The sequence below is a fragment of the Lemur catta genome, chromosome 16 (genome assembly GCF_020740605.2).
Source record: "Lemur catta isolate mLemCat1 chromosome 16, mLemCat1.pri, whole genome shotgun sequence".
Taxonomy (NCBI): Eukaryota; Metazoa; Chordata; class Mammalia; order Primates; family Lemuridae; genus Lemur; species Lemur catta.
The window spans coordinates 6,087,695-6,148,642 of NC_059143.1; the positions used below are offsets into that span (position 1 = coordinate 6,087,695).

The 60,948-nt window shown below is 36.9% G+C and overlaps 1 protein-coding gene across 2 annotated transcripts; it reads right to left on the bottom strand.

Annotated features, from left to right (window-relative positions):
* Positions 1-13,174: 13,174 nt before the first annotated feature.
* On the bottom strand, positions 13,175-60,491 carry VAPA (VAMP associated protein A). Of its 2 annotated transcripts, XM_045527227.1 has the most exons (7): positions 60,123-60,491; positions 33,817-33,969; positions 30,812-30,915; positions 30,263-30,343; positions 23,948-24,082; positions 17,156-17,329; positions 13,175-13,941 (listed from the first exon to the last, which is right to left on the bottom strand). In XM_045527227.1, exons 1-7 carry the CDS (start codon positions 60,199-60,201, stop codon positions 13,783-13,785), a joined length of 885 nt encoding a protein of 294 aa, XP_045383183.1. In that variant the 5' UTR covers positions 60,202-60,491; the 3' UTR covers positions 13,175-13,782. The 2 variants fall into 2 exon arrangements, with proteins under 2 accessions (XP_045383183.1, XP_045383184.1); XM_045527228.1 differs by lacking the exon at positions 23,948-24,082.
* Positions 60,492-60,948: the final 457 nt, after the last annotated feature.

Consider the following 60,948-nt stretch of genomic DNA (forward strand, 5'->3'; position numbering starts at 1 on the left):
CTGCCTCAGGTGATCTTGGGTCATGCATGTGGATGGTTGGATGTCAGGAGCAGAGACACCTGTGACCAGCAGGTGAGTGAGTCTGTGTGGGTCCGCTGGACAAAGGGATCATTCAGGTGCCCAGTATGATGGAGCGGGATGGCTGAGATTTCATCCAGCCACTCAGAAATGTGTACAATCTAAAACTTATAAACTGTTTATTTCTTAAATTATCTATTTAATATCTTCATACCACCATTGGTAATGGACAACTGAAACCACAAAAAGAGAAACCAGATAAGGGGGATGCTGTAATACCATTGCCCACAAGGAAATCAGAGTATAACTACAAGAAGAAGGAATGAAGTGTGCTTGCAAAAACAAACACACCATGTCTGTCTTTTCTTGCTCAGTTCCTGCTAAACCGTAGCTTTTTGCTCTCCCGTTTAGTCTCTCCACCCTTACTGTCCTGACCCATTAATGACTCTAGAAAGGGGATTCAAGCCAGGTAGGGGGATGGGTGTTCTTGTAGGCTGGGGAGGGAAATATTCATGAGCAGGTAGCATCCCCATAACTCCTCACTACATCTTGTGGACTGTAACCTATTAAAGGCTTGTTTCTACTAATACATATTCCTCACCTTTTAGAATAGTTTCTAGATTGCTGGGGTTTTACCCAGCCAAAAAAAAAAAAAAGGGAATAAAATTGGTGTTAACGCCAAATCCTTCCCCCAAAAATAAGGTGACCGACATTGTTAGAAATCTAGATCAGCTGTGTCTAAGCAAATGAGAGAAGAGTAAAACTAGATTGCTTTTAACACAATGCTTCCTTCACCTGTTCCTAAAGCACAGAAAAAAGGCCTAGCCAAAAATGAAAAAAGAGAAAGGAATATGCAATTCTCCAATTGTTACAGTTCTATGCAAACACACTTGTAAAATCACTTACATTAAAAGAAACTTCTAATTGTATCATAATGCCTGAAAGTCAATTTGAAGATTTGGAAATTGGCACCACTTTTACACTAAAAAGCTCCAAATATTTTCCACAAATGTTCAAGGATTTGTCCAAATAAAATTAATCTATTTTATCTGGTGATGAACACTAGATCCCAAAGGAGCAAGTTCTGCTCTATTTCTCAGTGGCACACAGCCACGGCAGCAGCATGTGCTTCTCCAGGCAGATGGAGGCTGGGAAGAAGCCCGAATTTATCTCCTAGAGGCTTTACCACCATGTAACACAAGCATCTATTCTCCTGATGCTTTCAAATCTACTCTGCAGAAATTAGGTTTGCTTACAATGGATCTTGCAAAAACCAAAAAAAGATATCGTGAATGAGGAGAGCACAGCATTTGGTTTCGTGAGACTTAGAATCCCACCTGCATGAGCTTAAACAAGGCGCTTGGCATTTCAGCATTTCTGAGACTTTATTTTCTTAATTTTTCAAAAAGAATGGTAATTACCGTATTGTTGGGAGAATCGATATCGATGATGGTGGCTAATACTCATAGGGTGTTAATTTTGTGCCAGTCACTATTTTTAGCACTCTACATATATTTAATCTGGATAACCACCTTAGGAGGTGGGTATCAGCAAACTGTTTTTAAATCCCCTTTTTACAGATGAAGACACTGTGACAACAATGTTGAAAGCTTGCCCAGATTTACATGGCAAAGCCAGCATTGAAACCCAGGCAGTCTGAGTCAAGTCTTAATCTCAAAGCGTGTGAATCCTCCTCTTCCCCACCACTCAGTCATATCTTTATTCACAAATCGGGGACAGATGAGCCTCATGTGCCTGTGGACAGGACAGCCTGAGAAGGACATGACCTCACTCTACAGGAATCCAGCTAAGAGTCCATTGCTTGAATCTAATCATAAGGAAACACCAAGGAAAGCCCAAGGGAGAAACATACTATTTTAAAAAGTGGGGACAGGGAATGACTGTTTTCTTCAAAAACATCAGTGTAATGAAAGACAAAGAAAGGCTGAGGAACTATTTCAGATTAAAGGAGACTAAAGAGATATGACAACTAAATGCAACCTGTGACCCCAGTCTGGCTCCTGTACTAGACGGGGGAAATGCCATAAATGACATTATTTAGTCAATATGGATATGGACAATAGATTTGGAGAAAAAGTATTTTATCAGTGTCCAATTTACTAAAGTTGACAACTATACTGTGGTTATGTAAGGGAACAGCCTTACCTTAGGAAATACATCCTGAAGAAGTTAGGGATAATATATGCATCTATATAATATATGCAACTTATTCTTGAATAGCTTTGAGAAAATAAAATGTGGCTCTAGGTATAGGTATATATGCACATGTGTGGATGTGTACACGTTTGTGTACACATAATATACATTATGAATGCATGCACATGCATATATGTATATGTGAATATGCATGTATGCATATAAAACTTGTATTTACGTGTGGAGGGAGGGAGGGTGAAAGGGAGAGAGCACAAATGACAAAGCAATGAGGTAAAATGTTAACAATTGGTGAAACTACCTAAAGGGCATATGGGTGTCTTTTGTACTATTCTTGCATGTTTTCTTACAACAATTTCAAAATTGTTTCCAGTAAAAGGTGAATTAATTTAACATAATTCTGTTCATTGATTTATAAATACAACTATATTCATTTTCATACTATTAATATTTACATTAAATATAATATTAATCTATAACATGCACTTAGGCATTAAAAAGGCAGTTATTAATAAGTTATCTGTGGGCAGTGGGATATTGAAATTTCATTCTACCATATACTTTTCTATCATTTCCAAACTCCTACAATATGCTAGTGTTACCTTCATATTCAGAAAAAAAGAATCCAAAAAAGTGCATCATTCTTAACACAGATTGCTCATCTGCAAGAATGCCCCCACCTTTAAAGTATTTTTACATTTTCTAACTCAAGATCATCCATTACCATTAAGCTGCTATTAAAATTTTTAAATTATTGCAATGTCCTGTTCAATATGATTAAAGGACAGAGTAAAAATGTAATTTTTAAAATATCTCTTGCAGTCTTCACCACAACGTTACAAAGTTACAAAAGAGGAATGCAAAAACCAGACAGCATCACTGATGAGGAAGCTGCACTTTGAAGAGGTTCCATAATTTGTCCAAGGGCTCATGTCAAGGGCAGAGTTGACAAATCCAAGTCTGTCTATCCTCCAATACCCATGCTGTTTGTCCTGCTGCCTCTCCACAGTTGTTCCATAAAAGGCTGTTTTGTAAACACAGATAATGCCTTCGGCTGCAGACCTGGTTAATGACAAGAATTCCAAGCCAAATACCCATTGGCTGGATATCTATTAATTTTAAGCCAAATAATCAGACAACTGCCCAATTTTCCACTCCATTTGTGCATACACAATAATTGCTAACATTTGTTAGGCAACTGCTTGGTGCCAAACTCTGCTCTAAGAGCTGTAGATCTTTAATCCATATCCAATGACTAGGCATAGTTTTACCCTATTTTCAAAGGAGGAAGCTGGGGCACAGAGAAATAAACTGCACAAAGTCACAACTAGTAAAAATGATGGAGCCAGAATGATAATCTACAGTTTCATTCCTGCCTTCAGACCCACACCACTTTGATATGCTTCCTTCCCAAGGTACTCACTCATGCATAATATTTGCAACTATAATGCTAAATACCATTTCATAAAGCTAGTGATCTAGGTTAACTTATTGACAGGCCAGCTGTCAATAAGTTACGTCAAAAAGTTACAAAACAGCCTTTTATGTAAAGAGAGACTGAACTTCAAAATACCTTAAATTCTAAAGCCATATTGCAGCCACACCCCAACTTCTAGCCACTAGCGCAGTGCATTATACAAGGTCTGTCGGGAAAGTATCCAGCCAGGTAATATGCAAAATAAAGACATTTATTGAAAAAGATACAGGAACATTGTACATAGGACAATGACACCTCGATCCCCTTCAAAGTAGGCACCTTGGAACCTCACACAGTTCTCACACAGTGCTATGTCTCTTAACCTAACCTGTGCACGTTCAACATTCTCAGGTGTTCTGCTTGTCGCAGGCCTTCCAGAACATGGATCACTTTCAACAGATTCTCAACCATCTTTGAAGCATTTGTGCCACGTTCATTATTTGCGCTGCACTCATTCCATCGTCCCCAAAAGCCTTCTCAATCATCCAAACAGTTTCCATGGAGAATGTTCAAGCTTAACACAAAATCTGATGCAGATTCATTGCTCTACTCAGTCATTTTGAATGTGAGGACCACACAGTGCACGTGCTCACTCAACGGGGTCTAGCGCCCCACCGGCTAGTAGTGATGTTGTCGTTGTTCACACATGCACATCCCAGTCCATTCTCCTCAGCTGCCAGGTTACATCGATGTCTCGTTATATTAACAATGGCTGGATACTTTCCAGACAGACCTCTTATAATAAGCTTTAGGTACATTATTCCTTATTCAAAACCAGAAATAATTTTTCCATATTCTCAGTACTTAGAGTGACTCAGACCAAAGTAAACTCTCACTGCTATTCAACTGAACACCATTAAGTCAACTTCACCATGTTATTTCTCCTTTTTTCTTTTCTTTCTTTTTTTTTTTTTTTTTTTTTTTGTGAAAGGCAGTATGGTATGGTGAAGAGCCCAGGCTTGGGACCAAGACTTAGCTCCTCCAAGGTAAGGCTGGACAAGTCAATTTTCTCCAAGTTCTTCTCAATCTGTGTAAGTTTGGAAGGTTTTTCTGAGAATGAGATAGTATGTATGAAGTACCTGACATACAACAGGTACTCTATAAAAGCAGTGTTTATTGCTCTTCAAAGTTTATGCCTAACACAATTCACCATGTTTTGGACATTCTGGGCCCAATTATCTGTTGACTAGGTACAAATGTCTAAGTATTTTTTGCCTCCTGACAATAGGATTCCCCTACATCCCAATATTCCAATCTGGTATAATCTTACCACTGTACCCAGCACCGGGAAAGCACCATTTATTAATATGTGATAAATACCAGGGGTCAAAAATTCAGATGGGCCAGGAGTGGTGGCTCACACCTGCAATCCTAACGTTTTGGGTTTGAAGCCAGGAGTTTAAGACCAGCTTGGGCAACATAGTGAGACCCTGCCTCTACAAAAAATTTTAAAAATTAGCTAGGCGTGGTGGTGCACTCCTGTAGTCCCAGCTATTCAGGAGGCCGAGGCAGGAGGATTGCTTAACCCACGAGTCTGAGGCGGCAGTGGGCTATGATCGCGCCACTGCACTCTAGCCTGGGTGATAGAGCAAGACTGTCTCAAAAAAAAAAAAAAAAAATTTCAGATGAATACAAGGATCATGCAGGTAATGCATAAGTAAAACAGAGTAAAACTGCTACTAGGCTCCAGAAAATTGTTGCCATGTGGTAATGCAAGACCTGTGCTCCAAATCATAATTTTCAAAAATAGAAATTGCAGATTTTTGTCATTTCATTTTCAAAACACACAAGAAAAAACACCTGCACACCAACGTACACAGTCTGCAGCATGTGCATACACACACACACACCAAGGATGTGCAATAACCTGAAGATCTCACATCTACGTACTTGAGCACCTCATTTCTCTTCCGTTAGACTCAATTTACTTCTAAAATTATGTGTGCATATGTACGTTTACATAGTTACGCACAGCAGGTGGCTTTTAGGGCAACATTTGTCAGGCCAATTGTCCTCTGGCCAGCCTTCATATCTAAATCCCAGAACAAACCACCACCATGAGACTCAGGACTAAGAGCTGAGATGTTAGGTGTGGTATCACACTACATCTGTGCCAGAAGTGTTCTCAATAGACCCTCTGTTAACACCAGGGAGTGACAGCAATGGCTGAACTGTGGTTAGGCTTCAGCTGCAGTGGCAGAACCCTTGCTAGGGACTGGTGTCATAATTTCAATTCTAGCATTGGCAGCAACAGAACACATTACCATGGGTCTAAGCTAGTACACATAGGAGAAAACACTGTATTAGTTCATGGACCACAAGAGACACCCCAAGGGAATTACGTGGAAGTCTGGGGGCATAAAACACCTTAGGTGAGGGTAGAGTGAGACAAATAATATTCTGTGTAAGGGATACACGTCCGTAACATTTTAAAATATGCAAAATACACTACAGACTGATTCTTACACGACATACATCAAACAGGAACAAGAATGATGTACATTTCAGGCTAGTGGTTTGACAAAAGGAAATGCAATCAAAGAAGGATATAAGAGGGTTTCAATCATCTTTGACGGTTTACTCCTTGAAAACAAAAGATCTAAAGTAAATACGGAAAAATAAAATGTGTTAAATCTCGGGGAAACTTCATAAGGAAAAAAATAAAATCAAAGGGGAAAGGAAACACTATTCTGCAGCCACTACAGCCCGTCTTATTACCATACTACTGTGGTACGGGCAACACGTTATGCAAATGTAAAGCCTCATTTTCTACTGGCATCTACAATGTTTGTTTGGCTTGTTTTTTGGTTTTTTTTTTTTTTTATTTCATAAGACAGTCTCGCTCTGTTGCCCAGGCTAGACTGCCATGGCATCAGCCTAGCTCACAGCAACCTCAAGCAATCATCCTGCCTCAGCCCCGCCCGGTAGCTGGACTACAAACGCAAGCCACCACACCCAGCCAATCTGTTCTATTTTTAATACAGTCGGAGTCTGGCTCTTGCTCAGGCTGGTCTCAAACTCCTGAGCTCAAGCGATCCTCCCGTCTCAGCCTCCCAGAGTGCTAGGATTAAGGCATGAGCCACCATACAATGTACTTTTTTGGAGCTAGAAATCAAAAGTACTGGATGAAAAGAACTGTTTACGTATTTAAGTATTAGTAGTTTAACCATTATTTGTTGGAAACACTTGCATTATTTTCTTCCTCAAAGGCTTGTTAAATACTGAATGGTGGCTGTCTCCCCTCATACCATCTTGCAATACAAACATTTTAATGATGAACGCAAATTTCTAACACTTTAAAATCCATGTTCAGAAACTTTAAGTTTATATTCCAATATACTCATCTCCCTGAAATTCCCATTCTACTACCTATCTTAAAAAGGAACTTTTCCCAATTAAAAATTAAGATTGAAAACATTTCCTCATTGCAGAATGTACAATCTCCATAATCTCTTAAAACAGACATACAGTAACTCCCCCAGGTGATGGATTCCACAGGGATCCCAAACTGCAAGAGCATTTTCCCATGGAGAGATGAGAATTCATTTATTTGATACATTAAACATGATCATTAAACTTTTAAATGGAAATTTGAATTTTGCTTCAATAATTTCATAAAATTTGGCCAGGCGCGGTGGCTCATGCCTGTAATCCTAGCACTCTGGGAGGCCGAGGCAGGTGGATCGCTTGAGGTCAGGAGTTCGAGACCAGCCTGAGCAAGAGCGAGACCTTGTCTCTACTAAAAATAGAAAGAAGTTATATGGACATCTAAAAATATATATAGAAAAAAATTAGCCGGGCATGGTGGCACATGCCTGTAGTCCCAGCTACTCGGGAGGCTGAGGCAGGAGGATCGCTTGAGCCCAGGAGTTTGAGGTTGCTGTGAGCTAGGCTGACGCCACGGCACTCACTCCAGCCTGGGCAACAGAGTGAGACTCTGTCTCAAAAAAATGATAATAATTTCATAAAATTTGCTTGATGCCAAAGTACAGAAAAGCACTCAAAGGAATACTTCGCAAAAAAAAAAAAAAAAACCTTTTTGATTCTCAAAAGTTTGTATTTAAGTTGGATCTTTCAAGTGAAACATTTCCCTAACTTTAATTCAAAGTAGCTTGATACACACCCTCATATATTTATCTACATACTATATATAATTAAAGATATACACTTTGGACTGAAATAGCATACAAACAAATCATTTGCCCCCTACAACTCTAATTCTTAATAAACCTCTACTTCTTGAAACAAAGAATGTACTAAAATCAGGAATTCTTATTGCTTGCAATTTCAACCCTCTGCACTTTTTTAGAAGTTACATCAATAACTTCACTCCATAAAAAAAAATATATTATTTTCCTCGGGGTTCTTAAGTGCTTTTATTACTTATCTCTTGTTCTTTGTAGAACTATAAATGGTATCAAGAATTTAGACAACCAAGTCAATTATAAAAAAGAAAAATCAACCATTTGGTTTAAGTAATCGTTAAATCTTAAAGGACCATATAGAAAAGACTGAGGTCACACTTTGTTCTCCAGCCTTGAAGGTCACAAAAGCCATTTCCATAAATTCTGTAGCCTTCTTATACATCAATCGATTTGATTAGAAATGTTCGTGTTTTGTTCAGGTGTTGAAATTGTCAATGGGCAGCAGTTTAATTCCTCTCACACTTCTTTGGGAGTTAAAGGGGGAAATTGTCTTCAAAGATTTAAGAGCAAAAGTCTTGAAGACTTTTCACAAAGTATCAGGACTGCCGTTAAAGTGTAATCAAAGGCATAACAAAATCACCATACTTACTTTTTATGAAGAGACAGTATTTGACTTGGGCCAGAGAGTACAATGGTAGGTCACAACAGTTAAGAACCTGGGCTCTAAGATCAGACATCTAGATCCTACTCCTTTTTCTGTTACTTACAGCTGTGTAAACTTGAGCAAATTTAACCTCTAAACCTGTCTCCCCTGCCCCATGTAAGTATCCATCTCATGTCTGTGAGGATTAGAGTTGACATAAAACTAAGACCCAGCACATAGTGACAAATATCTTGGAAACCATAATATACTTGAAAACCACCTTATGCTTTGAGAAATATATGATGGACAAAATAAATTTCTTAGTGGGTACTTACTCTGGATTGTCAGCAAAAATGGCAATTAAAACTGAAGCCCATAAAATTTCTTGAATTGGTTATTTTTGCACTGGCAGCTCACATTTATTTATTTACAAGTTAAAAACCTTTACAGAGCTGGGCATAGTGGCTCACACTCATAATCCCAGTACTTTGGGAGGCTGAGGTGGAATGATCACTTGAGGCCAGGAGTTGAGGATCAGGCTGGGGAACACAGCAAGACCTCCATCTCTAAAAATTCTTAATTAGCTGCAGTAACTAATTGTTAATTAGTGATCGTAGTCCCAGCCACTCAGGAGGCTGCAGCAGGATTGCGTGAGCCCAGGATTTCAAGGCTGCAGTAAGCAGACTGCACCACTGCACTCGAGCCTGGGCAAAAGAGCAACACCCTGTTTCTAAAAACAAAACACAACCACCTTTACTACTGTTCTAGCAACCCCCACTTTACAAACACAGCTTTTGCATTAAGCAATATCTGACAGCAACTCCTGCAATTTGTTTTTAAAGGAAAATAAACAAGAATTTCGAAGTTTCTTTGTATCACAGGACCTAAAATCTTAATTAAATCTATTGTTTATGTACCTTTGGCATTTAAAAGCCCATAACGCAGTTGTCTGGTGGCACATTAAGGTGCCTGGAACTTAAAAAAATACATGCTATGCCAGGTCTCCACCCCATAAGAAGTCAGTATCTCTGGGGGTGTTGTTCAGGTATCAGCATCTTTTATGTTTTTGTTTTGAGACAGGTTCTGACTCTGTCGCCCAGGCTGGAGTGCAATGGCACTATGATAGCTCACTGCAGCTTTGAATTCCTAGGCTCAAAAGATCCTCCGCCTCAGCCTCCTGAGTAGCTGGGACTACAGGCATGAGCCACCACACCCAGCCTACATTTTTACGCTCATCACATGAGTTAATGTAGTGCCATAGTTGAATTCTACTGCTAAAAACAAAACAGATGGTTATCTTAAGAGTTCCCTGCACCTTCTTTCAAGATGGGTGTTATATACAGGAGCTGGAAGAAAATGAGTTTCAAAACAAATGCAATGTGATAATAGGAGGGTATACATAACTAGAAAGGGAATTACCAGGAGGCCAGGCCAATCAAGTGTTACATTATCAAATGTCCATAACCTTAGGAAAGTAACTGAAAACTAAAGCAAAACACTTTTGCAGTCAACTTATACTTGGTTTTCAATAAACCAGGGAAATTATTTTAAGTGGAAAAAATAAAACACAATGTTGTAATTTGCGATGCCTAAAGAGCATCATAGGGAAATAGATGAAATGTTCCTAGCGATGCTGCTGGACAGACTTTTATATTATTTTTTATAATTTATTTTCCAAATTTCAAAATTGCACAGATTTCTGCAATCAGAAATGTAGGAAGGGGAAGATAAATTGTTTTTTCCTTAAAGATGTACTTTTTTGCACCAACCCTTAGCTGGCTGGGCATTACCAAGATGCCACCGTTTCTGCACAGAACTCCCCAGAAGCATGGCTTCTACCAGCAGCAGCCATCCAATATGGAAATGAAAAACCAGCTGTCCTCATTTACTAAAACGTACTTAACCTCTAGGTCACTACGCAAAACACTATCTGCCATAAGAATTCAAGTCTCAGTCAAATGATTAGCTATGCTCATCAATATAAATATGCAAACCATCACAATCTGTTGAAATAAAAATTTTTTGTGTTGTGGAAAGGAAAATGACACTTCACCACATTTTTAAACAATTTATTTATTCATGTAATAGTTTAACCTCCCTTGAAAGCTAGAAAATAAAGATCATTTATTTACCTTCTGATTTGGGGTTTCCCCCCACCCCTTCGGCCCCATATGATAAGCACTGATCCTTCCCTAATTCTCATAAAGGTCAATTTTTAAAAATCAATGCACACACCAAAACCACTGAATAGGAATATGCAAAGCTCTAGGAAAACTATTACTTGAATGTTTCTGAAGTGGCAGAAGATCACAATTTGGGGATATACCCTACAGGAACAGTCTTCTTTCTTACCTTATTATTAAAATTTGTTTTCAAAGTGGTATAATTTGAAAGATTACAGTCCACAATTCCCAAATAATTATCAATTTTAGGAGAACTTCTGAGCTAAGATACTTGAAGAAATTAAGATTAGTTTTCTTTGACCAGAGTTTCTGATTTATACGCATTTTTCTCCAAGTGTCATCCCTCCCCCCAACCCGCCCCCGAGGTAATATACCACATACTCAGAACACAATTCTTAAACTTGTTTCTAAAAAATACAAGAATGGGCAAAGTTAAGGTACATTAACTGTAGAAAAAAGTGAAGGAAGGTAGTGCATTTAGTGTCACATGAACTTAAGGCCTTAGTTACGTGATTGTAATTTCAGTATTAGCAACAGTGTACTTCCCTCATGCTTACATTCACAACTAGGCAGGCAGACAAAGCAAAAAAATTCTAAACATGTAAGGAATGAAGACAAACAATTTAATCTATATATTATCAGTCAATTAATACAGTTGGACTCTTTCAAAGTATAAGTGCTGGTAGTAAAATAATCTGATCACATGTCATACAGCAATTAAAATGAACAGAAACCAAGTATCTCCTATACAATCAGAGCATCTCCTGATACACAAAGCAGTTAAGAAGCCCACATATACTTTTGAAGATTCTGAAGATGCCACTCAGACGATAATCTATCTCAAAATCAACCATTGCATAATGCATTTTGTAAAATGCCTACCTAAAAATACATTGTATTTTGCAGTATTTATCAGTGTGGGAGGCATTTCTAGCCTAAACACGAAAACCAAATGTATACATGAGACTATTCGGCAGTAGCCTATAAATAGTCTTATGATAGGAAATTTCACACACTTATTAAAGAGCATCTTATGTTCATTGTTTCAGTCGTCTGTCAAATTAAGACAAATTTTTACAAAGTTACCAGAAAAGACACTGAGCTACAGTCAAGAGACCAAATTCCTAGCTCCAGCTCTGCCTCTACCTACCTGTGAGACACAGGGATAAGTTCTCTTAACCCTCACAAGGCCTCAGATTCCTCAACTAAGGGGTAGAACAAAATGGATTCTAAGAAGCAGTCCCATAAAACGGGATTTTGCTAAATTTTTAGGAACTTAAATTTTTTTTAAAGATAGCTATAAAATATCAAGCTTGACACTTATCACCAATAACGATTTTATAGAGACAGCTTTAAGCCAAGGAATTACTGATCTGCATTTATGGGATGAAAATATAAGACTTTTTTTTTAGCATGCTTTTCCAGTTATCGGAAAAGGGGGGGGTGCAGATTTTGCAAGGACAGTAAAGCATACAGCAATGAAGTACTACCTGCAGTAGCATGCTAGTAATGGCTAGGCATTACTTGTGTCGGTTTTTAGTAACTTTTGCACACAAGCAAGAGGTTTTATAAAAGATATCATAGCACACAGTAACACAATACATGTTGATTTGACAAATTCAAAACAGTTGAAATGAAAAGGCAACAAAAATACTTTAGAACATTTCACTCTTTTATAAAATGTGTACACAGACCTGGGCCTAACATACTTGACTGCACCACATCAAGTCTCAAAATCCAATTTCCCTTTCAGGTAGAGTACATCTTTTACAAAACGGCCAACACCTACTTTTAAGAATCAAAATTCACTTGTATTAGATTGTACACAGTTGACAACTGAATCTATTTTCTCTGGTTCCAAAATTTCCTATCCTAGTGTCAATAAAATAAATGAAGACATAAGACTAAGTGCAGGAAAGTATCAGACCCCATAATGCATATTTATACTGAAAATGTATTTCACACGGTTAACAGATAGATTTGCAAAAGATAAAGCCATTTTTCAGAGAAAATTTCCAAGTCTTGCTCAGTAATACCAAATTTCCATAATGGAAATATGGGTGTCAAATTGGGCAGGAAAAAACATCTAATTTTAATTATTACTGTAAAATTATTATTATTACAAAGTAATAATAATTATTAGGCTGGTTAAAAAGTACTTTAATCCCAAGGAGAGGTAAGTCTTCCTTGGGAAGATACGAAAAGAACCTGATAAAGAATGGGGTAAATCGGATGCAATATAGCCATGTCATACATATAAACTCACTGAAATTACAGCACTTCTATTCTTATAGCATTTGCTTAGTTTCTATTATGTTGAAAGCAAACTGATTTATAATTTTCCAAAATACCAAAAGTGGCTTAAAGTTTAATCAATTGCTTTCCTTAATAGAATGGGAACTTTTAATTGCAAATACTGTAATATCCTAATGGCTTCAATGTGAGAGAAAATGATGCATTATAAATTTAAAATCACCATACAGTGGACTCCGTGAAACCCCCGCTAATGACACGACAGACACAGACAAGCTACCGAGCAAGAATCTGTTAACAGTTTTATTTTTTTTTATGTTAAATACCATGGGACAGGATTGTAAGGATGAAAAACTCAGTCAACAACTGCCTCACAAGGGATAAGAAAAATTCTGCCATGATATTAGCAAAGGTAAAGGAGAAAATTTACACTGTAAGAGGCACCATTTCCCCACAGAATAACCTCTTGGCATTTCCTGAATGAGTGGGATTAGCAATCTAAATAAATCATATTTCAAGAGGTAACAGCAACAGATAAAATTTAAAGGGATTATTAAAATAACATTTACAAGACTCTGAACAATTCTTGAACTCTTATTAAAACCACAAAGAAAGAACAATTCTTTATTTATGAATTTCATAAAGGACTGAATGTGCAACTGACATCTGCTAGTGATGATCTGGTAATATACAATTTGTCCAGTAGCCGAACAGTTTGTTTTTATTGTGTTTTCTAACCGTGAGAGATCATTAAAGGCAAAGCCTATATGACGCTGTACACACAAAAAAATGGTCACTGCGGGCCATACTACCAATGAAATGGTAGGTAAACAAATCTTTTTCTGGTCAAGAGAAAAAAAAAAGAAATAGCACTCTGCATGCTTCACTCTACAAGATGAATTTCCCTAGAAAGAATCCAATGAAAATGGCTGCAATTACAACAAGAAGTGAAGGAAGAGGACTGGTGACATTATCTCTGAAGGATGCAGCTGAGGTTGATCCAGGTTTATCCGAATGTGCTACCTTTCTGAGCCTTAAACCTTCATCCTAGAAAAAAAACACAACACACACACACAAGAGGTTTTTAAAAACAAAGAAGCACACAATGAGACTACTGGAGCTAAAAATCTAGAGAGACAAAAAGCACATCAGTGGTTGCCTACAGCTGGGGACAGGAACAGGAATTAACTACTAACCACACAAGGAAACTTTCTCGGGTGATAATATTCTAAAACTGGGCTGTAGTGATGTTTGCACAATTCTATAACTTGCTAAAAATCACTGAATTGTACACTCACAATGGGTGTCTCCATGAGATGTAAATTATACCCCAATAACTGATTTTAAAGCTGGAGCTGAGAAATATATTCCTAAAAAACAAAAATCAGATATGCTGTATTTACACAGAAAGAAAAAAAAATCCCACTAAAATTAATACAATTAAAGAAGAGTTTTGTGCATACGCTTACTTCCAAGGTGGCCCATAGTATTTAAAGTTGGTCATACGTCTCCTAGCCCAATATGTCAAAGATTACCAGGAACCAACCTAGACTCTGCCGATTAGGCTTACTGACTCATTGCAACTAGGGAAGGCACACCAGCAGAAGCGTCTTGCTGAAGGAAGGAGATAGGGTATTATAAAATTCGAGGAAAGGGGAAAGTTCAGGGCGTAATTTAAATAACGCCGTGCTCTGACATACTCAAAGCAAAGCAGAAAAGGTTGTGTTTAAAAGCATCCACGCATCCAGTCTAGATTGCAAAGCAGACACAGAATACTGCTTGTTCAGACACTTCAAATTGAGACAGATGAGGAACACTGTATTCCAGAACCTCTTATCTGAAGCTCTGCCACCTGCACTGGAAACTGAGGCTGCTTCTCTGTATCAAAGCGACTCCAGGCAAAAGTAGGCTGCTACCTTCTTACTGATACGGTTTTACACAGCAAAGTTTCTCAACAGTCTGTTTTTAGGAGACAAGGTTTCTCATAAGGAAGCAGTAGTCACTTAAGGCAGGAGGCTGTTATGACACTGTGTGCAGTATGACCTTGGAAAACTACTGATGCCTGTTAACTATGTAGCTGGCTTTATCTGTGTCTGTTATACAACCTGATGAATGGCAGGACAGATTTTTACTTCCTCAGTGCAAGTTCATTTTTATTTTTTCACATGATTCCTCTACTGTGCTTATAAATAAAAGAGTACAACTGATGGCACAGTTTTATTTGCATTATTGGATTTTCTACAGTTGGGTTTTTGGGTCTCATGTTAAATAGTCCTGTGTAAAAAGAACACTGATCCTTAGTTCCAGCTATACATCACAAACACCTGAAGAACTTTAAAAGTACTCCTAGTGATTCTGATTCACTAGGTCTGGGAGGGCCTGGTCATCCATATTGTTAAAAAGCTCACGAGGTAATTCAGATGTACAGTCTGGATTAAGAACCACAGGCCAGAGGAATTAAAAGGGGGTAGTGATCAGCCATGAGCAAGAAAGTTAATCTGGCAACAAATTATAATGGGCCTGAGATTAATTCTGTAAGCCAGTGGTTTTAAGGTCCTCGTGTCTTATTTTTTAAACAGCAGAATCATCTTTCAAATAAAATCTCATATAAAACATCAGCATATAAAGAGTAGAGACCAGGAATGAAGTCTCACTCACCTACTTCCCTGTTCACTCTTCCTATTTTTCAGCCCTGCCCCACCTATGTCATTCCTATAGTTTCCACTTCTCCCCTCCCTGCCAAGAGATAAACAGTGGCTTTTTTAATAAATCAGTTGAGCATCCTAAGGAGCGTATCTTTCATCAAAGAACTGTGGAAGTCATGGCAGATAAAGTAACAGCATCCTAAAAACTTCATGCTGCATGCATGTGCAATAAAGACATTCTTTCCACTATCCAGACAGGTGCTGAAGGCAGGGTCCTCTCGAGGGGCTACTATGGAATATGAAGAGACAGTTACAAAAATTCAATTCAAAGTGTTTCAGTGAAAAGGAGTTCACAGATCAACCTGACATATAGTGCCTTGATTCAGAACGTAGTTCCTACATACACTTGACAGAAGGAATAATCAAATGTAGATTAACTCCCATGTTTAGCTTAAGTTACATTTTTGTATCATCTACTATGATGCGAAAACGCTTCAAACAAAGCCTATAAAGCAAGTTATAGGTATTCAGGTCTTGAAACAAGGAATTACTTGTCAAAGGCAAATTGTTCATAAACTCCACACATATTCAAACCAGTCCTCCCTCACCAGTCCACTAATCCAATCAAATATATATATATATGACCACTACATACACGTGAAGTGAATACAAACATAAACAAAACAGTCGTTGCCCCCAAGGAAATTACTGCCCACTAGGGGGAGAAAGACCTCTAACAAATAAGAGCAGTAAGATGAAATCAGTACAGTGGAAACATAAAGGAAACAATAGTTCAAAACAATTTTTCTTTTCTTTTTGAGGAAAGAGGGTCCAAGAAAAGAGTACAAGAACTGAGTACCAAAAGGTAAATGTCTGTGTGTATATATGTGCCGTGTGAGTAGGAACAGGATTTCAGGGCATTTTCAGGGCATTCTAGGAATAGAGAGGAGCCTCCACTACAGCAACAGTGGTGATAATAGAGAGGCAGGCGTCTCTAGGATACTCGAGCCCAATGCTGTCCAACACAAATATAATATGAGCCACATATGTGTAATTTCTAATTTTCTAATAGCATATTAAAAAGACTAAAAAAATGGTAAAACTAATTTTAATAATATATTCTATTCAACTCAATATATCCAAAATATTACTTCAATATATAACAATACAAAAAAGAGATTTTATCTTTCGTTGTACTAAGTCTTCAGCATCAGTGTGTACTTTACACTCATAGCACATCTCAATTTGAACAAACCACATTTCAAGTGCTCAACAGCCTCAGATGACTAGTGGCTATGGCATGGGACAGTTCAGTACGACTGGGGCACAGAATGCAGGACACTAGAAACAAGAGGAAGCTGGCAATGCCACAGGCCAGATCACAAATGACTAGGATGTCTGCCAAGGAAAGAAACTTGCAGGCAATGAAAAGCCATACTAAGATTATTATAAAAGAGGGTGGCATTGTGGACAAAAGGCCAGGACATAATCAAATAGGGGAAAAGGAAAAAGAATGGATATGGGATAAATTTTAAAACTGATCACTAAAATGGCCTAATAATATATTTCCTAATACCTTCATTTCAATCAACTTATTTTCAACCAACAGAACTTACTCTCAGGTGTCGATTTTCTTCTGATAGCTTCATCATTTCTCCCTGAAGTCTTTTACACTCTTCCATTAGTTTCCTTGTTTCGGTATCATTGAGTGAAACACTGTGCGGTTTTGGCATGGGTCCATCTTGTTTAGATGCATTCAGCGGAACAGCTTTGCTAGGTTCCATATCATTCTGTATTACAAAGATATTGGGAATTTTTAAACACATCAAGTCTCTTTACAGGTTTTAAACAAATAAAAACGTAAATTCTACATCTTTCTTTTCAAAAATATTCTTTAAATGAAAAGTTCTATTTTCAATTTCATTAATAAGAATTTTTTTAAAAATACCAAATGTGAATTAATTTTTATAGAACTAATCAGTAAATGTCAGCAGTTCATTAAGTCAAAATAAGCAACCCACTCCCCCTCCTCTACTCCCATAACCCCTGGCACTTACCTCTACCATAGCACTTATCATATATCATAATAATGTATTTTTGAAATTCTTTCCTATAATACTTCAAAGGCTGGGAGAGCAAGAGCCATTTCTCTTTGTATTTACCCCTAAACCCAGCACTTTGGTCAAAAGTAGTTATTCAGTGGAAGTACACAGAATGACTGACACCAACCAAAATCCAAATATGAAGGTCATTTTCAGTGCTCTGATTCTGCAATTCAAATGAGGCTCTAGGGGGTGGGGGGGCAGGGGGATAGTATCGTAATCATTCCAATGAAATCAGGAACTACCTCAAGAAAAAACATTCAAAGGAAAATCTAACTTCTATTAATGGGAATAAATAATATAAATATTGAAAAGGAGATAATAAACGCATCATTGCAAAAAAAGAGGGATGTTAAGTTTATGATCTTGACCATAAATGATTCCTTCAAGGAAGTTTATGATCAAACATAAATGATTGTTTCAAATCATTAGTAACACTGTTTGCTTTCATTCATGTGATTCAGGATCAAGATAGTACTTAAGACACTTTTAAGACTATGAGCCCCAAGACCTTAATTCTTACCAACACATAACACCATTTGAAACTAGTGGTAAAGCCCTGAAGATAAATACCTATAGCAGTACCCAAGTATTTCTGAGCCTATGGTCTGAAGTGCCCCAACATCCTTCATCCTACCATCATTTATGATCACACACCAGTATTAGTGTAATAAGTCTTCTTTTTCATTTTAATTCTTGTTAAAAAAAATTTTTAGATGAAGACAAACCTGCTTTATTCAGATATGACAAAGACATTTACAAAATCAACACTATGGCATTCCACAATACTCAGGTTTATTAGAGGCTGCACACCTGACCACCATCTCAGCTGCCAAATTTATAGTAAGTATAAATATTAATAGTTTGTTCAAAAAGGATACAACCAGTATTTCTTATGAACGGGATCTAATTTGATCAGTATGCCTTAATCCATGTAAAAACTGACTAATCCATTAAAACTTAAAAGCTATAATGAGGTTCTAATGTACAACACTATATATTTGATCTGTCAGCAGATTTTTCCATTTTTCTTCAGGCTTCACAGTTGAGAAAGGTTTTTAAGAAACCTACTTTAATTCCTACTGAGTTCTTCTTTTGGCAGCTATCTTGCTCTTCACCCTAATCTCTCCCACCACCACCCAATTCCACCTGTATTATTAAAAATGTTTCAGATATATTTTGCTCTCTACCAGTATTCTTTCCCGCTCTTTTCCTTAAACTAATCACAACTAATTTCAAAATGATTTTCCAAGTGTGTTCAAATTCCATCCTAGCACAAGTCCAACTTCCAATAATGAGGGTGGCCTGCTACCTTCCTCTGTAAAGGAGGAGGCAATAGTCAACAATATGGCAAATGAAGAATCTTTAGGTTTTGGTTAAGAATTGGGAAAAAATATACTCATACCAGAAAGATGACTAAAAAATTAAGAGAATATACATGGGGCCAACAGTGAAGACAAAAAAATTAAAATAGCATCAAGCTCTTCACAACTGGATTTTTATTTTAAATAAATTCTTGAAATTCCAGAAAATTTAAAACCATGAGGGGAGGAGAGAAAAATCATCTCCCATAATCTTATCAACCAACTACTATTTATGTTATCTTCCAATATTTTTCATATGCACATTTTATAAAATCAGCATATTACCTTGCTTTATTCACTTATATGCATGTCTTTTATCTTTTCAAATGACACAATATATTGTTAAATATTCTATTCTGTGCCTTACCAAAATTAAACATTTCACGTTTGTTAAATAATTGATGAGGAGCTTCCCATTCTTTCAAATTTTAAAAAATACATCAATGAGTATCTTATGGTGGTAGAATTAGAGTCTTCTTTTTCACTGAAATGCTTCTTAATGTTATATTGCTTTTATAACAAAAAGTAGAAAGTATATCATAACCAATTTGTGGAGCATAAATATAAGACTAGAAATGCAAAGAATATAGCAAAGCTTAACTTAAACACACTTCAAAAGTGAACCAAGTAAGTCATGAAACAAGTTACACAGAATACAGTTAGACTGCGTACTATTTAGGCCCACTACAAACCAGTCAACATACATAGAAGATGCAAAGAAATCTAATTTATTTATGTATATTTAAAGTATAAGCATATATAACCTAACTTAGTTGGGAGTTAAAAACATGAGGGGGAGAGGCTGAGTCATCCCTGTGGTGACAATCTGTAGAGCCTGATGGAAAACACCAAGCAGGTGTGACTTTAAGTGTATGCTTCCATTCAGGAGTTCCATTAGTGAGGTCTGACACCAGGAGAACAGCTTGTTTCTTGAAGGCTGCTTAAGACTGGTCCGGAAAGAGAAGACTGGTTGTTCTGAGAACCATGAAACAAGCAAACTAGAGGGATTCAACATGCTGTGATTCTTAGTACACTGATGAATAGTAACATTACATTAACATTATATTTCACACTTCAACTCAGAATAAACAGAAAGGTCAAGGCTATGTATCAATTATAACAAGACTTTATACCCTATCTTGTACAATTTCCACTATTTTTTATTATTTAGGCTATGTGCAGTATTCCTCTCCATCTATGAGTTCTACAGTCATGCCCTGTAGAATGTTTTGATCAACAACACACCACACATGTGACAGCGGTTCCACCCAATAACGGAGCTGAAAAATTCCTATCACCTAGAGACATCTTAGCTAGCCACCACAGTGTCGTATGTACTACAATGTACACTACTCACGTGTTTGTCCTGATGCTGGTATAAACAAATCTGTGCTGCCAGTCATATAAAAGTCTAGCACACACAATCATGTATTGTACATAATACTTAATGATAACAAATGACTTAAAAGTTTTATGTATTTACTACGCTATACCTTCTACTGTTATTTTAGAGTGTAGTCCTTCTACTTATGTTTAAAAAAAAAACCCTGTGAAAACAACCTGAGGCAGGTCCTTCAGGAGGTGTTCCAGATGAAGGCATTGTTGTCACAGGAGATAACAGCTCCATGTGTTACTGCCCCTGAAGACCTTCCAATGGGATGGGATGTGGAAGACAGTGATAGCAATGATCCTTACCCTGTGTAGGCTCATGTGTGTGTTTGTGTCTTGATTTTTAACAACAAAAATAAAAATAAAAAATTTAAAAATAGAAAAAAGCTTATAGAATAAGGATATAAAGAAAGAAAATAGTTTTATACAACTGTACAATGTGTTTGCATTTTAAAAGCTAAGTGTTTATAAGAGTCAAAAAGTTTAAAAATCGAAACTTCTATAAAGTTTAAAAGTCACAAAAAGCTATGGTTAACTTAGTATTGAAGAAAAAAATATTCTGTAAATTTAGTTTGGCCTAAGCGTAGTGTTTATAAAGCCTACAGTAGTGTACAGTAATGTCCTAGGCCTTCACATTCACTCATCATTCACTCACTGACTTACCCAAGAGCAACTTCTAGTCCTGCAAGCCCCATTCATAGTAAGTGCCCTATGAGGTCTTCCATTTTTTCTTTTAAATGGTATTTCTACAGTATCTTTTCAATGTTTGCATATGTATGGATACACAAATACTTACCATTGTGTTAGAAATGCCTACAGTATTCAGGACAGTAGCATGCTATACAAATTTGTAGCCTAGGATCAATAGGTCACACCATATAGCCTAGGTGTGTAGTAGGCTATACCGTCTAGGTTTGTGTAAGTGCACTCTGATGCTCACACAACTACCGAATTGCCTAACACACTTCTCAGAACATATTCCTGTTCTTAAACAATACATGACTATACTCATCAATTTCTTTTTAACAACCTTAAGAACTTCAATTCTAATATTTCAAGCATTAGGTTATTAAGTAAGGAATGTTCGATTTCCTTAAGTACCAAGTCTGACAGCTGCTATCTCTGACATTTCACTTTGACACTTTTTTTTTTTTTTTTTTTTACTGTGAAGGTACACCTTCATTCTTTCAAACACACATTTTGGCTTGTGGTTATCTTTCAACATTTTTTTTAAAGAGCAATTTTTGTGAAACCATGAATAAGTCAAAAATTCATGTTATTTTCGCATGTGAGTTCCATCATGGAACCAATGCAGCGCAGACAGCTTGAAATATCAATGATGTGTTTGGGAAGGATGTGGCTAATGAGTGCACAGTATGTCAATGGTTTGAGAAGTTCTAGTCTAGTGATTTTGATCTTGAAAATGAGCCACGTGGGTGACCTGAGACCAAGGCGGATAATGATGAGCTGAAAGCTATAGTGGAAGTGAATCCATCACAACCTACACATGAATTCGCAGCAACATTTGATGTTACTATTCCAACAATATTGGACCATTTGAAACAAATGGGCCAGATGAAGCTGGATAGATGGTTACCGCATGAATTAAATGAGCATCAGAAGAGAAACCATCTTGAAGCTTGCCTTTCTTTGCTGTTATGACATAAAGGCAAACCATTTCTACACCATATTGTTACACGTGATGAAAAAGGGACCATTTCTACACCATATTATTGTTACGAGTGACCAAAAAGGGATTCTTTTGGACAATCACAAGTGTTCGGCACAATGGTTGGATAAAGATGAAGTGCTGAAACACAGTCCAAAATCAAACAGTCATCAAAAAAAGCTAATGGTGTCTGTTTGGTGGTCCAGTGCTGGTATTTCCACTACAGCTTTATGAAACCTGGTCAATCGATTACAGCAGATGTCTACTGCAACCAACCAGATGAAATGATAAAGATGTTTGAGATTAAACAGCTGAGACTGGTTAATAGAGACAGGCCAATCCTCTTGCAAGACCACATGTTGCAAAAAACAATGCTGCTCAAACTACAAAAGCTGGACATGGAAAGTCTCTGTCATCCACTGTATTCACCAGACCTTGCACCAAGTAACTACCAATTCTTCCAGGCTTTAGACTACTTCTTGAGAGGAAAAATATTCAGTTCTCAACAAACTGTGAAAAACGCCTTTCACGATTTCATCGCCACTCGCTATCCACGCTTCTTCGCTGCTGGCATAACCTACCGTTAAGACGGCAAAACTGTGTCTATAGTTTAGGCACATACTTTGATTAATTGTACTGCTTATTGTTTGAGGTATAATAAACTAAACTTTTGATTCAAAATCAGACATTTCATATTTAATGACCTAATACTTCTATTGGGGGTAATTAGAAAAAGAGGGAGCTAGGGATTAGAAATAAAAGGGGAAAGGTAAAATATAAGACAGAGTACATGTGTGCAATAAAGCCTTGGGGAGAACAAAGGGGCTGAAGGACATAAACACAGGACTACATTCTTAGAACTATTATGAGTAAGGGATGTAAAATGTACACAAAGCAGCTAAAACCAAGAGTTTTGGCACGAACTGTCAGAGGCAGAATTAAGGTCTTAACCTGTGAGTTAATACAGTATTTGAATAACAAAGTTATCTGAAGATTTTTTTTTGCACTCTCAACAACCAATTTACTGTTTCTCTAAAACCATGATTCCCAGAAGTAAATACCTCCAAATCACAAAACCATTAGACATTTAGACAAAGGATCCTATTTTTTTTAAAGCCTTAGCATATATACCCTCTGCATAGCCAAATCAAAATATAAGCAACCTGTTAAAACCGTGGGGTTCCAGAAGTTTCCAGTAAGGGAGAAACGTTAAAGGCAATCATAAAACACCCATCATACCACCAAAAAGTAACTGTTGTCTTATTTATGTGCTGTCATTTTACCTGAGTGACTGTTAAGTGTGTACCCACACACACACAACCACACTAGTACGTTAAATTATGGCCTATGGTTTTTAGGATTTTAATTCTCCTACATGGGGCACCAATGTAAATAAGCAACAATGACAGTTATGGGGAGGTTACAACATTTGTATTTGATGACAAAATATAAAGTAGTAATTCCATTTCTCTTTTTTTGTATAAACACAAATACTTGCCTGAATAGCAATGTTTGCCAGCTCCAACCTTTATTGCTATACTTGCTATCCTATTCAAATAAGCTTCATATACTCCCTTTTCTCTAAGAGTATGTTCCCCAAATATCAGTCACAGGAAAACTTATACCAACTTCATTACACGGTTCACACTTACATTAATTCTGCTCACTACTGAGATTTTATTAAGGTCTGAACATATATTTTTTAGAACAGTAGAGTTTGTGTGCTTAGTTTTTAAGAGCTTTGTGGTTCTGCTGTAATTTTAAGCATAGTTGAAAAACTCAATTCTATCTACTCCATATAACATACTCACAATACCACTTTATCTGCTAACTTAATCATTAACACTGATAAATTCCTATGTATGTTAGCTCCCTAAAACAAACCTTCTGCTTCTCCTGTTTGAACACATTGAGTCCCCTGGGGTCATTCTTCGTGTGATAACTGGCAGATGTTGCAATTGTGTTGTTGATGCTGCTCATTGCAGTGGCAGTCGGAGCAATCCCTGGTGGAGTTATACCCTGAGATGGCATGGGAAACATATTCTCAGATTTGCACCAAATTCTTATTTCTCCTGCATGATATGGGGAATGACTGACACAGAAAGCATTAGGCTCTAAAATATTCACGTACTCTATAAAAATGTGTTATGCATAAGAAACAATACTAATAACATCTATGTTAAAGCAGAAAGTACAAAAGTTTTGGAACTACCTTTTTATATTGTTTTCCAAACAAAATTAGCTATGATCTACTTGCATTATGTTCACTTATTAAATGTACATACTTTATAACTTTATTAAATTTATGCTAGTCTTATGTTTTCCTAAAATGAATACCCTCTAACTCTAACTTTGTGGCTCTTAATTTTTTTTTTACTAATTAATACTTGTCACTATCTGAACAAGTACACTTTCATGTTTTCTTACCTTTGATAACACTTAATCTGAACATTTTTAATAACTCCCTGCCCAATACACACATACATATATACACACTCACACACGACCCCCAGGCCAATAAACAAACTTAAAGACTCATGACATTCTGGCTAGTAACTTCATAGTAACTACATAGTTCTCTTCCTATCTTCCTATCTTCTGAACTTCCTTTAATAGAGGTAAAAATAATACTGGTAAAAATAGGAAGACTTCACAATAATACTTATTGATATCCCATCTGTTCCTTTATCTCTAAAAGAAAACAATGTACATTATCAAAAGTCTTTATAAGACCCCTGAAATCCCTGTTCTTTACAGCCCTTCCATCTTAAACAAATCAGTATTATTTCCTAGAAAACATGTCACCATCAGATGTTAGAAGAAAGACATTAATGAAATGTGATACATTTAAGAAATTTGGAAAACGTCAAATAGAGTTAAGGCCTCAAAATTTTTTTAGAATTGAACACAAAGAACTGAATAGGTCATAAAACATCAAAAATAACAACACAATTCAGTCCTAAAAAAAAAAAAACCACTACCACTAATTGGACATTAGGTATTTCATAATAGAGTTGACAATGCCTAATCAGAACTAATCATACAGACAACTTCATTTTTTGTAACAGCACTTCAGTATCATTCACCTCCAGCTACCAACAATACAGGGAACATGCTGAATGGCTCTCCATACTCAAAACAACTCAAAGAAAGATGCTATGGGCCACTGATGAACTGAAAGACATCTAAAAATTTTTTCTTCAAAAGAAAGAAAAAAAAATCATTTAAAAGGCAGGTGTGTTAGCATACACCTGTAGTCCCAGCCACTCAGGAGGCTGAGACAGGAGGATCCGCTGAGCCCAAGAGTTTGAGACCATCTTTAGCAACATAAGGAGACCTTGTCTCTTTACAAAAAAAAAAAAAAAAAACAGGGAGGGGAGAAAGAAAAAGAAAAGAAGGGGAAAGGGAAAAGGAAAGGATAGAAAGTTGTATGTTAAACCTTAAGTTGTCACCAGCAACTCAATTAAAAACTAACCTGAATTTTGTTTAAGTAAATCTAAGATAAACATACAGAATGGGGATATTAAGTAATTTTATCTATGGATGCTAGAAAGAAACAAATGTGTCAAAGATACTATGATTTTTAAGCAGTTTTATCAACTTCACCTACAGACAACGCTGACCTGGAAATAGCAAGATACAATTATCAACAGAGTCATCAACATGTGAATGCAGTATTTAAGAAAGAGGTGTTCTGTAAGTACTTTTACATAGACAGAAAAGGTTTCATTCTTGGTATTATAAACAAAGAAACAAAAACTTTCCTATATATTCTGTACTGTCATAAAGACTTCAGATTTGGTACTTAAAGGCTTCATATTTTCCATAAAGGACAAGAGGCTACATTAAATTGATTACTTGTCATAGTCCACTAACAACAGAACTGGATCTGTGCTAGGTTGCACTGAATTTAAACACATTTCTCAGTAATTAACATTTCTTGTAGAATCTGTAGTAGTAATACTTGTAGTAATACTACAAGAAGGAATTTAAGTAGAACATCATTTCCAAAAGTGTATTTTTCAGACCAGATACTTCATAAGTTAATTTAGGTTCTATTAAACAGAAAAGAAATGCTGGGTTAAACCTATTTCTTTACTGTAAGTCTTACTGGAGCCTTTACTATGCAAATATGCAACAGGATTTCCTTTGGAGACACAGTATTTGCAGAATTTTTCCAAACTTAACTTGACCACAGAACTTTTCCAACTTAATACACTGGCAAATACTGCCTTATGAAAACACAGCCCTGTTTTAGCCTCTCTTCTTTTTAATATACACAATCAATTAAAGCCACCTCTAGCTTATATATAGCATAGATACAACTTTTGCACATTTGAATTATATAAACTTGAAATAGTGATATAATGAAATCTTAAAGTCTCATTTTATGTGTAATACTTGAAATGTGAATTCTAAACACTTAAAAATATCCATCAATAATCATAATGGCAAGGCTAATGAGCCATGAAAATCCTAAGCCATTATTGTATTGCTACACTGAAACACCACTTCAGCTGGTTCACAGAAGTCCCTGCCCATTCTTCTCAGGATCAGTGTTGGATTCTGCATGTTTTGAATTATCCAAGATCTTCAAGAACATATCCCAATCATAAAATGCAATCATTACCACAAGAAATAAAATAATCCATATCATCCTATATGCTGCTGACATAATTTTATCATTAAAATTTCAGCATCTGAAGATGTGCCTTCAAATGACAAATGACTCCAATCTTGATCAAAAGAAATTCTGACAAAATTAAGTATCAATCTTGTCCCAGGGCACAGATTGTGGTCCTGAAATACCATCTCCCACTGAAATGTACCAAAGCTTCTTGAAGAAATGGCTGAGTCCAGGTCTGGGCCTGGAAAAATCTTGCCATATTAAACATCAAGGGAATTACCAAAGAATACTCAACCAAAAAAACTCAACCAACTCAAAGAGGTGCCTTACCAGGCAATCTGAGCACCAATAATGATAATAACAACAAGGAGCTGGAACCAAAATGTTTAAATCCACGACCTCTAACAATATAGAAAGTAAGGAAGAAAGGAGGGAGGGAAGAAGATTGATTGTACATCACCAGAGGGATGATTGTGAACCAACGCAATTTTTTAAAAACCTGTAATTAAAGAGAGACTCATTTATCCTGCCCTTATAAACTCTATCACTGAATACCAAATATTAGATGAAAACAAGTTTCTCTTTACACAAGTATTATAATAGCATATGAAGTAGAAATGACAGAATATCACCATTATGCAATCATAAATGAATTAATGGACCTAGGCCATATTTTCTCAATCTTAACTTTACTGACAACATTTTGGGCCAGATAATTCTTTATTGTAGGGTCCATCCTGTGCACTGTAGAAAGGTGAGCAGCATCCTTGCCTCCACTCACTAGAGAAATGCATGCCTGCAGCACCCCTCTCCGTCCCTCAGTCATAAAAACCAAAACTGTCTCCAGACAATGCCTCTAGAAGAGCAAATCGATTGTCCCTGGATGAGAACAACTCATCTAGAACTTTTAATTATAGGAAATACCAAGGACAGAGAAAAAGTTAAATGACACCACAGGATGCAATGAGCAAAATCTAGTCTATGGGAAAGTCCACAGGCAAACCTAGTTTAACAATTTGCAAAAGCAAAACAGAGAGGGAACCTATAGACTAAGAGATTTAAGAAACATGTCACCTAGTAGCAGTATTTAGACTTTATTTTGATCTCAAATCAAACAAACTGCAAAAAAAGAATCTTAAATGACATTTGTGAGACAAATGTGAATGCTGCCTGATAGTTTGATATTAATGATACATTAAATTTTTAAAGGCATAATAATGGTACTGTCATTAAAACTTTTATCCTTTTTTTAAAGTACTTTGAAAGATATATATTGAAATAATTACAGATGAAACTATACGATATCTGGCATTTGCCTTAAACAGTATGTGAGATGGGAAATAATGGGATTTAGACATAATAAGATTAATCACAAACTGGTAATTGTTAAAGCTAGTCATAGGCTCACAGAGGTTCACTGTACTGCTATATACTTTTCTAGGTATTTAAAGTTTTCCAAAATAAAATGCTTTTTAAAAAATCACCTTTAGCAGATATTCCCTACAATTTAATATACAAATCCAAGTAATTCAATTGGTGAAAATTACATTCTGCAGCTAGCTCATCAAGGCTCAGAGTCAAATATTCTCTGAAGTACTTTGAAGTTACTTGAATGGCCTTTATGTTACTAATAATACTTGCTCTGAAAAAGCTCCAGGCCCAAATTACTTCTGCTAATGCTCCACAGGGTAGGACTCTGGGAACTCCATTCAGTAATTGTTCAAGCGCTAAAGCACATCCAAAACTGCTTTCTTGGATTACTATGGGCTATACCTATAGGAAGGCATACCTGCTATTCTCCTCCAAGAGGTGGTAAATGGCTAGGCTCAAGTGTAGCCATATCATTTCCATCAACTTCTAGTTTGGTTTTTAAAGCAGTGAGAACTGCTCTTAATCAGCAGTATCAAATCCCTAGGCTCCAACCCTTTTCAGATTATAACCTCAAATAGTCTGCTATCCAGAGCAAAATAGAAGCCCAGATGAAAGATAGCCAGATCTACGTTTATTCAATTATTGTAAAAAATAACATAAAATTCTAAGTGAGAAAATATCCAATTTTTAAAAAAAGTCAATCCAGACAATGTGCTGTTATGTTTTCTTGGTTCCAATAATAAGAGCTATGAAAGCTATCAGCTTCCTGACAACCTAGGCAAAAGAGAAAGAAAACTCCAAATGAGAAGCATAAACATGCCATCTAACCCTTGCTTCACAATGAAAATATATGCATCAGTATTTTTTGTTTTGGGCAAATACCTCAAAATGTTTTTAAAAGGGCACTTTTAAAATTCAATAAATAATTTGGTCAACACCTAATTACCATTCAGGGACTTTTTCATTTCAGTTTATCCTGAAAGAGTAACACAATAATTAAGGCCATGTATTTAATCTACATGTTTACTTTTAAGACAGGGTCTTGCTCTGTCCCAGTGCTAGAGTACAGTGACATCATCATAGCTCGCAGCAACCTCAAACTCCTGGGCTCAAGCAATCCTCCTGCCTCAGCCTCCCGAGTAGCCAGAACTACAGGAATGTGCCAGCATGCCTGGCTAATTCTTTAAAAATTTTTTGTACAGATGTGATCTTACTATGTTGCCAGGCTGGTCTTAACTCATGGCCTCAAGGATCCATCTCAGCCACCCAAAGTGCTGGAAGTACAGGTATGAGCCACCACACCTGGCCTCATGTTTACTTTTCAGTAGAGCAAATGGCCTCCAGATCAAGGCAAGAGTCACAACAGATTACAATCAAATTGCACCAAACAATTCTATTTATCCATATTAGTGTATATATTAAGTCACACACACAAAAATCTTATTTAAGTCCCTCCTATCAACCACAGAAAAAGATTCAAATTTGCAATCCATAAGGGGAAAAAGGAAAGTGACTACAACCCACTCTATACATTCATAGACTGATTTTTTAACTACATATATATAAAATACATCCCTCAGTCCCTCAAATTGTACTTGCTTCACACTATCAATAAGCAATATAAAATTCACTAAAAAATAAAATTAGATGGATTTTGACCAAAAACAGGTGAGCAAAATACCTGGAAATAGCTAAACCTGGAATAAACTGTCCATGTAAATTAAAATTTTTAAACCCAGACTGTTGGTATACAGTTGCCCAAAAGAATTTTTAATCTTTTCTTTCTTATATTTATTATATGTATATATTATATTATATATTTATTACATTTTACTTATATACAAATTTATTTATATGTAAATAAGACATATTTACTATATACACGTCTCATTCTAAAAAAGAAATTGAAGTGGTTTAAGTGGCAAAAACTCAGTAGAATCAAATGATTCTTCTCCAACATGCAGCTTGGACCTAGAGTATTTCCTTCTTCTTGGACAAACAAAATGTTATAAAACAAAAAAAAAGCATAAGAAGTTTTTTTTAACTTAAATAAGCACTGAGTCTTATGTGACAGCCTTGTGTCATAGTCTTTTGTAACAGCCACTGCACATACACCCCCCCAAGGCCAAAAACAGAACCAAAGTCAACCAAAGAAACTGAGAGCTCAACAGCTTCCAATTTTCTTGTATTTTTCTACTTACCAGTTTATCATTTTCATTGGGCATTTCAAATACACATCTCAATTTGGAGTCCATTAATTCATCAGGTTTTGCCTCTTTCCACTAAAAATAAACAACACCAAACATGAGACATAGGAAGTATGATCATGGCAAATAGGTTTCACCTCAAGGGACAAACAGGAAACGAGTGTAACTGCTTGGCTCAGCTAGAATACAATGCTGCACTCTGTGTTGATCACCTTGCCATCGTTATCTGCTGGTGTCACAAAACTTTTATGTAATTCTAGAGCTACTATCACCACCCATTAAAATCGCACTGACATCACTAGGAATCACAGGACTTTCTTCTTAGTAGTAGCATTTCTAAACTGTTTCTAAAAATACTATTTGAAAGTTTTCATTCTTGAAATTAAGTCAGAATTATCTACAATCAACAGATTTACTGACTTTTTTTAAATCTAAATTTAATTTTAAATTTCTAAAAATTAAGTTGCTCTATTGAGTACTAAACATAACCAACAGTTTAAACTATATTCCCCAAAATAAATTCTGTTCAACTTCTATACTTACCACAGCTTCCATATCTGAAGTGTTTGGTGGAGCAAAAATTGTCTGTACCATAAACTTGTGTTTACTCTTTTCATTCGGATCATAGTCAAACGGCTGTAGCATTACTAAATAAGAAGAAAAGATATATTGTCTTCTGCATTTGTTTTCATATGATTCTTATTACCTCATTCACTAATATGCAAATTTCAAGACAACCAAGAAAAGTTCAAGAAATCAAATACTAGATTATTTACATCAAGGATCCAGAATCAACTTTACTGATTCTAATTATTTTTAATTTGCCCACCTTTCTGATTTACTAAGTCTTTTACAACCCACAAAATAACAAATGGCTATTTAAAAAATAAATATCAATCTATGACTGTCCCTTCTATACTTACTTTGTAAAAGCAAAACTTTGCCAACAGTAACTACTACATTGCCTGTAAGCCCAGATTAAATCATTTTTATTATAATAAAACTAGTTATTATGTGAATTTAGGCTTCATTTTAGTATTTCATGATACTTTAAAATTAGACAACTGGGGTATTTAAAGGAGAAATACTTGATAACTGAAAAAATAAACACTGCCATATATTAATGTTTTAATATCACTAATTTTTCTAAAATGGATTTTAAATAAACACCTATTCAAAAAGAGTTTAACAACTTAAATCTTCTAAGAAAACAAAGCATACACATAGCCTCTTCATCTCTAGAATTTATTCTACAGTCCCAATAATAACATTCAAGTTTTTTCTAATGATTTATGATTTTCAGTTTAGGTTATTTAAGGCTCCGAGGGGTTATAAGTCATGCTAAACTTAAGTAACATAAATCCAATATAAAAGATTATAAATAATAAGCCAAGAGTTATATAAAATATGTATATGGTATTGTAGAACTTATTCCCTGCTAATATTTAGATTATTTCTAAGATACATCAAAAAGACAAATATAATTAAGCAAATGCAAGAAATAACAATTATATAAGAAAATCTTATTCATTAGATATGTCTGAAAAGTCCATTAACTCCTATCTTGGCTAAAAAAGATTTTTCAAGGGAACCAAGAGAAGGCACAATAAAATTCCATTAATAGCCTTCACTGAGCAATCACTATAGGCTAATCATTATGAACCAAAAATTTGTGAATAAAAACCAAGCTTAAAACATGGTTAACTTTATGACAATTATACTCTAATTAAGGTTGCAAACTATATAACAAGAGAAGCCAATCCCAAAAATATAAATATGTACAAATTAAAAGAGCAAATCTACAAAACTAAGTGCTGAACGGACACAGGAAAAAAAGAAACGAACACGTAATAGAGAGAATTAAACAGAGAAGGTTGCTGGAGGAAGCACAGCTGAATGAATCCTTAAGTGGACAGGCACTACACTAAAAACTAAAAAAGCTAAATTCAAATTGGAGGAGAGGAATCTGAGGGCATGCTAGGTAATCATTAATTAGTTTGGAGTTTTCAGTAAGTCAGGTGCTCAATGCAATGGGTTTATGTGGAGAAAAGTCCTTTGAAAAGTATAAATTTTCTTAAGAAATATTAATGTTCTTGAACTCCGGCAATCTGGAACCCTCAAAGAAAAGTCATTCTGTAACAATTTTATGGATTCCTAGGGATATAGTTGTTTATACCAATAAACTATGTTTAACTACGTGGACTAAAATAATTCTATCTCCTTCCAATTTAGCTAAAGACTTAAAGATGTAGAGAGCAATATCTAGAATGTATGCATTGCTTCCTTTATCTTATTGCCCATCTGTCTTTTTCAGGAACTGATGAACTGAACTATGCAAGCAAACATGAAAGGATTCCTCCCAGGCCACCTTACCACAAGACTCACATCTTTTCTAGAGCTTCCTAGCTCTTTAGTTTTGGCCTATACCTACTGAGGGAGGATTTAGTGTCACCAAGAACTGTGACTGTGGTCTGCCCTTTATTACCCTTGTAGTCAGGTTCCACCTCTAAATACTCTCAAGGTGCCTGCTCTAGATTCTCATTCTCTGTATAATTTGCTATTTTTAATCTGCTCTGGATTTGAAAACTAGAAAACTGATACAGAATTGTATTTTAGGATTGCTTGTCAGGATCACCCAGGCATTCTTGTTGTTGTTGTTAATGTACATATTTCTAAGCCATGCCCCCAGAGATTCTGATATGAGATGAACTCACGTGTGTTCTATGCTCCCCATGTTATCACAACACAAAGTGGGAGATGAGAACTACTGTTACAAACTTAAGAGGTTCTCCCATAATGTAACCATATACACTCTCATACTTGCTTCCTATTTCCCAGGTATGTTAGATATATGGTTAAGGAGAATCGTCCTCAGAAATCTGAAGGACTATCTGAGGGAAGAAAGGAACAGTTTACAGAGGGCATTAACTATGGCACCAGCATAGACTGACTCCACAGCAGGAGTAAGGAATCCATGTATTACAGGAACCAAGCATATTTCTTCAACTACAAATACAGACAGACATAACAGAGTAACAAAAATAAAGTTTTCAAGTGCAGGACACTGTTGGCATTCACAATGAAAGGCATGAAGACTCACCTGATTTGATACAATAGGCAAAAAAAAGAGGCATTGTACTTTTTTAAGCAAAAGAATGACAACTCTTCTATAGCTGCATGCAATATGTAATAAGCTCAACATCTAAATGAGAATGACCAATAACAAAAAATGATGTGATTTTTCAAAGATAAAATAATAAAAATGTAGTCGTGAGTTACAGAAACAAAAGCTAGATACAACATTTTAAATTGACAACGATGACTTATCAATAGTTACTTACAAATACCTCCCCTCACAAGACGAGGGTGAGAAATTTTCCACAACAGTTTGCATATGGTAGGATATGGACATCTTTAAAGGCAAAGCCAGAGTAACATAAGAATTATTTCCCTCCCTCCAGCTGAAACCCAAATAATTAAACCAAATTAAACATAATCATAAAATGTCAAAATTAAAATGTACACATATTCAGGACATGATTTGCTACCTGAAACAGTCACAGTCGACCCTGGGTCAATAATTCCACTGTTGGGCCTCACACAGTACCGGCGAGGTGCTGTAGTCTTCACTTTGAAACACACTTTTCTATCAGATGGATTTCGCAATTTAAGATTTGTAGTGACTACATCTGTAAAGGGGCCTGTAAGGTTCAAATATTAAAGAGGAAAAAAAATTTTAATTGCATTCAAAACAAAAAAAAAATTCAAAATTGACCGTATACAATCTCTATTTTATTTACGTGTTGACGTCTGTCTGCACAAATACACCAATTGGCTAATAGTGCCTTTCTCCAGGTCAAGTAAGTCGCACTTTCTCCTTCGTTCTTTACCATGTTTCACAAAATTTCTACAGTAAATATATATCAAAAAAAGCCTTCTGAAAGTTTCAAACTATGAAATACATCTATAATTGTATTCTTACAGTATGCTCTTACCACATTACTGAAAATGTTGGAATTTTCCAGTGGTCTGCAAACCAATGCCAAGTTCATTTTACTAGGCCAACTGCAAAAGTCTCAACATCTGAAGATACTACACCCTATGAAAACAGAGTTCCTGCTTCGTCTTAATTAGGCTTAATCAATTCAATCAATCCATTCACTCACTCACATACTTGTTAAGTGTTTATTATATGTACTGTGTCACATGCACTAGATACAAAGTTTTTAAGCTCTAGCTCTGTACCCAAACATAAAATTACAAAACAAAGCACCCAAAAGGCTGATCCATTCCTGCTGCAATTAAACCAGCATAACCCCAATTTTCCAAATGCAGAGGTATGCCACCATTTTGCTCTTGGTTGAAGGAAAGCCTAAAGGTAGAGCATGCAGATTAATTTAATCAACAAAATAAACAAAATAAAATTATTTTTAAATGTTTGCTATTCTTATTAGTGGTTAAAATGCCTGAAGTCAGGTGTGGGTTTAAATCTTTTTTTTTGTAATTTCAACAGATTTATATAATGCTAAAGTCAGGGCTTTCAGTGTACCCATCACGGGAATAGTGTACACTGTACCCAACAGGCAGAATTTTCTTCCTCCCACCCTCTCCCCTCCTTAGTTTTCAATGTCCATTACACCATTTTTTGATTATATATCTCTCATTTAGCTCCCACCTTTAAGTGAGAACATGTATTTGTTCTTCCATTCCTGGGATACTTCACTTAGGATAACAGTCTCTAGTCCCAAGCAAGTTGTTGCAAAAGATATTACTTCATTCCTTTTCATGGCTTGGTAGTAACCCATAGGTGTGGGGGATGGGTGTGGGGGTATGTGTGTGTGTATGTGTATAAATATACATATATACATAACACATGCCACATTTTCTTTACCCACTCATCAGTTGACAGCACTCAGGTTGATTCCCTATCTTTGCAATTGTGAACTGTGCTGTGAAAAGCATTCAGGTGCAGGTCTCTTTTCTGGTGGGTGGATGCCCAGTAGTGGGATTGCTGGACCAAATGGTAGGTCTACTTTTAGTTCTCTGAGGAATCTCCATACTGCTTTCCATAGAGGTTGTACTAAGTTTACATTTCCAAAAACAGTATATAAGCATTTCCTTTTCACCTCATCTGCACTACCATCTATTGTTTTGTTTTTTTGCGGTTTTTCTGACTTTTTAGTAATGGCCATTTTGACAGGGATAAGGTGGTATCTCATTCTGGTTTTAACTCACATTTCCCTGATTAATGATGTTGGGTATATTTTCATATGTTTTTATTGGCCATTTTTCTATTTTCTTTTGGGAAAAAAAAAAAAAAAACTTCATGTCTTTCACCCACTTTTTTTTTTTCTGAGACAGAGTCTCACCCTGTTGCCCAGGCTAGAGTGAGTGCCGTGGCGTCAGCCTAGCTCACAGCAACCCCAAACTCCTGGGCCCAAGCGATCCTACTGCCTCAGCCTCCCGAGTAGCTGGGACTACAGGCATGCGCCACCATGCCCAGCTAATTTTTTTCTATATATATTTTTAGTTGGCCAGATAATTTCTTTCTATTTTTAGTAGAGACGGGGTCTCGCTCAGGCTGGTCTCGAACTCCTGACCTCGAGCGATCCACCCGCTTCGGCCTCCCAGAGGGCTAGGATTACAGGCGGTTCACCCACTTTTTGATGGGGCTTTTTTCTTGCTAGTTTGAGTTTTCTATAGATTCTGGATATTAGCTCTTTGTTGGAAGTACAGTTTGTATTTTCTCCCATTCTGTAGGTTGTCTATTTACTCTGATCATTTCCTTTGCTGTGCAGAAATATTTTAATTAAGTCCCATTTGTTTATTTTTATAGTTGCTGTATTTGCTTTTGGGGTCTTAGTCATGAATTCTTTATCTAGGCCAATATCCAGGAGAGTTTTTCCTATGATTTCTTCTAGAATTTTTATGGTTTCAAGTCTTACGTTTAAATCTTCAATCCATCTTGAGTTAATTTTTACATATGGTGAGAGACAGGGATGCAGTTTCATTCTTCTGCATGCAGCTATCCAATGTTCCCAGTAGGGTGTCCTTTCCCCAGTGTATGTTTTTGTCTGCTTTGTTGAAAATCAGTTGATTGTAGATATAAGGGTTTATTTCTGGGTTCTCTATTCTGTTCCATTGGTCTATGTGTCTACCTTTATACCAGTATCATGTTCTTTTGGTTACTACAGCCCTGTAGTATAACTGGAAGTCAGATAACCTGATGTCTTCAGATTTGTTGTTTGTGCTTAGAATTGCTTTGGCTATTTGGGCCTTTTTTTGGTTCCATATGAAGTTTAGGACTGTTTTTCCTAAATCTGTGAAAGTGACATTGGTATTCTGATGGAAATTGCACTGAATCTATAAATCACTTTGGGCAGTAGGGCCATTTTATCAATGCTGATTCTTCCAATCCATGAGCATGGGATGTTTTTCCATTTGTTTGTGTCCTCTATGATTTCTTTCATCACAGATGTTGTAAGAACATAGGTGTTTTACAGTTCTCCTTGTAAAGATCTTTCACCTTCTTGGTTAAGTATATTCCTAGGTATCTTACTTTCCTTGTAGCTACTGTAAACGGTAGAGTTCTTGATTTGACTCTCAGCTTGACTGTTATTAGTATATAGAAATGCTACTGGTTTATGTACATTAATTTTGGTACCTGAGACTTTGCTTAATTTTTTCTATCAATTCTAACAGTCTTCTGGTGGAGTCTAGATATAAGATCATATCACTGGCAAACAGTCTGACCTCCTCTTTCCTGATTTATATGCTCTTTATTTTTTTTTTCTTTCCTGATTGCTCTGGCTAGGACTTCCAGTATTATGGTGAATAGAAGTGGTGACAGTGGGCATCCTTCATCTTGTTCCAGTTCTTAAGAGGAATGCTTTCAACTTTTCCCCATTCAGTATAACGTGGCAGTGGCTTTATTTTAAGGTATGTTCCTTCTATGCCTTGTTTGTTGAGGCTTTTTATCATGAAGGGGTGCTGGGTTTTACTGAATGCTTTTTCTGCATCTACTGAGATGATCACATGATTTTTGCTTTTAATCTTTTTATGTGGTGACTCACATTTATTGATTTGTGTATGATGAACCATCTGTGCATCCCTAGGAGGAAAGCCACTTGATCATGAAAAATTATCATTTTGATATGCTGCGGGGTTTGGTTTCCTAGTATTTTGGTAAGGATTTTTGCATCTATGTTGATGAGGGATATAACTATAGCTTTCTTTCTCTGTTATGTCCTTACCTGATGTTGGTATCAGGGTCATAATGGCTTTACAGAATGAGTTAGCAAGGATTCCCTTCTTCTCAATGTTATGGAACAGTTTCAGTAGGGCAGATGCCGGCTCTTTGTACGTCTGGTAGCATTTGGCTGTGAATCCTGGTCTTTTTTTTTTAATTGGGAGATTTTTTTATTACTGTTTCAATCTCTCCAATCATTACTGGTCTTGAATTTCTATTTCTTCCTGATTCAAGTTTGGGAGGTTGCATGTTTCCAAAAACTTATCCATTTCCTCCAGATTTTCTGGTTTGTGTGTGTAAAGGTTTTCATAGTAGACTCAAATATTTTGTATGGTATCATATGTAATTTCTCCTTTTTCATTTCTGATTGAGTTTATTTGAATCCTTTCTCTTCTATTAATATTTCTGGTTAATCTACTTAGTGGTCTAGTGATTTTATCTTTTCAAAGAACCAACTTTTTGTTTTCTTGATTCTTTATATTGTTTTGGGGGCTTCCATTTCATTTAGTTCCACTCTGACCTTTGTTGTTTCTTTTCTTCTGCTAGCTTTGGGTTTGGTTTGTTCTACTTTTTCTAGTTCCTTGAGGTGTGACACTAGGTGGTTAATTTGTGGTCTTTTTGATGTAGGCATTTAGTGCCATTAACATCCCTCTTAGCACTGGTTTTGCTGTATCCCAGAGATTTTTGGAAGCTTCTGTCACGTTTGTCATTTAGTTAGATAAATTTTTAAATTTCTGCCTTGATTTCATCATTGACCCAAGGATCACTGAGCAGCAGGTTGTTTAATTTCCATGTGTTTGTGTAGTTTTGTGAGTTCCTCTTACAATTGATTTCTAGTTTTATTCTGCCATGGCCTGAAAATAAACCTGACAGATTATAATTTTTTCTCTGCTGTTGTTTTGTGGCCTAACATATATCTTGGAAAATGTTCCATGTGCTGAGAAGAATGTATATTCTGCAGTTTTGGGGTACAACATTTTGTAAATGTCTGTTAGGTCCATTTGTTCTAGAATCCTGTTTAAGCCGAGTGTTGATTTTCTGCCTTAATGATCTCTCTAGTTCTATCAGTAGAGTGTTGAAGTCCCTGGCTATCATTAATACAAGGCTGCTTGTATTTCCTTCCTTTTATCTAGCAGAATTTGTTTTATGAATCTGGGCGCTCCTGTGTTAGGTGCATATATATTCAGGGCTGTTATATCATCTCGAATTGATCCCTTTATCATTATATAATGACTCTTTTTTTTTTTTATTTCAGCTCTTCATGGGGGTACAAAAGCTCAGGTTATATACATTGTCCGTGTCCCGTCCATCCCCGAGTCAGAGCCTCAAGCGTGTCCATTCTCCAGACAGTGCACCTGGCACTCACCATGTAGTCATACCTCCATCCCCTCCCCCCACCCCCCACCTCCCTGAGTCAGCACCTTCAAGCATGACCATTCCCCTGACGGTGCGCAACGCACTCATCATGTAGGCATACACCCATCCCCTCCCCCCACCCGTCTCAGTCTGATATCCAATTGGTATCCTTCCCCGATGTCCATTTAGGTGATGATCAGGGAAACCAATTTTCTGGTGAGTACATGTGATGCTTGTTTTTCCATTCTTTGGATACTTCACTTAATATAATGGGTTCCAACTCTCTCCAGGAGAACCAAAGAGATGTCGTATCACTGTTATTTCTTATAGCTGAGTAATACTCCATGGTATACATATACCACAGTTTACTAATCCATTTGTGGATTGATGGGCACTTGGGTTGTTTCCACGTCTTTGTGATTGTGAACTGTGCTGCTATAAACATTCGGGTACAGGTGTCTTTGTTATAGAATGACTTTTGTTCTTCTGGGTATATGCCCAATAATGGGATTGCTGGATCGAATGGTAGGTCTACTTGAATCTGTTTAAGGTATCTCCATAATGCTTTCCACAGGGGTTGCACTAGTTTGCAGTCCCACCAGCAGTGTATGAGTGTTCCTGTCTCTCCACATCCACGCCAACATGTGTTGTTTTGGGATTTTTTGATAAAGGCCATTCTCACCTAAGTTAAGTGGTATCTCATTGTGGTTTTGATTTGCATTTCCCTGATAATTAGGGATGTTGAGCATTTTTTCACATGTTTGTTAGCCATATATAATGACTCTTTTTTTAATCACTGTTGATATAAAGTCTATTTTATCTGATACAAGAATAGCTACTCTTGCTCATTTTTGGTTTCTGTTTGCATGGAATATTTTTTCCCACTCCTTTACCTCAACTCTATGAGAATCTCTGCAAGTTAAATGGGCTTCTCAGAGACAGTATATTGAGTTGTGTTTTTATCCATTCAGCCAATATATATCTTTTAAGTGGGTCATTTACAGTCAATGTTGTTATAGTATTGATATGTGACATACTATTCTGTTCATCATATTGATTGCTACCTAGTCACTTCGTTTTCTCATTTGTATTACTGTTTTATAAGAGCTGTTTTAACTTTTGAGTGTTTTTACACTGGTTGGGTATCAATTGTTCTGTTTCAGGTATAGAGCACTTGTAAGCATTTCTTGTAGGGCAGGTCTAGTGATGACAAATTCCCTTAGTGTTTGCTTGTCTGGGAAAGACTTGATTTTTCCTTCATTTGGCTGGCAGTTATTCTGTTTAAGAAGGCTAAAAATGGGACCCAAAACCCCTTTTGACTTGTAAGGTTTCTACTCAGAAGTTTGCCTTTAGTCTGATAGGTTTTCCTTTGTAAGTTACTTGCTACTATAGTCTCACAGCTTATAGGATTTTCTCCTTCATTTTGACTTTGGCCGTACTGATGACTTGGTGATGTCCTACTTGCCATGAATCTTCCAGGTGTTTGATGACTTTTTGTATCTGAAATGTCTAAATCTCTGGTGACACCAGGGAATTATTCCCTCAAATAGGTTTTCCATGTTTTTCGCTTTTTCTTCTCCCCATTTCTCAGAGACTCTTCTTTCTCCTTGAATCTTTTTTTCTTCATCTTTGACTAACTCAGTTAAGTCGAAAGCCCTCTCGTCAAGCTCTGACATTCTTTCTTCTTCTTGGTCTAGTCTGTTGTTAAAACTTTCCACTGTATTTTGAAACTTCCCAAATGACTCTTTCATTTCTGTAAGTTCCATTATATCTTTTCTTATATTATCTTTTCCCCCCTCCCCCTTTGCCCATATATTATCTCTTTAGAGAATTTTTCATTCATGTCATGAATTATTTTTTTGGTTTCTTTACGTTCAACTTTCTCATCAATCCCACTGATCTTACTTGCCATCCATATTCTGAGTTCCGTATCTGACATTTCAACAATTTCCTTTTGGTTGGAGTCCATCGCTGGAGAATTATCCTGATCCTTCAGGGGTGTTAAAATAGCCTGTTTTTTTCATGTTGCCAGAGTTCTTATACTAGTTCCTTCTCATCTGGAATCTCTTCCCTCAACACAAGACAGACAGCTTTACGGACACCTTTTCTCCTCTGCTGAGAACTCTGTTGCTCAGTGAACAGAGAGAGGGGTCTCCTGGATGGCATGCTTGAGTCCTACTCTGGAAGATTAACCAGGCAGGAGAAAGGGGGATGCACTGTGAGCCTTTAACACCGCTGCTCTTATGCATCTCCCTGTTCTCCTATGGTAGTCATGGGCAGTTGGCACAGCAGGCATGCAGTGGGCCACATTATGTGTTAATTGAAGACAGAAGAAAAATTTTAAAACATGTCTCAATGCTAATAGCCACATGTTTCTAACTATTTCAAAAACAATTGTAATTGGTTCTAAAAACAATCAAATTTAAATTTGTATTTTTCTTTTTAAAGGCTAGAAGACTGAAATCAAAGACAACTATTATAAAGGCTATCTTTATTTAAATCTTAAACAAGAATAGGCACGTCTTTTAAAACCTTAAAATATTCATATTATGGAAGCCCAGATTCACAAAATTCCCCAACCAACTCTGCCAGATAAACTTTCCCTTTTTATTGAATACTGAAAAAATATGTAAGACAGAAGACTGAAGGGGAACAAAAAAACGCAGTCAAATGAAAAGAGGCATTACAGATAAAAACAAACAGATCTACCTGATGCAGCAAGAGCAGAAAAAGAAACTGACTTCATAAAGGTAAGGTCATTAAAAGGTACTTATTTCAAGTCCTTAAGAAAGTAAAAATGACTTTATCCTATGCTTAAAGTTTGTGAGTCATACAATATTTTCTAAGAAATAAAGATTTGGAATTGGGATGAGAGGGAGGAGACAGAAATGAGAGAAAATAAAATGCATAAAGGTAAAGAACTAGTAACAGAAAAGAAAGTATTTCAATATAAAATAACCATTTAAATGAACAAGTAGGCATGGTTTTATGGGAAAAAAGTATACAAATAATACCTATGAAGTACAATCTTTTGAACTACTTACTTATACAGTCCAACTAAGCATTCAATTTTTAGAGTATCTTAAATCCTTTGCTACTTCTTCAATGCCAACTGCTTGCATTTTTTGACAAGCGATGATTAACAACTCCCCCATACAACTGGTATAAGAGTAAATTACTCCAATCTGTGCATTTTACTACATGAATCCACAAAATGGTTGGCTGGAAACTCATTTTAAACTGATAAAATAGGAGTCTTAAAGACAAATTCCATTTCTTAACATTCTCAAAGCCAGTAAGTTATTACAAATAATTGAAAACGTCAATTTTTATAGAACTATTTTGACTAGGACTTTAACATTAGCAGCAAGCACAGATGAAAATAAAAATCCAATTTCTTAATGACATGACAAAAGAAACATTTCACAAAAGTTTAATTTTGGACAATCCTGTATTTTAATAATATAATTACATATGGTATTTTAATATTTAAATTTTCAACTTATTTTTTAATTCTCCCACTTTAAAAGCCAATGTCAATTCTCCAAAATAAAATAACTAATTTTTAAACTGATTTTTTAAATGACCATATTGTCAATTTTCATCAACAAACTCCACAAGAATTGTATGAATTCGGAAATCCTAATTAAAGTTATTGCCCAGCAGGGATTATAAATGGTCAATTATAGATCATGGTCTTTCTAGACATAAAATGCAAACCATCTTAAGATGAAGATAATTTGTCAAAAGAAATAAACCTCACCGATTCAAAACAAAATTCTTAAGTGGACACAATTCAGAATCTGAGCCCATTTTCCTGGTTAAAATGGAAAATTAGCAAGCACTGATAACCGTTAGCACAAGAATAACCAAATTTAATAGCTAAAAAAGGTCTTGGGAAGAAACATCTGGTCCATTTTTATGTGTCATAGAATCCTTTGACAACCTGATGAAAGCTATATTCTACCTCAGAAAAACATACATAGGTAAATATTCACAAAACTTTTACATTGAATTTTACGGCAGGTAAAGGTGAGATAGAAAGATGGTGGGAGGGGCGCAATTAAAGAGGTCTGATGAAATCTACCTTTCCAGATCCTCAGAAAAGGGAAGTTATATAACTAACTGAAAGTGCTACAAATATAATCCTTTTGGTGATACCACCCCTTACAAGGTATTTTTGTTTGATATTTTGATTGAATAGTACTACAGTTGGGGATATGAGGGGAACAGGACCACAGACATTCTGCAATGCTAGGGAAGACTCACACAACGAAGCAGTATGTCCCCCACCACCGAATTTCCAAATACTCCCCTGTAAATTCACATTGGTGAAAAATCTCTTTTCCAGGAATTCAGCTATAGTGTAAACAGGAAAAATTCGGGTCTTTTCGGCCGGGCGCGGTGGCTCACGCCTGTAATCCTAGCACTCTGGGAGGCTGAGGCGGGTGGATGGCTCGAGGTCAGGAGTTCGAGACCAGCCTGAGCAAGACCTCATCTCTACTAAAAATAGAAAGAAATTATATGGACAACTAAAAATATATATATAGAAAAAATTAGCCAGGCATGGTGGCACATGCCTATAGTCCCAGCTACTCGGGAGGCTGAGGCAGTAGGATCGCTTAAGCCCAGGAGTTTGAGGTTGCTGTGAGCTAGGCTAACACCACGGCACTCACTCTAGCCCGGGCAACAAAGTGACACTCTGTCTCAAAAAAAAAAAAAAAAAAAAAAATTCAGTCTTTTCAAAATTTAAAATGCTGAGTTCACCATTACAGAAAATTATTCCACCAACAGCAAAGGCCACTCATGACATTTGAATCACCAGGAAAACACATCTGTATTAGTCAGCAGACATGCGTAGATGACATATCCACAATATTCTACCTATATGCATAAATATTCTTATTTTCCCCTTATAGCAATGTTAAAGAAAACCCGTAAGCATTATTCAGAGAATTCATTTTATTTCTCTTAAACCCCAACTTTCTCACTGTAAGTATGTACAAGCATCTACTTTATTATGTCTTCAAGTGTAGTCATGCCCAAATGTTTACACTTGAAATGCATATTCCATTATAAAATTATTTCCTTTTTATTTCTCCTTATGTTACAGTTAGGGCATTATATTTAAATTTTTTAATGATGTATGTTGGTAGATAATTTTATACATGAATTTCATTTCTGGAATAAAGGGTACATTACAAACTATGAAAATGAGATATGACATCAAATAGGGTTAAGAACCACTGCATTATACCAATAATCTGCTTTATTAATTGAAAATTCTTTGCTATGCTTAGCTGGTTAAACCATTAAGAAAAACAAGTGGCTACCACATATACACAACTCAGGATAAAGACTTTGCAGTGGAAGAAGAAGGTAGTATAATAACTAGGAAAGAGTACAAGGGGGCTTTCTGGAATGCTGACAAAAGTTCTATTTCTCACCCAGAATGGTGAGTAATGAGTATTTACTTTTTGATAATTCTTTAAACTGCATACATTTTTCCTTTATGCAAAACAATAAAAAGGATTTTTTAGGAAAGCTAATCCTTGGTGAAACCTTAAAAAGCTGAAACCTTAAAAAACTGAATAAACAGTGAAAATTTGTTTTGATGGAAAAGTGAACATCCAAAGCAATTTATGTAAAAACAAATACTCATGTTTTGAGAGGATTTCTAAAACTTAATCGTAAAAATGAGAAAAATCCTGTCATTTGCCCAATATAACTGCTTAGTTTAATATTTAGAAAATAATTATTGAAACAGTCCATTTTAAGATCACCTGATAATAAATTATACTCATCACCAATCAGAGGTACTGTTCGATAGATACTTTCTATGTTAAAGATGAAAAGTCATTGTTCATAGTGATAATGCCCTGTATAAAACAAGAGAATCGCACACAATACAGGTTACATTTATTTGCACTCCTATGTTGAAAAAAATCTATAATTAAAATAACTCTAGCTTTTCATTATGTGGGTTGTCCTTCTTTAGTAGTTATAACATTTCCTGCCACTAGGTACTCTGTCCTAACTCCTTTGTAATTGTCATTGCCATTAAGACAAAATCCTACTCCCAGCCCTAAATCCTCACAAACAGAAATGTAACATATATAAATATGACCTCTGAGTAAAAAGTCTGAACTTAAGTTTGAAAAAACTTGGAACCTGAGATTTCAAAAATATAGGAAAATCTTAAGGCAGCTCACCAGAAGGCAGTCCCAAGTGGCACTGGCCTGCCTCCTCTCCCTAAAAACAATGCAGCACGAAATGTCCTTTTTAGTCAGTCCCTATACTTAAAATTCAAGCAGCACTGAGAACAATGATTTCCTCTTAAATAGTGAGACCTTTATTCTCCAAACCCACCAGCCTTAAAAGGAACCTCATTAAGATTAAAAAAAGAAAAAAAGTAAAAATAGAACTCTAACAGTTTTTAAAAATTATCAGGCCAGGTGGAGTAGCTCACACCCATATCCTAGCACTCTGGGAGGCCGAGGCGGAAGAATTGCTTGAGGCCAGAAGCTCCAGACCAACTTGAGCAAGACTCCAACTCTACAAAAAATAGAATCATTAGCCAGGTATGGTGGCGCACGCCTGTAGTACCAGCTACTCAGGAGGCTGAGGCAGAAAGATCACTTGAACCCAGGAGCTTGGGGTTGCAGAGAGCTATAAATGCACCACTGCACTCCAGCCCCAGCAATAGAGCAAAACACTGTCTCAAAAAAAAAAAAAAAAAAACCTGTTATCATCCATCTGTAATTTGATGTGAATTACTAATAAAGTTTTCTTGAACTGCCAAGTTCAGCTGCAAAGAGAAGTCAATTGGGGGGAAGCTATTGGCTTTTCCCTCAACATTTTATTATGAAAAATTTCATATAGAAATTGAAATAATTATACAGGGAACATTCACGTATCCATCACTCCAATGACACAATCAACAATTTGCTGTATTTACTTTGAGACCCTCTATCTTCCCCATCCTGCCATCCACTTAATTTTTGATCCATTCCAAAGTTGAAGACATCAGTATACTCACTCCCAAACAGTTCAGTACAGATATCATTAAATTGAGTTCAATATTTGTTTTCTGTAAAGAGAATCAAATTTTAATTCAGGATAAACAGCAGTATATTGCATGGAACAGTTCAGCAATAGAAAAGGCCTCTGCAACATAGCTTAAGAATAAAGCTACGTGAATATTAATACATGAACCCTGTGACATCCATTTAGGCTGGCTATTCAGAGACCTCTTTGGGAAACAATTCTCCGTGGGTCTCTAGCATTTCTGCACAGCTTGCAAGCACAGGGCACTGGAGGCTTTTACCCAGACTATCTTTTTAAAGATATACAGGATAGGGAATAGTCTTAAGAGGGTAACATCTTCACTCTGAGCAGAGGGGGCAGGTTTGTTTACTGTCCAACATAATAAAGATAAGGTCTGCTTATGGAACAAAGGTCAGGTAGGTTTCTACATAGTGCAGCCCACTATGATAGATTCAGGTCCTCTAAGCTCAGGGTTTCTCAGCTATGATGCAAACCCACCCCGTGGGTAGCAGCCACCTGAACCTCTCTGTCATCCCCATGGAACTTGGGAGTTTGGGACAGCAAGGAAAACCAACACAAATATAAAGCTCATGCTGTTTGCAGTGGCATAAATAATAAAGTCCTCTGTCTAACTCAGGAATCTCATGTCTTCTACCAACATCCATAAAAATTGTTGTAGGCTAAATTGTCAATCCTTTCATAGTTTTTGACAAGGTCTTTCTAAGTTCTTGGCTATGAGATGCAGACTAAGTTAGCGACCTCTGGATAATTAAATAGCAGGAAGTGCAATGAACCAAAGGATATCTCTGAGGAAAAACACAGCTGACCATACAATTCACAATGAACATAAGTGGCATTTCTTACTTTTATTATTTATATATGCATGTCTTATCTCAATTAGTCTACAAGCTCATTGAGAAGAAACATGCAATTCATCCCTGAATAAAGGAGAGTAATGAACACAGGTTTTAAGTTATAACAGCTGCTCAATATACAACTGCTGAGTGAATACACACTGGAAATATGGTTGGTCATATGAATTCTTTTTAATCATCATGTCACAACACAAATATCAGAAGTGTACATGTTCTGTTTCAAATGCTATGACTCTAGGTCTTCATAAATCATTTATTTCAACAATTAAATTTTTATTCCTTCATCCTACCTTATTGAAATAGAAAGGTAGAAATCCTAATGAGGAGAGCTGGATGCTCCAAATATATAAATAATTTAGCTGAAGCAATGCAGGTTATGACTACTTCAATATGTTCCCATAGGTTTTAGCAAATTAACCAAGCTGTATCACTGATTAAATGGTTTCTCAGTTACATAAAGATTACATTGGTAAATATGCGTTCTGTCATGTTAACTTAAAATAATCATACATACGAAACACGTATTATGTAGTATATAGAACAGCTACTAAGAATTTCCACAATAGTAGTAGTAGTGCCAACAGTATATTAGACAAAAGTTTTTATAATAGGCTAGCTATCATTTATTGGGCACTCATCACGTTTCAGTAACTTTGCAAGAATTATGTTATTTAACCCTCATAACAAGTCATGAAGTAGATACTTCCATTATATATTACCCCCATTTTATAGATGATTCAACTCAGAGGAGTTAAACACTAGTCCAAGGTGTTTAGTGGACACTAGTCCAACTAAAAAACAATGGTTAAGTGGGAAGTCAAACCAGGTTTTACTCCAGGGCCAGAACTCTCACAATTCTGTATGTATTACCTAGGTGTAATTATTTTCTAACTCATAAGCATTCCAACTAGATTTCTGCAACATGAAAACATGAAAGTGCAATCAAATTATCAACATTTGAAAAATATTTTTATCAGCAAGAAAAAAATCAAACAACCCTACCAAAAAGTGGGCAAAGGACATGTATAGAAATTTTTCAAAACAAGACAGGAGAACAGCCAACAAACATATGAAAAAATGCTCAACATCTCTAATCATCAGGGAAATGCAAATCAAAACCCCAATGAGGTATCACTTAACTCCAGGGAGAATGGCCTTTATCAAAAAGTCCCCAAAGAGTAAATGTTGGCATGGATGCGGAGAGACAGGAACACTCATACACTGCTGTTGGGACTGCAAACTAGTGCAACCTCTGTGGAAAACAATATGGAGATACCTTAAACAGATACCAGTAGACCTACCATTGGATCCAGCAATCCCATTATTGGGCATCTACCCAAAAGAACAAAAGACATTCTATAATAAAGACATCTGCACTTGAATGTTTATAGCAGCACAATTCGCAATTGCAAAGATGTGGAAACAACCCAAGTGCCCATCAATACATGAGTGGATTAATAAAAAGGGGTATATGTATACTATGGAGTACTACTCAGCTATAAGAAATAATGGTGATATAGCACCTCTTGTATTTTCCTGGATAGAACTGGAACCCATTCTACTAAGTGAACTGTCCCAAAAATGGGAAAATAAGCACCACATGTACTCACCATCAAATTGGTTTCACTGATCATCACCTAAGAGCACATTTAGGAATAACATTAATTGGGTGTCAGGCAGATGGGGGGGGAGGGAATGGGTATATACATACATAATGAGTGTGACGCGCACCATCTAGGGAATGGACATGCTTGAAGCTCTGACTGGAGGTGGGGAGACAAGGGCAATATACATAACCTAAACTTTTGTACCCCCACAATATGCTGAAATAAAAAATAAAAATAAAAGATTTTTAAATGGACATTGTATTTCCCTTGGTCCCATAGGTTAATGCTGAACATTTCCTGAAATTAGTATCAAACACTGAAAAAATATTTTAAACATTTTACATCCAAGAAAGCCCTAAAACATTTTCATTACAAATTTTAAAGATAAGTAATCTTAATTTGCCTTTCCTATATATTTTTTTCAAACATGTTGAAATATCTGACTTGATGTAAACCCCATGAAGACTGGGTCTTTGTTTTATTCTCTGCTGTATTCCCAGCAAATAGAACAATGCCTGGCATAGTAGTACTGAATAAATATCATTGTACAAACAGAATACTATTTTCTGAGAAAGCAAATGAGTTTTAGTTCTATTTAAAAAGATTTAGCTATTAAAGTACTAAAAAAAATCTCTTTATAAAGTTTACTAACATAATAACAAAAGTATGGATCCTGAGATTACCGCAAAAGCAAGATTTCACTATTTTATGTAAGCTTCTAATATGCAAAAGTTTTAATTAGGAAGACAGAGAAGGGAGGGGGGGAAGCTTTAATTACTTAAACTGCTTTGTTGTCCCTGTTTATCCATATTATATGATGGACACTTTCAGATTGTATCATGAAAACTCTCCAAAATCCACTTAATATAGCAGCATGTAGTCATTTTTTTAAAAAAGAGTTTTCCCACTACACACAGGGACCATGTCTCTTATTTCTTTTGTATCATTTTCATAGTGCAGTATTGTTCTGGTTATATAGTTAAATATTCATCCATCACCTTCACATAAAAAGGTACCTAAATCAAAAGTCAAGATAGTTATTCTCGTCATTCCTTTGGAAGCCTTTTAGGGGGAGAGACAGGCTAGTTTCTGTTATGTTATACTATGATTTTTTTTTAAATGTATAATGTAGTGTGCTGAATTAGAGGCTTAAGATCTAAAACCATTACCTAGGTGACTGACCTCGGGGGCAAATCACTTCACCTCTCTATCCCAGTCTAACCCCCTTCATTTTAGAATTAGAAGGCAAAATGATCTCTAAGGCTCCTCTTGGCTCCAAAATTATACGACCTTATGATTAACTTTGCTTACTGCCTTAGTGAAAGAATGTATTCTACCTTATGGTAAAGATGGGAGATAACAGTTCAGTCATAATCCATCATAGCCTTACTGGCATTTTGTATAAATGTATAAATTTTACATAAAACTAAACATTTTAGAAGTGCTTTTAGGGCATTTTGATGCATAAACTGCCAACTCGGACCCAAACAATCCTGGTGACACACTCTTGAAAACAAAGGGGAGAAAATTAATTATCTTCATACAGAAGTGTAACATTTTGATTTGGATACACAATTTATATAAATTTTTCCTTTGTATGGAGCTACATACAAATTTTTCCTTTACATGGAGCTACAAAGGAAAAATTCTGTAAAATTTCGTAATGAATATTTTGTAAATAAAGGTACATTTAGCTACAATTTCCCGTTTTCCTACATATGGCGACTTTTGGGACACCATTTATATCAAATGTTAACAATAGTTATTTCTCGGCGGTATAATGGAGTAATTCTTATTTGCTTTACACTATCCACACTTTTTCAACTTTCTACATTAAGCATTGATTTTATAATCAGGAAAAACTTTTAAACATGTACACATATTAGCTTACTTTACTCATAAAATCTTTTATTTGTAAAGTCCTATGGGGAAGGAAACCAAAAAGATTGAGAAACACAGATCTTCTGAGGACTCTGTTGTTACTGAGGATTTTTACAGTGGGAACAATACTAAGAAAACAGACCAAGAGAGTTTCTTCCCTTACAGGTTTTATAAGATAGTAAAATTTTTTCACAGGGAAAACAAACTAAACAGGAAATACACTGTATGATTTAAAGGCACGCTGGACCTTTAAAGTATGACAGTCACTTCAAATCATGTCAGATTATGCAAGTACTAAAATAAAATTATATATCAAATATTCATATACACACACATAACACATATATATGAAATACACAACCACAAAATAAAGAGCTGTGAAAACGCAGTTCCACAAGAAACCTGTCAAACTATACTATAAGCTAATACTTTTAAAGCCCTCTCATATTAACAATTCTTTTTTAATTAACATCTCCATTTTTAAATCTAATGATGTCCTTAAAAGACTGAAATACACGTAATTAAATGTCTCATTCCTTTAAATCTGAATTTTGAAAACAGTACCAAACATTCGTGATAACTCTATAAAGAACATCCCAAATGCCAGAAAAAAGCAGCCAAGCAGGCTATGGTATGTTAATAACACATAAGTCATCAAAAATGACATCTATGTGGGCTGGGCAAAGTGGCTCATGCCTTTAATCTCAGCACTTTGGGAGGCAGAGGTGGGAGGACTGACTGAGACCAGGAATTCAAGAACAGCCTGGATGACATAGTGACATCCTATCTCTACAAAAAAAATTTTTTTTAATTAGCCAGGCATGGTGGTGTGCACCTGTAGTCCTGCCAGTAGTCCCAGCTGCTCAGGAGGCTGAGGCAGGAGGACGACTTGAGCCCAGGAGTTCGAAGCTGCAGTAAGCTATAAGCCAGGACACTGTACTCCAGCCTGTGCAACAGATGGAGACCCTGTCTCTTAAAAAAAAAAAAAAAAAGGAAGAAACAAAAAGTCTATGTGGGTGTTTCTTCTATTAACATTTAGGATATTAGATTGCTTTTAAAAATTGAAATATCTGTTACAGAATACAGTAAAATGTGTTTTCAGAAATTATGAAGTGCAAAATCTTATTTAAGCAAATAATTTTTTATTATAAAGAACAAAATCATACTTAAGAGTTATTATAAACATTTATGCAATTTCAATGGCACAGGAAGTGAAGTATATACCTGGCCTCACAGAAAAGGCTGCATTCAAGAAAAATTAATCCCTGGGATCACGATATCTCTTTGCATACTTTTTTCTCTGCCTCTTTTCTCTCAAATAGTTGCTTCTGCTTTCACTGGCCCAAATCAACCACTGTCTGTCTCCAAGTCTGTATGCCCTTAAAGGTCTATAAGGCCTATCACCACCTAACTAAAGTTGTGTTTCAAGACAACACAACCAAATTTTGACTGGTCACTAGCATACACATTGGCTGGTGTTGGGTCTAGACTATAAACAGCTTTTCCTGTGAGGCCAGCTGTATTTGATTTCCTGTGCCATTGAGATAGCTTCTATCTTTATAATAAACTCTTAAGTGTGATTTTGTTCTCCATGATAAAAAAATTCCTTGCTTAAACAAGACTGGACTTCATAATTACTGAAAACATGTTCAACTTTAAGATTCTGTGACACATATTTCACTTTATAAAAATAATCTAGACCAGTGGTCCACATGAACGAATCAGCACTGTCTGATGAGAGAAGGACCCTATAAACTTATCTGGTGCTTAGATCTACCTGGGATCTTTAATATAGTCTATGGGCAGGGATAATTCTCGGAGAAACAAATACCTCCAAACAAATTATCATACTTCTCACAAGAGATCAACTGATGCCAACAGTAAGAGCTCAATGAAACTTAACACATTTATGTACAATTGTGATTTAACTGTTACAGCGAGGGTAGTTATAAATTAGATTACTTTCAGCTAAAGTTATCTTGATTTGTGAACTGTTACTGGTTACAGACATTGGACTTGTTTTCTATTTATCTTTATATACCTTTCCTTATTACAAAAAAGACTTCAGATTGTATAAAAACACTATATTATAATGAAGAAAAAACAAAGTAATACAACAGGGACAAATGAAACCTTTGATCTAATCTCCCAAAGGTATCAAGTTTAATAAATTCTTTTAAGTTTTTTCTCTTATTATAAAAAGCACTACACATTACAGAAACCTTGAAAAACACAGAAAAATAAAAACATTAAAAGACTCCCTAATCCTAAAGTAGAGCTAAAGATTGCTAACATTATTTTCTTTCCAACTTTTTCTTCTCCACTTATTACCATAATTGAGCTTAGACTTACGCAACTTTTCAATGAAGATAAGGCTGTCACCACCAATCAACTTAATATCACTAAAAGTGGGACAACCAAACGTTATCTACACCTGATGTGACACAATACATCTCATGAAGTATTTTTACCATAAAATACTGAAATCCTTAAATCTAACTCCAACTTTACGGGAAATACACATCAGATATATGGGACTTTCTACTGGACAACTGACATGATCTTTCAACAAGTCAATGGCATGATTTAGGAAAAAAAGGTAGGTGGAGGCACTGTTTTTTAAGATTAAGACTTAGATACACGGCAAACTATACGCAATGCACAGACTGAACAAAAACTAAAAAACAGGAGTACAAGTGGGGAAATTTCCATAGACTAAATATTAGACAATAAAGAATTACTGTTTTATAAAGTGATAATGGCACCACGATTATGCAAAGAAAATGTCATTTTTCTGGGTTAGAAATGCAAACTCAAGCATCTAGGGATGAAATGTTATGTTAACCAGGATTTCTTTTAAAAATACTGAGGCAAACAAAAATATGTAAGTATGATAAGATGTTAAGAATCATTAAATTTGATTTACTAAATTAAGGCATATGGAGGTTCATATTATAATGTTTTTATGAATGTTTGAAAGTTTTCATAAATTTAAAACTTTTTGAGTAATTTAAGTCACATTTCAGTTAAACCCAGTAAACAAGAATTTGAAAATAGTCCTCTCTTACATTTTTCTTCCAAAATAACCTTTTCATGATTGAAAGAAAGATCCATCCTACATTATGTCCTATCTCTGAAAAACAAATAAGACATCACTGAATGGTCAAAGAAAGATACAAAGACAACAAGGAACAGAGAGGTCAGGAAGTGCCTATGAGAAAATAACGGGCTCTCTTCACAGTTCATCTCTGCATTGTGAAAAAAGGTCTTAAAAGGACATTTAAAAGGTAACTGGGGATGAGGGGAAATGGAGAGATGTGGGTACGAGGATACAAAGTAGCAGATACAAAGGATAAACAAGTCTAGAGATCTAATGCCAAACTTTGAAGAACTTAAATCAGGCACGTTTTCCCAATTCTTTATATATATTTTTCCACTTTACAGAAAAATGGCTTTTTCTTTTTATACTCAATTGTCATATATATCACACAAACCTTTAGAGCCTGGATACCCAAAAAATCAACTAGTCCTACCTTTCACTTTACAAACGAAAAAAAGGTGAAGCACAAAGATGAAAAAATCTATGTATGGGGTTAGTCAGCTCTTTACAAAATACTCTACGACCCCTTTTCTGGAACTACAAAATTTTGAAAACACAATTATCTCCAAAGGCAGATGAAAGATCCAACTGAGAAGAAATCCAAGACTAAAAGATGGAAATTACAGGAGAAATTAGCTAAGTCTTTTTAATTCAATCAACACTTATTGAGCAATCATTTTATGATGCCTGATCTTATAACTATGGATACAAAAGTAAAAGAAACAGGTATATCCTCAAGCAGTTCACAGTAAAGTTTCGGAGAGAAAAATATGTAAGCATAAATACTATATATGTAATAAGTACTGTTATAGATAAGCACAAGCTTCAATAGTGACATGAAGAAGGTAGTGACCAACCTGGGCAGGTAGACTATTAAAGACTTCATAAGAGGAAGTGATTCTTGAACTGGAGACTGCCTGACAGTTATGAGGGAGGACATTATTCTGAGCAGAGCATGTGCAAAGGTGTGGAGCCTTTGGGGAAATGGTTTCATAGAGCCAAAGTTGTGGGTACAAAAGGGTAGGCACTGAGGTTGAGAGGTAGGCAGTGGATTTTGCACCTCAAGTACACAATGGGAAAACATTTCGGGTTCTTTAAGCAAAGGAGCAACAATATCAGATTTGCCTTTTTTAAAGGGTAGTTCCAGTAGCAGTGGGGAAAACAGGCGGAAAAGATGACATTAAACAAAAGGAGACCAGTCTACTAACTGCTGGAAAAAAGATCAAAGATAATCACCTGAAATAAGGAATTTATCCAAAGCCCAGACCTCTCCTTGACCAACACACCCATACAACCAAATGCCTGCTTGGCACTTCCTCATTAATATCTTGAAAGAATCTAACCGTATCTACCATAACTAGGGAGATCAGGATCTTCCTCCTACTCCTCTCCCACACACCCCCAAATAAAACATTTGGTCCTTATCCAGATATCCACTGTTTCTTAGTTCAATGAATAGGACCACCATTCCTCCAGTTAAGTAAGCAGAAATCTCAGAGACATCCATGATACTCTATTCTCTCAGTGCACGTATCTAATAGACCACCAAGTCTCATTGATTTGACCTTCTAACTTTTCATCACCTCCAACACCATCATCTCAGCCAAATGGTCACTGCTTGCCAGGACTGCTGCAGCTGCCTAATTCATCTTTCTCCTCTCTAATCTTACTTTACATTGCTACCAGATTTTTTTTTAATGCAAATGAAATGTCACTCCATGCCCGATGCCCCCACACAGATACATACATGTACAATCTCTCAGTGGCTTAGGATAAAACAAACTCCTAACTTGACCTACCAAATCAGCACTACACTCATCTTGGCTATTTCCACTATGGCCACACTGACCTCTTTTAGTCTTGTAACCATTTCAACTCCTCTTCTGCCACAGGATCTTTTAACATGAATTTTCCTTTCTCCTTCACCTGGATAACATCCACTCATTCTTGGAACCTTAGTAGTTCAACTGTGACAGCCAAATCAAAGTCCCCTATCTTACATCCTCATAGCACTAAATACCTCTTCAAAGCTACATTTCATTCCTCTGATTATTTGACTTGTGTTTATCTCTCCCATTAGAACTGCCCCATGAAAACAAGGATTGTGTTTTATTCACAAATGTAGTTCCAATACTTATTCATCATATCTGACATATAGCAGACACTCAAATCTAATGTAAGTATATTACATAATTAGACTCATAATCTAATGAGTTTTAAAAGTAAGTGAAATTGTAAGTAGAGATGAATTAAATGGGATAGAGTCAAGAGATTATCTCAAAAGGAGAAAATTTGGGGGGGCTCTACTTCAGGAATCTCAGCAACAGATTTTAATTATGTGATGTGCAGAGTGTTTCTGGTATGAGTAACCATAATGTCACTAAAAAATAAAAATAAGAAGTATGGGAAGAAAAGTAGGCTTGGGTGGTAAAAAAACAAGTTTGGGATATGTTGAGTTTGAGCTGTCTGTGGAACACTCGAAACCAAACAGTCAACAAATTGTTAGAACATGTGGTTCTTGACTGTCAAGTCTGAATTAAAATACAGCTTTGGGTGTGTAACAATACAATGCAGAGAGAGAGCAAGGAAGAGAAAACAAAGAGACTGAACAAGGAAAGTTCACAGAGATAAAAATGAAACCAAACCAGAATCCCAGAAACATCAGCATTTAAGAAAAATAAGACCATAAATGAGACAATAAAGGGAGCAAGGAAAAAAAATAGAAGACAATGAAGTTAAAAGAACTGAGTTTTTAAAGAGAGGAACTGTCAAGTAATGTCAACTGCCAAAAAGTGGTGAGATAAAATTAGAAATTATCAATGCAGTTGGCAATCAGTAAGTAGTGAGGATGGAAAGAGGACTACAGTAGATTGAGGAGTGAACAGGAGATGAGGAACTACAGAGACAGAGAATATAAACTATTTTTCCAAGAAGTCTGAATGCAAAGGAAATAAAAGACAGGAGGGACATGTACTGGTAGGAGCTGAAGGTCAAGGAAGTATTTTGTTTGCTTATTTGTTTATAAAATCAAAGACTTTGGTGTATTTATATGTTAAAAGGAAGCCAGCAGTTGAAAACATGAGGGAAAAAAATCTGATGGAACATGGTCTAAGTATGAGTCATGAGGGATTTTACCTTAGCCAGCAAAAATAGAGGAACAAAAAGAACCTTGGTTATAAGAAGGGTTTTTCTTTATCAGGGAAGAAAGTATGGATGTGTGCAGATGGGCAGGTGTTACAAGAGGAGAAGGCAGCACATCGAGGAAAGGATTGTATGCCATACTTAACTGTTTTTTAAAAATACATTTACCCTGTAAGCAATTGAGAGCTACTTGAAAACTTTTAAGGAATGGAATATAAGATGACATAAATGTTTTAGGGAAGTTGGGATTATTAATTCAGGGGTTTGGTAAAGCCACTGTGAAAAAGGAGGACCTGACTGGAAAGCCCAAAAATGTGCTAAACATCCAGCAAGAATTAGGAGTAGTCTACACTCTCACTTGTGCTGCTTCTTAGTGATGTGCTGCTATTCAAAGATTCACTAGCTGATGCTGACACCACAGGTCCCTTGGTCCCTCAGAGAGCTTAATTTTCTTTATTGATCTGTAATTGTTACGGGCAACCTTCAACACACTGATTTTGGTTTACTTTCTTCTCTCTTTGATCATTAAGAATATATTCAAAATTTATTTTAGCATTTTCTTATCTTTCTTCTTCCAACTTTCCTCCAAAACTGCTAAAAGGTAGGAAAAATAAAATGTTGTATAATACAAAGGAAGAAATTTTATAATGTAAAAATTGTAAGGACAAAAAAGTTTATCACATAAACACCGGATTTCAAATCTGAAATCTAGGTCAAATTACTGCCAGGGTTTAAACAGGATTTGAAAAAAAGAGGTATCTAACTCTTTTTCTTTACTAACACAATGAAAGAACTACTTCAAAACTCACTAAATCATAAAAGCACTTTTGTAAATTAACAACCGTATAAAACAGTAAATTTTTTGAATAAAATACTGAGGTATATAGAAGAACATACTGAACTGGTTATCTCCTTCAAAATTGTGCAAAGTGCTGATAATTCATCAAGTTGCATATAAAATGTATATAAGCTGTAGGTGTACAAAACAATAACCATCCAATCTCAGAATGATTAAATGAGTCACTCCTGGAGAAACCATCTTAGTCAAACGTAGAATTAAAATAAAATGAACCTATTAGAAGATGACAAGGAATTTTGCAAAACTATGATTTAACAGAACTTCACTTAAACTAAAAGTTTTGGGGGATTTAGGACAAGTCAGTTAAATGACTTTTTTATATCATCAAACTAAGCACAAGTAGACTGTAGATTCTAAATGAGTCTCCTCAGTGTCACTGAGCTATGCATTTAAACATACAGAGAGGTTTCCATGAAAGCAAACTATTTACCTTTGACTGAAAGAGTTAACATTCAGGAAGAAGAAATCAAACATCAAATGTCACCTCCTATTCATCCTTCTCACTCCCAATCCTCCATACCTTCACCTTTAAACAGAGGCACACAACAAAATACTGGACATTGAAGTAGCATGCATTCTCTCAAATCAGTGTGTTTACTTAACTACTCCCTTTGTCCAAACCACTCCTGAAATTGAAAACAAGCCTTTTCCTTCAAGGCTTCCCAAAGGGGAGAGGGTTTTTTGGGGGGAGGTGGGGGAAGAAAGGGCTTCTTTCCCCAGACATTGTTTACTCTATTAACACCATCTATATACCTTTTCTGTCTCCCTCACTAGTCCCAGAGTTCTTCATTACATTCACTGGAAACACAAGAACCACCTATTCTATAATCAAAGCTATAATTCTTCAATACCCAAAATAAGTGAAATATATGGATAAGTCACTGTGTAGGGTTTTTGTAGTTCTTTTATAAAAACCTGCTTCTCCACTACTATTAATCTCTTACTATGGCAATGTTACAACTTCCCTACGGAGAAACCTTCAAACTCTGTGGACATTTCCCAGCCTAAAACTCGTTTTAAAGGCTTCTAAGTCTCTAATGGCAATTTCCTCTACTGGCTACCCAGTAGAAGCAATTTTCTCTGTAAACTCAGCCTGTCAAAAGGTAAAAGCAAAACACTCAAAAAAAAATCCACACATCATAAAGATTTATATTTAATTTTTTCAACTTAAGAGAATGGCTATTTGAGTTAGGGAATTTCATAATTTCTCAAAGGTTGTTCCCTCCAGCTCAAACTATGTAAAATCATGCAACACACATAAAACTTAAAAAAAAGTTTGCAAAGGAGCCAAGAACCATTACTCTTATAATGCCAGAATATATTTTTTAAATTCCTAAAACTAAAGTTTTTCCTATGAAAAACAATGTAGTTTTTCTTTCAGACTCAATCTTACACAACACTAAAAGTTTTAATGTTTTCTTTTATTACTGGAATTGCTATACACCTCACTGAAACTGTTCTTATTGTAGCTACTGAAATTGAAATACAAGACACGGACTTCCAAAAGGAGATTCACTTTACACTTAACTAAAGAAAGCAATGAACCTGCTTTCTACTTGGATCTTCCCACTCTTTCAGTACTCCTTAATTAATAAAATACTAACAAATAAAAACATGTTGTTTTAACTTTCTTCCCTAAAGTGCCCTACATACTGAAAAGCAAATGGACCAAACAGCCTCTGGGATTCTTCAAGAATCACCAAGTCAGACTAAAAATTTATCACAGGCAGTGCTATAAAATGAACCAACGAGTTCCAGGGCTGGGTGACACCTTATCAGCCTTCTCAGGGTTTGTCGGGAAACCGCAAACGTGAAGGCAAAAGTCACAAACACTGATGACTCCTCAGCAAAACAGCTAAACTAATGGGCTAAATTAGAGCAAACACCAGGTCTGCCGTACGCGATGGCAAGCTTGAAATGTCATATCTGAAAAACAGGAAGACCCACTACTATTAACCTACAACTCTCCACGCTGACGCATAGCTCTCCTGCCCGCACGCGCCTGGGGCTCTGCCAGCATAAGCGGGTAAGTCATAACCAGACGCTCCACGGGCTTCTCCGCGCCCCCAGCGCTCCACACACCTGACAGCCCAATTACAAACTGGGTGAGAAGGTAAGGAGCTACACCCTCCGCCGGGGCCGAGGGCCGGCTCCACCCAGCTCTCCCCCGAGCCTGAGGGCGGCCGAGAGGTGGTTCTCGCTCGCAACCGGGTCCAGGGGCCGCCGCGCCGCGCCCTCGCCTCCCCCCGCGCTGACAGTAGCGGGCGGGCGACGGACGCAGCTTGCGCCACCTCCAGACCCCCTCTCCGCCACAGACCCGAGCGCACGCTCCCGGGTCACCACCCACCCACGCCCTCCCGAGCACGCCGTTGGCCCGCGGGGGCCAAGGACGCAGGCCGGGCGGACAGCGGCGCGGGCGGGACCGCGGGCCGGACTCCCGGGAGGCGCCCCCGCGGGACCGCAAGATGGCGGCGGCGCCAGGGCCCGGCTCCCCTTCGCCTCGCCCGGGCCGGCGCGCGCACCGAGGCGCGGGCGGGCGCGGGCCGGAGACAGGGGCAGGCAGGCCGAGCGGAGGCGGCGAGGAAGCAGCCGGAAAATGGCAAGTGCCGGGCCGTGGGGGAGGGGACGTTCCCTCGGGCCAGGGCTGCCGACGTGCCCGCAGCGCCCGCCGCCCTCCCGCCATCCTTCGAGCCCAGCGCTCGCCCCAGCCCGCTCCGGAGATGTCCTCGTCCTGCCTACCTTTGAATTTGAGGTCTGTGGGCGGGTCGAGAACCAGGATCTGCTCGTGCTTCGCCATGGCCCCGGCGGCGGACGCCATCGGAGAGACAGCGCTGAGCGGGGGCGCGCCCGCGGCGGCGGTTTGCTGGCTGGGGGCGGGGGCAACGGTCGCACCGGCTCTGCGGAGCTCTAGGATGGGGCCAGGCTCACGTCTCCCGAGCCTCGACGCCTGCCGCTATATCGCCAGCTCGGTGGGCCGCCCGCTGGGTCGGCAGCTCCGGGTCTCACAACTGACTCAACCCCACACCAGCCGCCGCGGCCACGCGCACTGCGATCCTCAGCGCCCCACGTGACGGCCTCTGCGTGCCTACGTGCGCGCCCCGGCGGCCGGGAGCCCCTCGCTCTCGTCCCGCCCTCCAGGCCTGCCTAGCGCGGCGCGAGGCTGGCGCGCCTGCGCAGTCCCGGCCTAGACGGGGCTCCGAGCACTGCCCAGCTGTCAAGGGAACGGGTGTGGACAGGGGACGGAGCAAAGCTCTGGGACCGATGCGCGCGCAGCGCAGGGCAAGAGGGTCAATCCTCTGTCACGCTGAGCTCCGAGTGCAAGACTAGAGAAGCTGCTATGAGGGTGTATCACCATCTTCCAAGTAGGAGTGCCTAATGGAAGTAGTGGGGAGGCGCCTACTCACTACAATTCCCAGCATGCTCTCTGCGGGCGGGGCCTCCGCCGAGGGCCTGCTCCTTTGCGGCCCCGCGCGGTGCTTGCTGGGAATTGTAGTAGCGGCTGTTTGTGGGCGGGAACGAGAATGAGGTCCGTTGGAGGCCAGTGGGGTGGGGTCTGCTGACACTC

Bases quoted from the DNA above. Each gene is read 5' to 3' on its own strand.
- VAPA (XM_045527227.1), bottom strand. From the start codon at position 60,201: ATGGCGTCCGCCGCCGGGGCCATGGCGAAGCACGAGCAGATCCTGGTT. The intron at 30,916-33,816 runs GTAGCAAATCAT...CTTCTTATTTAG, and splicing joins GTCGACTGTGACTGTTTCAG to TAATGCTACAGCCGTTTGAC. The intron at 30,344-30,811 runs GTAAGTATAGAA...GTTTATTTTTAG, and splicing joins CTTCAGATATGGAAGCTGTG to TGGAAAGAGGCAAAACCTGA.